The sequence below is a fragment of the Micropterus dolomieu genome, linkage group LG08 (genome assembly GCF_021292245.1).
Source record: "Micropterus dolomieu isolate WLL.071019.BEF.003 ecotype Adirondacks linkage group LG08, ASM2129224v1, whole genome shotgun sequence".
In the NCBI taxonomy this organism is placed as follows: Eukaryota; Metazoa; Chordata; class Actinopteri; order Centrarchiformes; family Centrarchidae; genus Micropterus; species Micropterus dolomieu.
The window spans coordinates 5,439,496-5,502,380 of record NC_060157.1 but is presented as its reverse complement, the minus strand read 5'-3'; the positions used below and the strand labels follow the sequence as shown (position 1 = coordinate 5,502,380).

Below are 62,885 nucleotides of genomic sequence, written 5' to 3'. Positions count from 1 at the left end.
GTTTTGCAGTGAAAAAGTAGCTGCCTGCTCTCATTGGCTGGATGTGGACGTCGAGTCGGCCGACTTTGGCGTGCTAGATATCTCGCTGCCGTCGGCGATGTGTCAGAAATGTGTCGGGGAGCCGTTTTGATGCGTCGTCGTGTAGTTCATACATAACGACTGCTGATCGCTGATTTACCACTGATCACAGTCTGACGGTCGCTGAGCTCACTAACCGGCAAATCGGGCTAAAAATAATGTAGTGTGTGAGGCTCTAGCTTTGTTGGCACTTCTAGAGTAAGACAAATTACAGACAGTTACACAATTAGCAAACCAAAAATTGAGCTGTAATAGTTTTTTTTTTTGTTGTTGTTTTCATGAGAATATATTTTCTGCACTTGTTGTCAGGAAGTTGTTTTGAAACTCTGCATAGACATAATGATTAATTAAACTGATGAAGTAGAGCGGCTCAGTAAAAAATAGCTCGCCTTACATCTCTTAACAATAAACTTAAAGCAGCTGGAGAAGAAACACTTGTAGCTGTGTAACGGTTCTGGTTGAAGCAGATGAAAAGCTGCAGTAACATGTAATTAAGCTGAACGAAGCATTCAGCACTGATCACGGATCCCATCGCTGTTTGTCAGGCCTTTTGTTCACCGCTTAATTCTACAGCTTAAACTGTGTCTCACATGTAGTCGACTAGTTGAACAGTCACAACATGACAAACACTTGCCAAACCCTAACAAATGTGAGAAGAAACAAACATTTTCATCAATTATCCATGTGTAAAATTAAGTTAAATCTTTTTTTTCAGGCCCTTTTCCTCAACAAAGTAAATATCTTAATAGAAAAATTAAGTGCCAATTCATTCAGGATTCACATTGATTGATCATTTGTTATATTGTCATTGAGGAAATTTATATCGCGATAGCCCAACACTAGTAATCTCTAACTGTCAAGAATAATATAATAAAGGTCTACTAACCTGAAAACAATGATCTCTACAATACTAAGTTAAATCCTTAAAGCTGCAATTATTACTCAAGTTATTAGTCAATAAAAACAAATTATTACTATTTTAATTATTCAAATGAGAGAATTTGCTTTATATGATAATAAACCGAATATATTTTGTTTTTGCACAAATGTTCAGACACAACATACAGTTTAAAGACCTCACATGAGCTCTGGCAAGTTGTGAGGGACGTTTGTCGCTACTTTTTTGTTTTTACATTTCGTTGAGAAAATAATTGGAAGATTAATCGGTAATTAAAAAAGTTAGTTGCATCCCTAGATAAAATGACAGCTTACATAAGACTGATCCCATTGAGTTCTGTGCAGCGAGGAAGAGTTATACAGGTTTCAACTGGCATCTGTTCGGAGTGTAGGTAATCTGTGTCAGGAGAGGAAGTCAGAAAGCTGCATTTCTTGATTAAGTCTGTGATCAGTCCTGTTTTTAAGTGGCAACAGCAGGTGCAGCTGTTACATAATGGCAAAGTCAATGTTTAAAATAATCCAAATATTGATCCAGACCGTCGTTGAATGTTAAATCTTAATGGTCTCTCTCTTTTGTGCACCTCCAGGTAGTTTCTATAACTATTACGAACACTACAACTACACCTACGTCTGCTGTGGCATCATCCTCCTCGTCTCAAGTGTCCTCCTCTTCGTGGGAATGGGCATCAACTACCACCTGCTGGACCGAGAAAGGAAAGAGGAGGAGAGAAGAGACAGGGAGGAGCCCAAGGGGGAGCGCGACGCCATGTTGGCGCCTCCCTCTCCGTCAAAATCCATCGAGGGGGCAACGGAGAACAGCACACCGGCGGCTATCACACTGGCTGAAGTCGCCAAGATGGACGAGGACACTGTGTAGAAAATTTTAAAAGAAATGGACTTCAGAGAAACATGAGTTGCAGTTACTCAGTACAACCTCACACCGTCTTTATAGATAGAAAATAACCTCTTACACGACCCTGAAGCCATAGAAACAGTTTTCATTAAAAAACAGACCTGCTGCTGCGACGCTCAGCTTAGCTGACTGCAGAGCTCGTCAAGCAGCTTCTCACCGCGTTGAGACCTCTGGTTTTGGTATTTAACGTGCCTTTGGTAAACACAAGTCCTTCAGGAGCGCACACACCAGATAGACGCACAACAGGCAGAATGACTGTAAGATAAAAAGCCAGTAAACTAATGAGGACTTAACTCTCAGGATTTTTGAGCTACCGTAAAGGTTCAGAGTTTTTGTTGCAGTACCCAGAGAATGCTGTACATCTTCCCTCACGTACTAACACACTCACACTTGCACACATTCATATTAATGTCGATACAGTAAATCCGCTCACATGCTAGAGTGTGGAGTCGCTGACATTTCCAGGTTTTTATGCAGAAGAAAAGAACACAAAAATAGAAAGGACGGTTTTGGAATTCTGGAAGTTCACCACCAGGGAGAAGTACTTCCTTTTTTGTCGGCAGTAGTGAAATTTTTAACCCTTAGTCAACGACAAAAGGCACAAAAATTGAACGGTGCTTAAAAATACAAAGATAAACGATGGGAAGGAAGTTGAAAACTGATGTATCTTTTGGTCTAGAAGGGCACAACGCTAGCGGTGTAGAAGGCATTGTTAATGGTGTGCTTGTACATAAATACGTGTGCACTTTGAGTGTGTGTTGTGATGTTTTTGTTTTTAATCATGCACCCACCAACCAGAGCAGCTCATCATCTTATACTGAGACACATTTGAACAAAATTGCTCACACAGTTCTGATCCTCCACCCCACAGGTTTACCAGCAGGATGAGACCACTTGCAGTATAAAATGACACCACACAATGTTTTTTTTGGGGGGGGGGGGGATAAGAGGCTGTGATTGTACCAGATCAATGGGTTTTACCGGGTTTTACTGGGACTTGCCCGGCTCCTAATTTCTCATCATTTTGGATAATAGTTACCCTAGTGTTGTTTTTAAAATTGTGAATAACACATTATATCAACAAACCCTTTGTAATTAAAAAGTCTATTTTAACTCACTGTTAAACGATAACCTGACAAGTAACCTTTTTATTAATGTATTTGGATGAAAGGTAAAGTGTGTGTGTGTGTGTGTGTGTGTGTTTGTCAGCAGTTTAAACTAGGATTCATCATTTCATGTGACTGAGGTTCAGCCGCTGTAGTATCAGCACGTCTCGCAGTTTGTGTGTAAATGTACAGAATGTGTCATATCGGAGCCACAATGTTTGTTCAATATCGATCAGACTCATTGATCAGTGACTGGGTTTACTGCCAACATGAAGAGCACACGTTTGTCCGAGAAGCTTTCGTTGACAGTTTTTGTGAATCACCATTAGCACGCAGTGTAGTTAATTTTGACTTATTTTCACTGTCCTGCTGCTCACTGTGTATTCATCCGCAGCAGAAAATAGTCTTGAGTAGATGGACTAACACATTGTTGGTTTTGATCTTTTTGTTATTTGTTGACAATGACAAAACTGTAGAATATTGCCAGCTTTATCCTTTATATTCTTAAATTCAAATGAAAGATACAACTGTTATGTTTCTGTAAGGGAGCACTACTTTCTTTATACCTGCTGGGTGGTCATTCAGTCAGAGTTCCCTCTTCACATAGAAAAATGCCTCTGTGCAGATCACATAGTCTGTTTTAAGTCGGTGAACGTTTGGAAAGGTGGTGTACTTTGACACTGGATGCTACCTTTTTTTTGTTTGTTCAAAAGAGTTATTAGAAATTAATACTGACCAAATCTTAAGTATTAGTTTTCAAACCAATTCATTGCAAAGTATAGGTTGTCTAAAAGTAAATGTTTGAGTTTGACAAGTATTTTTAAGTTATTGTTGGTAGCAATGGGAGAATAGTTTTTATCCACGTCTAGTACAGACATGAATTTGAAGCAAGTGTATGTTCGGGTTAATGGACGGGTCCAGATTTGAAGGGAAAGAGTAGAGAAATTATTAATTGTGTCCACATTCCCCTGCTCTGAACCCTGAGGTTCCTTCATGTACTGCAGACTCGTGACATGAGTTTGATTTACTGTGATCCAAAATCTAAAACCTTTACTCATTTTGGCTTTTGAGGTGCGTGTTTGAAAAGGAAAGGTGACACTTGGGAAGACTTTTAGTGAACCATTTCATTGAAACACTGAATGTTGGTGTTTTTTCAATGCAGGGTGGTTGTTGTGTTTTTAAAAACAGTACTGTACAGTCACAGCACGGTTTTTAGAACAAACAAATCATAATTTCATTCTATCAATTTCAGGAAATAACTTTTTTTGTTGTTTTTTTTTTTAAAGTGGCAATAGATTTTTTGATGTTTTGTATGTGCAAAGTGTTTTTATGGCTGGTGAAGGAATGAATAAACTGTTTTCAAAATGTAATTGCATTTGTTCTGTTCAAAAATGAGAATGAAAATAAATTTAAAGTCGTCAGTCCGAAGCAGAAAATCGATCCCAACACATGCATTTACAATAATTACACTTTATAAAATGTATTACAGCAGGTTGTATCTGAACTAGCTATGGTAATTCCAGAAACAGTATTTAGGATTATCCTGGAAAAAGAAATGCAGGATAAAGAACAAACTACACTTTGGAACAGAGCAGAGATGCTTTTATATTATATCATACCAATTTAATTGAAACGTACAGTATGTGTCTATAGTGTTGTGTAATTGTTAATCATACTATTTCATTAGTATTATTTTCCCAGTAGGATAGCAATTCTTGACACATACCACTTTTTAACCATCAATATGACAGAATATTTCAATGTACTGCAAATGCAGAATCTTGCATATTTATTTCTTGCAAGAAATCAGAATCTAACTCGCAGTGACCGGCAGAAATGGCGCTAAACGAAGAGCCGTTTGGGAGCCGAAAGAGTCGGCTCTCGAAAAGGAACCCGTGACTGCTACACGCTAGCAACTGGTTAGCTTAGCTTAGCATAAAGACTGGAAACCGCTATCCTGGCGCTAGCAAAAGGAAGCCAAGTCCCCCTAACGGCACCTCTAAAGCTCACAAATTCATACATCTTGTTTGTTAAACTCACTATAAATGAGAATTTGCCATAAACCAAGCAGTAACTAACTATGTTAGGCCTTTGCCTAGCAAAGGCTCAGAAATAGTCAGTCAGGTATTACAACTTGAATTGTCTCTACTCTTCATTTTATGGAGGTATTAATATAACGTGTTATTTTGAGAGCTTTATATGTGCTTGTTGGCGGGTTCAGGTTCATAATTGTATTTAGGGGTTGGACCAGAACAGGTTTACATGGTTTAATTTTCAAAAAAGACCATACGACCAAACGACCCTGTACGCAGGATAAGCAGTTGACGATGGATGGATGGTTGCTCCATCTCCCCATCCCAAGAAGTCCGCAACCTTGGTGTGATTTAGGACTCCACCCTCCCTCATTCCAGTCGCATATCAAACTCCAAATTACCAGTTTCCAAAGTCAGACTTCTACCACCTCAAAAACATCTCCAGACTTTGACCTTCACTCTCAGACTCTGAGTCACTCACCCATGCCTTCATTACCTCCCGCTTGGATTACTGCAGTGGTGTCTTGTACGGGGTACCATGCAAGGTCCTGGACAGGCTGTAATATGTACAGAACTCGGTTGCCAGGGTGCTCACTCACACTAGGCCGTGGCATCACATCACCCCAATCCTCACTCAGCTTCACTGGGTCCCGGTCAAATTCCACATCACCTACAAAATCCTCCTCTTCACCTTTAAATCTCTCCATGCCACTGACCCCAAGTACCTACTGGACCTTCTCCACCCTCTCTGTCCCCCCACACCACACTCCGGGCGTTTGGGGACAGAGCCTTCAGCGTCGCAGCTCCCACTACTGGAACTCCATCCCCACAGAGATCTGAAGACTTTCAAAAATCTACTCAAAACCCACCTCTTTACCAAGGTCATTCAATCCTGAATGCCCTTTCGTTGTTCTGTCTCTGTAGTTATGTGTAAACCTTCCTTGGGACCTGTGAAAGGCTATATAATAAGTTATTATTATTATTATTATTATAAAGTAAAGGGAAAAAGCCAAAAAACAGAACATGACCTCTTTAATTTCACGAGGGAGTCACTGCCGTTGGCCAATAAATAATCCAGCGCATAGCCGCATGTAAAACCAAAATTTCTCATTTTTAGACTTTGTTTTTTTATACAAATTAAACAAATAAGATTTAATGTGTTAATTAGGGAGCTTTCGGACAGAGCCAGGCTAGCTATTTCCCCATTTCCCCATTTCCAGTCTATATTCGAAGCTGTCCCTGGCTGTGTTAACCTTAGCTTCATATCTTGTTATCTTATTACTTTATCATACATCTTCATTCATGGATCGATCTTCTCATCTAACTCTCTGCAAGAAAAAGTGTATTTCCCAAAATGTCAACAAATTTTTTTAACAACAATCAGGTAGAAAAGTAAGCACTCTAGTTTTGTAACGTTAGTATTGTCCAGAGAGTTACACCTTACAGACTCAGTCGCGTGTCTTATGTGTGACATGACAGGATTTTGCAGATGTTTTTGGGCTCGTGTATAATTGTTCACTAGTTGGAGGTGTGTGTGGTGGTGGAGTCGTTGGGCAAGGAGCCTCTGTGCGCTTTGTGTCGGCGACAGAGCAGCAGCAGGCGGAGCTCCGGAGAGATGCTGCTGGAGAAGGCAGAGTAGATCCAGGGGTTGGTGCAGGAGTTCAGACTGGCCAGCAGCATCAGCAGGGTGAACACGGCACCTACACACACACACAGTAGGAGGTTTGTAAATGACAGAGGTGGTGGTGGTGGCAGAGGCAGGCATGTAGATAAATGCTGATCAAATTCAGTGGTGGAGGAAGGTGTTCAAGTAAAAGTAGAAATACCACACTATAAAAATACTCAATTACATGTTAAACGTTCTTATATGTGTGTCAAAAGTTCTTCTCCGTGCAAAGATCCCTTATTAGTGTCTGTAGCATAACTACTGATAAACTAGAACTAGCAGCAATTTCCCTTTGTAGTAGGTTAAGGTGGAGCTTTTTTTTTTTTTTTTAAATCTATTTGAGCTGCAACTAATAATTGTTTTCATCATTGATTAATCTGCTAGTTATTTTCTTGATCAAACTTTAAATTCTGTTTTAAAGTGAGAAATAAAAACAGCTCAAAGTGACAGTTTTTGATGTCTTGTTTTGGCTGACCAACAGTACAAAACCTCAGTGATTCAGTTTACTGCAACTTAAGACAAAGAAAAAAATGCAAATTGTCACATTTGAGAAGCTGAAACCACAAAATGTTTCAGACATTTTTGCACATGAAATTAATAAGTCACCAAAAAATGTTATAATTGACAAATCAATTAATCATTTACTTGATTAATCATTTAGGCTCAATTTTTATGTACTGTTTGTGGTTAAATAATTTTTACAATGCATCTTATTTTAAAAGTTCCTCTTTTGTTTTGCATTTCAAATCCTGATTCATAAAGTAACTTGTAACTGTTCCTCTCAAACAATTGAGAGTAACAGTACAATATTGCCTTCTGAAATGTAGTGTCATGAAAAATTTGAACGGTACTTGAGTAAATGATATGCTTGTAGAAAAATAAACTAGATTGACGTGACTGTGAGGGACGTACAACATGGATGTGTTTGTGTGTGTGTGTGTGTGTGTGTGTGTGTGCGCGCGCACCGTTTTGAGGTGGGTTGGGGTCCCAGGCGGCCCACAGCTGGACACTGAAGAACGGGGCCCAGCAGAGTGAGTAGACGAGCACTATGACCAGCGTCATCCTCACTGTCTTTGACATGGCCGCTGATACCTCCCCACCACGGGCAGGGGGGGCTTTGGGCGGGGGGCAGTAGACAGCAGAGGGCGCTGCAGGGTCAGGCAGTACGTCAGGCTGCAGCGCGGCTGACAGGAAACACACAAACTGTCAACAGATCATACTGGTGTTTCTCAAGGTTTTAACCTCAGTCCATCATATTGTATTTTACATTACTTTCCACCATTTTCCAAAGCATACATAATACATACATACACGTTTTTAACTATTTTCTACCTGTGAAATTCAACTTGCAGAGATTTGAAACATGCTTCAGTATCAGCTTTATTGCCAGGTATGTGTACACATACGAGGAATTGGACTCTAGATTGTACATTGCTCACGTTGTGCTTACTTCGTATCTTCATATCTTCTTGTATATGTTTGAAAATAATCTTTAAAAAGTTTATTGTAGGCCACTGCTACGTTTGTAGTATATCCTGATGATCACACTGAATTGACCTTCAATTGTCTGTCAAGTAAAGACGTGCAGAAACACGGGTCTGACCCTTGATGGGGAGGGACAGGAAGGTAGAACATTTACCGACTGTCTTATTCTTGTGAATTGCCCAAGTACAGCCCAGAGCAACCTTTACTTTGGTATACAGATGATGAACACATGAAATGAACTTAGCGAAATATGTCTAACTATAGTTTTAATTTTTCTAAAATTGGGGGAAAAAGCATTCCTGGCTCTGTCCAAAGGTAATAAAATCTATCTACAAGCACCTCTGAAGCTGCAAAATTACCACCTAATATCTTTACAACAGCTGTAGTGTAAAAATGCCATAATGTGTTTTTTATTGCCAGGCAACCTCACAGTGATGACTCCAGGATTGCTAAGCTAAGCTAACTGTAATGCTAGCTTCATATTTGAGCTAAATTCTCTCGTCACCATGCCAACATGATCACAGTGACAATGCTAACATGCTGATGTTCAGCAGGTTAAAAATGAACTTTAATAATTGTTATTTTCAAATTTGCATCTGTGAATTTAATTTATCATTTAATGATTTTATTGAACATTTGTGAGTTATTTTTAGTTATCTTTATTTTATTTTTATTTTCTGTACCTCCTAAGCTTCCGAAGTGCTCGTTTTGTTTTGCACTGCTGAGGGTAAGATGAGTGGAAAAGTGCTGCTGGGCTAATGTACTGTTTTTTTAGGAAATTGAACCATTTACGTTATAACTTTCAACGCACATTGTCTGATGTTAATACAATTATGTTATGTAGCATATTTGTGTTAGTTCGACCGTTAATATAAGTTTTGCCAATGTTTTCATTTTAACTTTCCTGCCGCCATTTTTACTAGGGCAGGCGGGCTGTGTCATGTGACCAATGGAGCTCGTCCAGCATCTCTAGAGTAAACACTGCAGAGGTGCAGTAAGAGGAAACCAGAAGGCAATTAATAGGTGCATTGTTTAATACAGGAGCCAATAAACTGTGAAGAAGAAGCCATCTCATGAGTCGTCCCTAATCACATCCCTTACATTTAGCATGCTAACATTAACTAATTAGCAATAAATACAAATTAAAGCTGAGGTGGGCTGGAATGTTTTTAGTTTTGCAGGTATTTAAACCAAAAGGTTTGACCTGATGATGGTGCTACATGGAAAGAAGCGACAATTCTGATGTTTAGCAGATATAACGTTAACGTTAACATGCTAACATTTAACCAAAGTATTGGACAAATTACAATTGTGACCTGATGATGGAGGTAAATGAGAAGTTAAGGGATCACCAAAGTTATCACAATTCATTCTGAGGATAAATGTACTAAACTTCATGACAGTCCATCCTATATTTAATGAGATATTTGAGTCGGGACCAAAGTTGCAGAGAACGTCATTAAAATGATCAGGTAATAAATAAAAGGAACAAAAATCCATGAACAGGAATAAAATGGGAACGTGGTAGAACAGCACTACTACTAAAAGTGACCACAGTAAGCACTCTGTGTGGATCTTACCTGGGAAGGTGTGAATATTATAATGTGGGGTGATGCTGTTGGACCTGAGTGGACCCATGGGCAGGTGCTGATAGATGGATGCAGGGTCAAAGCTGGGTTGACTCCCAGGGTTGTTTAAGATGTGTGGTGAAACATACAAGGAGAGACTGGACCTGCCTCTGCTGCCTCCTCCTCCTCCTCTTTGGCTGTCCCGTCTGGATGGAGTGAGGGAGGCGGGGGACAGGCGGTGCTCTGACTTTAGGTACAGGTTGTTGTGGATCTCCTTGAAGATTCGCACCTGAGGGAAAAGATACCGGAGGCATCCAGTGATGTTGTGGTAAATTAAACATCTCGGTTTAAAGAAAAGAAAGAATGTAAGGACTAAATTTTGTCCGTCTCTACCTGGCAGACAGTGATGATGAGGGCAGGGAGGATGAAGACCGCCAGGGTCATCCACGTCACGTAGGCTTTGAGGCCCCAGGACTCGGCAAAGTTGCCCCAACACTCATAGATACCGGGAGCCACTTCTGAACGGGAGAAGATGAAAACCTGGAGTGGCAAAGAGAAAGGTGTGTGGGCCGTCATTTGTAAATACTTCACACTTCTTACAGATTTCTAATTCTGCACAACAGGTGGTAACTACATTTTCTCATGGGTTTTTAAGAATCTGTGTTTTGACGAAGGTGTACACAGCAGCATTTACAATCAATGAGGAAGTTAACGTGCAGAATTATTTATTTGAAACAAAATCCAAAACTTTTCTAATATTCATATCTGGGGCAAGATGTTCCCTACTGCTCTTGTCCAATTGTTCCACACAATTATATTCTTCTATGTAGTAAATAGACAAAAGACAATTACACTGTGATCTCTGGAAAAACTAAGATGTTATCATATTTGCATTGAAGTACAGGAAGTGATTTCATACTTTGATAGTATTACTAAACTTAACTGCTAACTAAATTTAACATTTGGAGAGAAAAAAAAGACGAAGACTTATAAACCATAATTTATTGATAGGCTTTTTGGTACCGCTTTCTATAAGGCCCAATTTACTGTATACATAAGATATTGAGTTTTAACTAAGGTACAAATTAATAATTTATGAAGGCTTTGTTAAGCTATAATCCATGAATTAAAACATCTTTTGTATTTCCACATTGGTGAAAAATATTTAATAAAGTAATAAAAATCATTAACAAGTGTCTCAGTTTGCAAATAAGCCATCAAGGCTGCAGTTATAAATGTTAATAACTAATAATAATGGACATACAAGCATACAGCAAAAGTCACAAAGTTAATAATAGAGGAATTTTACAATACAGTTATAAATGTTATTGTAAGTTGTTAGTAACTGACATCTTGTACATATGCCCTGCAGCACTTTTCTCTATAGCATTAGTAAATTATTATTATTATAGACATTATTTTTATTTTATTTGAAAGCTAAACCTCACTGAACTAGCCTAATGTTTATATGAACTATATGCCGGAAATACTTTTAAGTATACTTTTAAATATTTTATTTCACTAGTTGTAAATGAGAAATCAATAAAAACAACTTTACTTGATTAGATAACATTGTTTATGTAGATATGTAATCTTGTCTCAGATTTGGCTCACATTTATTGAGTTTGCTATAAAAAAAACTATTTTTAATACTCTACCAACACATTGCCCTCAAAATAGTGGCAAAATCATAGTATTTTTTCAGTGAATAGACAATATTCTTATAGGGGTCATCTTCCCCACTTGAATTGAATATGTGTACAGAATGTTTTTTTTAATTGTTATTAATAGAATTCCTCAATGCAGGACACGCCAAATAATAATTTGTAAATGAAGCCTTAACACAGATTCATGCCTTGTGTCCCTGTGTCACCCTACCTGTGTCACCCTACCTGTGTCACCCTACCTGTGTCACCCTACCTGTGGCAGGCTGAGCAGCAGCGACATCCCCCAGGCCAGCAGGATGAAGGTGTTCCAGCGCTGGGTGGCCCCGCTGCGGTGCGCCTGCAGAGGGCAGCAGATGGCATAATGCCGGTCCACCGTCATAGCCACAATCATGTAGGATGAGGCGAACATCCCGAGGACCTGCAGGTATTTCACCAGGCGACACAGGATGTCCGGGCCGGGAAACCGTCCCTTTGCATCCCACACCAGCTGGGGCAACACCTCAGAGAGGAAGAGGAGGGGGACGGGTGGAGTTAGATGGAGGGAGGGGGTGCGCCCAGTCTGTGTGTGTGTGTGTGTGTGTGTGTGTGTGTGTGTGTGTTACCTGGAACAGTGCCACCACCAGGTCGGCCACACAGAGGTTGAGCATGAACTGGTGCAGCGGGTTGTGGTGTCGTCTCCGCCTCAGCAACACCACCAGCACTAGCCCGTTGCCGAGCAGTGCCATCACCAAGATGACCGCCAGCACCACCACCTCGGCCACCGCCAGAAGGGCATCACGCTCCCAGCCTGTGACGTTTGTACCTGCCGAGGTCACAGAGACCACTGACCAGTCGATGGACGGGTATGAGTCTGTTACCAGTGAGACAGACATGTTGGCTTGGAGGAGAGGAAGAGAGGAGGTAAATGTGAAGGAGAGAGAAAAAAAGACAAATGTTCAGCTTTTATTTCATTGCAGGAACTAAACACCTGATGACTAATGAGCAGCAACAATCTATCAGACATAAAACCAATATAAAATATATTCATAAAAAACTAAATAAATTTAAAAAACAGCAGCAGATCAATTTCAAAATAGAAACACTACTACCATCATGGATACAATAAGATTAACAAAGACGATGTTTTCTTATGGTTGTACAGCAGGTATTATGTTTACCATGTCTGCCATGTTCAAAGTTCCAACAATAAAAAGTAAAAAGTAAATGTCTAAAACACATTTCTGCTCTTCAAATGGATTTAGGACTTTTCTCAAATTTTTGATGTTTTAAAAAGAAAACTGGATAATTTCACCTCTTTAGGCCTCAAACATTTCTTTAAATAAAACCATCTGAAGAGTTGAGAGGAGAAATGTCTTTTTGGTGGAGCTGCTAAGTCATAGCCATTTGAAACAAGACAAGGGGCCCCATCTTTGCTTTTCTGTGAGGGGTCACAAGCCAACACTGTATTGGTTTGGTACCGAATTGTATAACCTTATATTTTTCTTTAATGTAAAATCTTCTGTAAAAAAGTAGCTAGTTACTTAAGCTGTGAAAAAAACGCGGTGGGATATAAAGTAAGAAAAAAGCATAAAATGGAAACACTCAAGTAAAGTTTCTTTCCACCACTGCCTGTTAATTTATTGCAAGATTGTTCACCCAATTAGTGAATGCCAATTAGCAATTTCTCTATAGTCCTCGACCATATATCCAGAAATGATAACAGGACGTATTGTCCTGATTATGAAACAGGCATGAGCTCTATTCAGTTCACAGATTGTGGATGATGACCATCTACGGGTCACTCGCTCCTCAGAGTGTCGACTCTGGATGTGTCTATATGCCTGCTGCGTGTTTGTGGTTGGTTTATTTTATCTGACCTCCGCTGCCTGTAAACATCCCGCAAACACACACAGCCGCTGTTAATAGGGGTCATGTTTTGGTTCAAGCTTCCCTGAGCACATTAATTGTAAAACAATGAGAAGTGAAACCCGTTTACACAAGTGCCTCACACATGTTTACAGTTCAACACACACGCAATCGCAGAGGCATGCAGAGAGGGCCCAGCATGCGTGATTATTTACTGAGCACAAACGTGCAGGCTCAAATAAGGTTACAGTTGTTTGACCAATTTCCACTGATCAACATTACATGCTAACTGACACTTTGAGAGTACTGAGAAAAGTAACAAAACGAAGACAGGGGTGGGAATCACTTCAACTACACTTCAGAGGGAAATATCACACTTTTTATTCCACTATGTTTATAGAACGCTATAGTTACTTAAAACATGTGATGATTCAACACACTGTTAAAGATTAAACCAGATTTGGGGTCTCACCAAAGAGACATTTCCCCTCTACACTTCTCAGATGTACTCATTTAAATGAGGCTTAAAGAGGTAATATTGTCTAATGTTTTCAAAAACAAAATATTACAGAATAGTCCAAAAATACGAATACAAATTTGTTTTTTCTTCTTTCCATTTATCTTGAGAACCTTTCGTGGGGCTCGGCCCTTACATTGGGAACCACTGGACTCTGCAAAACTGCATGTAAAGTAGTTGAAATTAGCTCCACCTCTTGCAGTTTATTTTACACCTTGATGCATCAGTATTAACAATCTAATAATGTCCCATGTAATAATATGAATAAGACATTTTTCTGCAGAATGAGTACTTTTACTTTTGATACTTTAAGTTAATTTTGCTGATAATACTTAAGTAGTTTTGAATGCAGGACTTTTACTTGTATTTTTACATTGTTGTATTAGTACTTTAACTTACGTAAAAGGTCTGAGCACTTTCATCACTGCCAGGAAACTCAGGAATAAAAGACAGCTGCTGACAGAATAATACATCTATATTAACACAAATCAGGCTTTCCATGCACTCAGCTGTCTTTAGATGCATTTGTCTTGTTTTGAAAAATTGCTTTTGACTCTAATTCTGTCCACAAGATTGGAAACAGTTATACAGGAAGTTAGGATGTTAGTCTTTTGAAAAATGTAGTAAGCCAAATAAAATCTTGATTTGTTAAAACAATTATGAGCCTGTCAAATGATTTTGAAGATATTGCATAGTCTGAATAAAACCTTTTAGAGGCACCTTGAGGATGCAGCTGGAGGAAAAACTTTAAAAACATAATGCAGGCGCTAAATACAGAATCTGCTTATATATATATATATATACATATATAACTCATGGTGGCTTTACCGGAGTCTCTGTTCGAATCAACAATTACCCAGCGAAGTTTGTTGACATCTTTTGGCTATTTTAATCCAATTAGAAGAATGGTCACCTGCTGTTGAATACTCATTCTTCCTTTCATAACACACACACAGAAATGCACACACATTATTCCCGTCAGAAACGGACCTCTCTCAACTTTAATTTTCACTCTAAACAGTCCTGTACGTCCACCCGCACACCTCTACAGCCTCATTAAAAGTAACAGCCACTTCTAACGATTTTGATTTGCCATTTCAGTGGAGAACAGAGAGAGGAAAATCAGGAGCAAAGGAGCGACTTTCTCACCTCGTCCTCTTCCTCAGCGTCCCGTGAGGCATCTGTAGGAGCCCAGACAACCTGATCTGCTGTTGCACACACTATCCGCATCCATGCTGTGTCTGTGTGTGTGTAAGTTTTCCTCTTGCTTTATTACTATGAGGATGACCTCTGCCAGCACACTCTGCTCCCCATCTCCCCACTTCTTCCACTCTCCTCCCCCTCCTCTGTAACGCACCCCTCCCTCCTCTTCTCCTCGCCTTTTCTTTCTTGGATTTTATAAAAAATGGGGGGGCGGGGGGGGGGTTGCTCGAGTGGGAAGCGAGTGTGTTGATCAAAGGACGTGGTGCCCGGTGAATTAATGTAATTTCCTGCTGATTGTTTAGATATTAACCATATTGCCTTTGGCCCCACTTTGATCCACATTCAGAGCAAGATGAGGGCAACACACCAGCAGATCAAATGAGACTTCTGTTGTTAGCCTCCCAGAATGATCAAAGACCTTTCATACACTGGCATTAAAGTGATATGTGTACGTGTGATTTTGCATCAGCGGGTGATGGAGAGGGGTGGAAATAGAGAGGAAGGAGAGACAGTGTCAGATGTTGTGACAGATGGGATGTAAGGTTTTTTGGAGAGAAAAGAGCAGGCAGCAACAGGAGGAGAGTTGTCTTTCTCAACAGCCTTTTTCTTTCTCACTCCCTGCTCCCTGTCCTCCCCCCGCCTCCATCTCTCTTTCCTTCTTTCATTCTCTCTCTGACGGTGCAGTAATCTGTTTGCTTCCCCTCAATTGCTCTCTCTAATTATCGAGGGGCCATGCTGAGCAACCTTAAACATACACACAAACACACACACACACTCACACATGAGGCCAGTCACGGCTCAAGCTGTTTAATATTTTTCATGTTATTATGAAACAGATTTCTGTCTGTAGTAAGCTGAACCAATGGGCTTCAATTAGTTATAGGCAATACAAACTCCAGCAGAGATGTGTTTTCCCAGCGACGGTAACGAAAGTGTTCAGGTAGGAACAGTAGTCATGAAAAAGAAGAAACGAAAAGAGTCAACAAATCCCACGAAAAGTCTAAAACTAACAAAGCGTCTCTCAATAAATCCTGACTTCCTCAGTCTGACTTTGGCACATTTATTCCTACTGAAGGAATTAATCTGTAAATACAGGTCATGCATGTATAATTTAATTTTTATATAAAAGGTTCAATAATAACAGCCGGGCAATGGAGTTCATTGCAAACGTCACTCCAACTGTAGCATACTGTGCATTTGTTCTCTATTTTCAGGGGCAGATGAATCCACATTTGGTGCTCTAGTGAGTATTTGGGGCAGCAGGACAGTGTATGTGGGAGCGAATCAAAATAAACTACAGTGTGTGTGTTCATGGTGATGAAGGAACACGTCACACAGTGTGGCTCACTGATTTTTAACTGTGGTGGAAGAAGTACTCAGATCTATTTGGATAAATCCTGCATTCAAAATGTTACTTAAGTAAAAGTACAAGGATTAGCATCAAAATGCACTTAAAGTACCAAAAGTACTCATTATGAAGAATGAAGAATTTATATACTGCTGGGCAGCTTCTGATTTTCCTACCCAGGTTTAATAAAGTTTTTATCTTATCTTTACCTATATTCCCAGTAGACAAAGACAATATTTTGTATTATCAATCTGAATCTGCAAAGTAACTAAAGTTATCAAATAAATGGAGTGGAGTGGAATTTTGCCTCTTAATTGTAGTTGTTGTATAAAGTGGCCGAAAATGGAAATACTCAAGTAATGTACCCTAAAATGATACTTAAGTACAGAGTAAATGTACTTTTTCGGACAACAATGGAGCTCTGTGGCACAGAGGAATGAGATGTATCAGGCTTTAGCTGCATAGTCCCACTGAAAAATCTTTTTTCACTGGGCCATCTTAGAAATATTTTTTTAAATTACAATAAATGCAGCAGAGATTTTAATGAATACATTTTAAAGAGACATTACCTCACTGCTCATGACACTTCATTGACTTCCTGTATCTTCCGCAATTTATTTAATTTTAAGTCTTTTTACTTGTCAATTTAAGCCTTGCAAAAGAAATAGCACAATACTAAATCTCATTTTATGTTCAAAGAACTCTCAGATTCATTCTAACAGGAGTCCTGTCCTGCCCACTCCCCATGACTTTTTTTCCTGTCCTGTCCCGACCCCGTGACCCACAGGATTCCCGAAAAAGAGTCAGCCTCAATGTGGCCTCCCTGTGATCTACACAAGCCAGTGTGGCATGCATTCATACATGTTTGCTTGAACACAGACAATAAAGAAGACAAAAGAATGAGCTATAGGGGCGTGAGCTTTATTAGAGGTGCAGGGCTCATATCGACAGTGCGAAAATGTTGCCCAATACATTCAGTGTTAGGAAAGCTGTGTTTCAGTAGTAATGAATAAATAAACTAATAAAATAACCAAACTAATAAACAAGCAATGGACGGGGCTTAACTCAAACAGTAAACAGTATGATGGTTTCATGTAAAGTAAAGATTCAAACAAAGTGCTCAGGAAACAAACTGTAAGTGTAAAAGTGTAATTTCTGTGCATTTCTGCACATAACAGGAGCGCACATGTATGGAGAAATAAAACATATTGCATAGGCATACAAACTGTTTGTGTGTACAGTTTAATTTCAGTATTACCATCAAACAACTCGCTGGTGTTTTTTATCAGATTGCATAGAAGACACACTCAAGAGAGGCACACTAATATACACATCTCTGCTGGGTGAGAGAGTTTGCACATTAATGTGTGTTTGTTCTAGATGCTCAGTGTCCGGGGCCCGGTGCTCTGAACAGCATTCATGATGGACTCGACCACTTCAGAGGTGGAGCCCTGGCCTCCCAGGTCAGGAGTGTGCAGCTGGAGAGCAGAAAGAGTGTGACTGAAATATTCTCTATGCAACACATCACAACTTTTTTTATTTTGTTACGACCCAAAGCAGATCACTGTGAGTTTGACTGGATCCACATGGTTCAACGTCCTTCCAAGTAGTTTATTACTGGACATTTTAGGGTCATCAGTCAGATGTTGATGCGTGTGATTAGGGCATACCCGAGTCTCACTGAGAGTGGAGAGGACGGCGTTGCGGATCATGCTGGCAAAGTCGTGGAGCTTCAGGTGATCCAGCAGCAGGCAGGAGGCCAGCAGCATGGCCGTGGGGTTTGCTGTGTTGCGGTTAGCGATGCTCTTCCCGGTGTTCCTGGTGCCCTGCACATAGAAGGACGTGGTGAGAAGAACTGAATTCCTAAACGGAGGAACGTGTAGCTTTAACATTTGATTGTTTAAAATGTCACTGCAGTGCTGATGTGCTGCTGCTCAACTCTGAAGAAGAATTCTTTGGAAAATACTCATTTACGTTTCTAGAAATTTAATCAGAATCAGAAATACTTCACTGACCCTTTGAGGGGTAATTTTTGTTTTACAGTTGCACACTTACGCATCAAGGCATTGAAGGAATAAAAATAATACTTTTAAAAGTTTGTAAGTAAAAATATAAAGACAATATAAAAATCTAATTATTTTACAGTATAAAACAGAAGTGTAACGAGTAAAAAGTAGTAATAATAATGAATACCTTAATTCTTAAAATAAGAGTAAAGAATATTAGGATATATATTTCATTTCAATCATAATTAAGGATTTTTAATATCTATAAATCTATTTGATGTTGCAAGATTTAACATTTAAATTAACGAAGGTTTGGAAAACGTAATGCTGAACCCACACCCTCATCTACAGGGAGCATTTTAGCACCTTTAACCTGATTGTTATGGTTTTCTAACTTTACTGTTTTAGTTCAGTCTCACTGCTCTCGTCAGTGAAAAAACTTTCATAAACCCACTGCACGAGACCGGCTCAGATTCAAATTGCAGACATACACAGTTAGCAACTAGCTGGTGAACATGGCGGAGCATTTAGAAGGTAAAGAGACAGATATTTTATTCAGGAGTTGGTGGAGATGAAAACAGAACTCCAAGGAGAGTGAATTTTAGACTTACATTTGTCAGAAACACTTTCTCACTCTCTCACTTTATTGCTTTCCCTCCTCTCATATCGCCTTTCATTTCTCACGCTCTTCTTTGATGTGAATCCTCTCACCGTCTCAAACACGGCGTAGTCCTCTCCGTAGTTGGCTCCAGGCACCAGGCCCGGCCCACCAACCAGCCCGGCACACACATTGCTCACGACGTTGCCATACAGGTTGGGCATGACCATCACATCGAACTGCTGCGGCCTGGAAACCAGCTAACACAAACAAATAAAACACCTGAAGAAATGTGTTTCTTCAACTATGAATAAGGAGGCAACCATGTGACTGGGACTGGAAATGACTATTTATCTGTAGGTGCAATTAATGTATCATGCTAAAGTAGAAAATGTTTGTATTTTAAACAGGATCCATGTTACCCTTCTTGAACACCACATCATCAAATGAGCAGTGTGGGATCTACAGACGTGACGTATCTACCTGCATGGTAGTGTTGTCCACAATCATACTGTCGAAGGTGATTTCAGGGTAACCGCTGGCGACCTCTTTACAGCACTCCAGGAAGAGGCCGTCGCCCAACTTCCTGCTCCAACAAACACAAACAACACACACACATTAAGATGTTTCACGTGTTTTTTAGATGATTTATATACAGTACTGTGCAAAAGGTTTAGGCATGTGTGCAAAAATGTTGTCAAGTAAGAATGATTTCAAAAATTAGATGTTATTAGATTTTATTTATCAATTAATTGGTTCGACCACTCTTTGCTTTCAAAACAGCATCATTCCTTTGAGAGACATCTTCTAGGTAGCATTTTTAATTTACAGCATTTTTTCCACACCTGCCTAAAGCTTTTCACAGTACTGTATTTAAGAAATAAAACAGGCAGAGTTTGGGCCCTTGAGCCATCAGAAACTGACATGATGTTAGCTTTGTGTACAGCAGTGACTCGTCTGCGGCCTTTAGCCCGAGCACTTCTAAATGCGTAGTCAGCGATGCGTAAGGATTTGGTCTTGGTGATGATCTTCAGACATTCAACAACGCCTGGTACATTCTGACAAGACAGAGAGAGAAAGAGAAGAGAGGCACGACAGAGCTGCAGGTATTTTATCATCAACGTAATTATGAATCATATAAGCAACAACGCACACACCTCGTGCTCCAGGCTGCTGTACTCTCCCTCTGTGTTCTCTCTGATGATCATGATGTCGATGTTGCTGTGGCGTGTTCTCACTCCAGGTAGAGACTGGCAGTGCATCACATTGGCATACAGATCCAGAGTGGTGCTGCAGAAGACAGCAAAAGGATGAGGTGAAGAGAAGAAAGGTAGGAGAAGGATATATATGAGAACAGCCGAAACTCAGTACTTTTTAACACTTTAACCCCACTGCTGTGACTTTAAGATTAGATAAACAAGGTGAAATGAGGGTGAAAGATTCAAAATGGAAGAGTTACCGGAGCAGGTTGTTTCTGGACTTGTAGGATGGTGGCAAGTTGTGGTTGGTCTCAATGTTACCTGGATAAACAAAGTTACACCTAAAGAATGACGACTAAACCAGAGACATGAGATGAGCAAATTAAGTGCTGATGAGCTAATATTAGCATGCTAACATGCTAAACTAAGATGGATAACGAGATAAACATTATACCTGATCAGCATGCTGGCATGTAGCTCAACTCACAGAGACATGGCTGTAGAATCATAGCTTTCTTTTTAAAGTAATAAAAAAATAGGCTCAGTTGTCAGTTTATTAGGTACACCTTGCTAAAACTAATGCAGCCTTACAAATGTACTGCAATACATCCTTCTTCTATAACTCCATGTCCACTCCGTTTATATCAACGAGGGGAGGCTAAATAAGAGAAACTTCTGTAAATATAACACAATATAATTCCAAACATCCTCCAAAATGATCACACAGTTGATTCAACACCTTCTTCATGAAGGTAAGATTTACTGCAGCACTATTGTATTAGTCTGCATTAGTTTTTTAGTATTTTTTAAATTAATTTAATTAGTATTTTTTAAGACGAAACTTGAAAGTCTCAGTAGTCTGAGATGATCTAATGAAAGTGGGAAGTTTATTCAACAGTCTTGGAACCACAACCGAAAAGGCACGATCAATCTTTGTATTCAATCGAGCCTGTGGAAAAAATAAAAATCTAAGGGGCCTGGAAGAGTGATACAGCATGAGGAAATCAGTCTGTGCAAAACCTTAAAAACAATTAAAAGCACCTTCAAATTGACTCTATATTTGACTGGTAACCAGTGAATAGAGGCCAGTATCAGAGAGATGTGTAGAAACATGTTTCACACCTTTTAGTGCAACTCCATTGCGTCTTATGGCCGTTATGGCATCATTGATGTCATCTTCTGAGGCCACAGACGAGTCCACATTGACAACCTCAAAGTCCACTGGCACACAGCAGAACCTGATAATAAAAAACAGATGGAGATCACTTCAGTATGACAGAAGTAATGAGTAATTTCATGACTGTATGAGTCAGTTACTGACTTCTTTCCAACACTGTGCGTGTGTGTGAATTCTCACCGAAAGAGTTCACGCACGTGGTTGGCCAGCTCTGGTCCGATGCCATCTCCTGGAATCAGAGTCACGGTGTGTCTGCCTCCATACCGTGCCGGTGGAGGCTGTAATGTAATACACATAACAAAAACACCGAAAGTCAAACGCCTGCCCATAAAATCCAGTAGATGCACAGAGAACACTACACTACACTACAGAGAAGACTCTAAGCTACCGGAAAGACAACTGAACAAACGTGAACTAATTTGCCGTTTCTAATAAATTCTCATACATGACTTTATGCAACACCGCTGTCTGTGTGTCGTGAGCAGCCATACTCACTATAATCTGGCGTGGGTGGATGGAGGAAGGAGGGATGCAGAACGTAGGAGAGAAAACAGGGAGGTTAGGGGGAGAAAGAGGAGGGGGAAGACATACAGCATCTTCCTGGTTGCATCACAAGCACACTGATGAGACAAAACAACGTGTGGACATGCTGTAAAGACATGCTGATATAACAGTGGGGTTGTCAGGTAAAAAAGGCCATCAGGTAAACCTAGTGTGGGTGTGTTGACTGAGCTGTTGAAGTGATGAACTAGCTTTTAAATGTTCATATTTTAAGCATCTTTGTATCCTGAATAACTTACAGTGTACGTGGACTTGTGTCTCTGGTGACATGTAGCTGCACCATAAATCTGTGAATACATAGAAAAGGTGGTTATTTCACAAGCTTATGTATCAAATCTACACAGTGTCCTGACCAGAGACTTTATATAAAAAGGTCCTGACATTTTTGAGTTTAGTAACTATTTTTGTGTAGATAAGATTGCTACAGTGAAGAAATTCATTATCAATCGTATTTCAGCTCTAAGTGAGTTTATATTTGACAGAGCTGTGGTCTTTTAGAAATGTATTGGTAACATTGGACAATGTCTGCTGGCTCACACTTACTGCCACACTACTGTACAAACATTTTCTGTACTATATGCTTTCACATACTATACTTTTGTCCCTACAGTATATACATTATCTCATCTACAGTGTTTACACCGTATTCATATCATAGCTCCAGCTGTGTATTCTGTGTAAAATTTCTCACTCTATGTATTTTGCCTACTGTAACTGCTGCATATATTGTACCTTTCTGTATCTTACCTCATTCAATAGGGGAGAGTGGGGTGAGTTGAGCCAGTTTTTACTTGAGACATTTAAAAAAAAAAAAAAATTGTCTCCAACGAAAATCTGTAAACATTTTTCAGGAGCATGGCATGATGGTTTCTGGGTAAAAAAAATTCATGTCACATCATTTCGGTGATAAAATATATTAATGCAATGTAGAATAACAACTATCTGGCTCAACTTCCCCCAGGTCTTTAGGCTCAAATTGCCCGATCCCTGCCATTTTAATCCAGCTGTTTAGAGGTAATGTCATGCTAACAGTATAGCCTCATACTGTAACTTCCTAAAGCACTAACACGTGTGAGATTTGTTCAAACGTGTCTGTAATTGTTTAGACACATGAATCATGACTCCTCCTCCAAGCACATTTTTAACTTAAATGTGCTTATCACTTTTATATGGGTATTATATGGGTCTCTCTCTGTCACAGGGTGAGTAAAATTGATGACTCTACAAAAATGTGTGGTCACATTACCAATTTTGGTCTAGGGTTACCCAGAAACAAGGGCTGGCTCAACTTCCCCACAGGCTCAAATTACCCCGCTCTCCCCTACCACTTACTTTTTACTCTTACACTCACTGGCCTCTTTAGGGACACCTTGCTAGTGCCGGGTTTGCCTTCAGAACTGCCTTAATTCTTCATGGCATACTTTCAACCAAGTGCATTCCTTAAGAGACTTTGGTCTATTTTGACATGATAGCATCACGCAGTTGCTGCAGATTGTCTGCTGCACATCCATGATGCGAATCTCCCGTTCCACCACAACCCAAAGGTGCTCTTTTGGATTGAGATCTGGTGACTGTGGAGGTCATTGGAGTACAGTGACTCATTGTCATGGTCAAGAAACCAGTTTGAGATGATCTGAGCTTTGTGACGTGGTGCATTATCCTGCTGTAATTAGCCATCAGAAGATGGGTACACTGTGGTCATAAAAGGATGGACATGGTCAGCAACAATACTCATGAAGGCTGTCACGTTTAAACAATGCTCAATTGGTACAAAGGGGCCCAAAGTGTGTCTATTTTTCGTACCATTCTCTGTAAACCCTAGAGATAGTTGTGCATGAAAATCCTAGTAGATCAGCAGTTTCTGAAATACTCAGGCCAGCCCGTCTGGCACAAACAACCATGCCATGATCAAAGTCACTTAAATCCCCTTTCTTTCCTATTCTGATGCTCTGTTTTTACTTCAGCAAGCTGTCTTGACCACTCTACATCCTTAAATGCATTGAGTTGCTGCCATGTGTTTGGCTGATTAACTATTTGTGTTAACAAGCAACTGAACAGGTGTACCTAATAAAGTGGCTGGTGAATTTCGTTTTGATAGATATTGCACATTTTCTGTTCATCCAATAAACCTCATTTCACTACTGAAATATTAGTGTGTTTCAGTTATTTGATAGCTCAAAATGAAATTGCTGATCCAAACACCCAATTATTTATGAATGAAAATCATGGAAATTGTCAGGGGTGCCTAAACTTTTGCATACGACCACATTACTGTGAACTTTACTGGTTTTTGCACTTCAGGTTTGATGCTAAACTGCATTTCATTGTGTCATAGCTTGCAATAAAGTTCAAACTAATCTAAATAAAACACTCAACAAGCGTAATATATTTATTAACTGGCAACCATTGGTCAATGAGACCCTGTTGCATTAATCTGAATAATTTATGACTCTGCAGGGAAGCATGAATGTACAGCCTTATCTCGCTTGGGACGAAAAAAAGGAGAAAAGAAGAATGCTGCTCAAGTAGTTCACAGTAAAAACTTCGGTTGACATCAAGTCGACAGCAGCAGACAAGAGTGGTGCTGAAAGGACAGCGACATAAACCCAGCTAGCTCAGTTTTAGCCAACGAAACCATCCGTTAATCAGCTTAGCTAGTCTCGCCGCTGTTCTAATCAATTAACAAGTAGCGATAAATCACTTCAAATGTCAAAACAAAGTCTGTTTAACGCTTAACTCTCTGCTGGTGGATTCAGAGACTGTTCCTACCCTGGACAACTGGTTGCAGTACACGGGCTTCAGGGCTCCGGACAGGAACCGCACAGACCGGGCCGTCATGTTCACTTTCGCCGCGGATGGATGGCCGACACGGGGGCGTGCTGCGCGCTCACCGTTAATCTCTCTGTGTCTCACACACAATCTCCCTCATCCACAAATGGATTATTAACCGGTGTCGGGTTGTTTTTTATAATCAGTGAGGATCTTTCTACAGTTTATGGGGTGGATAGTGAAGTAAAGCAACTCTAACAGTCAGCCCGGTGGCCTAGTTAGCTAGTTTGTCCCCCATTTCCCCCCCCAAAGCCCCCAAAACAGCACTGAAATTCACCACAGGGAGGCGACATAAACACAAAGAGTATAACATGAACGGGACAGCGCCATTCTACCTGTTACACCACTCATTTTCTATGTATTAAGTAACAACTATCGCGTGTTTGGTTTATAAATTCGCTGGTTTCCATTTAAAGTAAACACTTAAAAGTACTTCTACAAAGGCGGGGACTGTAGCTTTAGCATTGGTGGACCACAACAGGAGTTGGCTACCGTTATAATATAAATATGTACATGTTGATATGTAAGAGGGGAGATTATCAGAAGAGCATTCAGGAGGGGTAACGGCCAAAGAACGGCGGTTGTACTTGAATCACTTGTGGGCCACTTGGAGAAATTCTACTCTCCAGCTTTTTTATCCTCGTTCAACCGTCGGAATCAGTATGCCGGTAGTTGTAGTTCCTTTTTGCTTCTCGCCACAGTTTTTCTGGTCGGGCGTGATGCAGTCACTGGACTACATTTCCCAGCGGCCACGTGACCGCGCCTCCTCCCTTCCCTCCCCTCTGCCTTCCCTCCCACTTTACTGGGCCGCGAGGAAGTCGCAAGATGGCTGATGTCGCTTGGAAGTAATGTTCCCCTCTGCAACATGAAGCCGTGAGTGTGGAAGAAAGCGAGGGAGGCACCATCGGGCTTTTATTTTTATTTTATTTTAGTTACTTTTCTTTTATTTCGTCAAACATCCATCTCATTCCGCGTCGTGTCCACCCCGGGCTTGTCTTCGGGAGTTGACGCGTCAAATCACGCCGGGGACCCTGCCAGCAGCTAACAGCTAGCAAATGTTAGTACAGCTAGCCAGTCAGACAGGCACACAGCTTGTTAGTTTGTTTTAAATTGATATCCGTGATACCTCCGAGCCAGCAAGCTACTGCTAAACACGTGCTGAAATTTGCCTGAGGTAGCGCAGAATAAATGTCAGATATTTTAGCTGTCGGATATAAATAACGATTTTGCAAGCTGCTCGGTTTAACATCATGTCCGCGAACTGGCCATCCAGCCTGTGGGATGCTAACTAATGCGCAGTATTGCATCTGTTTCATGTGCACAAACCAGCAGGATAAATAGTTTGTAGGCATTTCTCAATAATATCATCACCTTGCTGCATTTCCGTTATTTGCTGCCAATTGCATTTTAAACTGGTTATGTTACAGCCAAATTATGGGAGCAGGAAATATGTTGAACTTTTTCGAGTTGTAGGTAGCTACACTGGCCTTGCTGGCATCTAACCAAAAATCCACAGGGATGGACACTAAACTGAGCACCCACGACCAAAACTGAGAAAGTGGCATTTTCGATATCTCGTGCTAGGTAACGACAGCTGACACACTCGTACAGCGAGGCGAGGTGACTCATTTCACTAGTCTGGGTGACAGATAAGTTGATTTGCAGGGTTAACTAAACTACAGTTAGTCACTACATCGGAGACTAGTTAGCTTGCTGAAGTGCATAGCTAGCTGCTGTCTCGCCCCACATCACATTACAAACACGGCGTACAGAACGTATTCAGAGCCCGCTCCCGGCCAGACACGCAGGCTCAACAACACCGTCATGGGAGTGCAGGGTTTTCAAGAGTATTTAGAGAAGCGGTGTCCCGGGGCCGCAGTCCCGGTGGACCTCCTGAAGCTTGCCCGAACCGCGGCCCGCCAGCCCCCTCACCACCATCACCCACACCACCACCCACATCACCCCGGGCCCATGCCTCCCCCGCCCCCGCCTGCCAGGATCCTAATCGACGCTGACTCCGGCCTGCAGCGCCTCTACGGCGGCTACCAGACGGACTGGGTGTGCGGGGGCGAGTGGAACGCTATGCTGGGCTACCTGGCTGCCCTGTCACAGGCGTGCCTGTACCAGGGTGGCCTGGAGCTGGTCGTGGTTTTCAACGGCACACTGGGGAAGGAGCGTTGGCCCGAGTGGGCGCGGCGAGCTCAGGGCCAGCGACAAACGGCGCAGCTGATAGTCAACCACGTCGGCAGCAAGGCCACCCCGCCTCCACGGGCATGGTTCCTGCCCCCGGCCTGCCTCAGCCACTGCGTCCGCCTCGCCATGTTCCGCTTCCGAGTGCGGGTGAGCAATGTGAAGTTGTTTTATTGTGGTCATATGGCGTGCTGTTCATTTAACACTTTCTCTGTCTTGTTGCACGCCCGTCGTAGTAGCTTACATCATGTTTTATCTCCTTCCAGTTGGTGGCAAGTGCAAGTACCAACCATAACCACTGACACAAATCAATCTGGAATATAGTTTAAGGTTTAATGTCATCCTTATTCAAGAGGGGTTAGAAACTAGTATTGTACAGCATGACCTAGTCTAGCCTATATATTACATAACATGAACTAAATGAACCTGGGGTATTGTTGAACAACTGCTGAGTGGATATTTATAGGTCCCCGGTGCCTGACAGAGGGACATTTGTAATTACTTGTTTTATGCATTTCAGTTGGTTGGTTGCTGATTGAGAATATTTAAATTAAAAAGTTTCTGCTTGATATTTGCTCTGATATAAAATTAAATAGGGCAAGATGGATGTACTGTATCTACCTTACTACTAATATTAGCCTTTTCTGTAGAATACAGTAAGCTGCCAAAGCAGACATCTCGGTATGGGGCAACATGATGTGTTTAGAAAAAAGATAATGTTATTCATAAGGTTATGTTAATGGCCTGCCATAAATGCAGCTAAACAGCTGATTGCCTCTCAATGTTCCCTCCTGTCGACTTGACCTAGCTGTCTTTTTTGGCCTTTGATCTACCTTCCCATCTGCTTGCATGCTAGTACTAAAAAGAACACAATGCCGTAGTGTATGAGAGGATACTTGGTAGAATAGAAAAATCCCACCCACATCATAGCACAACACATTCTGATGCTCCTTGTGCATGCAAAGCATCATTACTCACAGTTCTCATGTGTACTTGTTTTTCCTACCTGTATTCTGAGATACAGTCCTATTTCTGCAGCTTCAAGTATCTCACCTCTGCTTGAATGACACCTTTACTTAAGTCTGCTGTTTATCTCTTGCAGCTATTGCTTTAGTGTCCTACTCAGCTTTACATGTACTGCATGTTTAGTCTGTGTCTTTTTGAATGATTGCATATATTATTCTGGTTGTTGAAATTGGTTTTTAGTTTCAGTTTTATTATTGGTGAATGATACAAGAAATATTAAGCAGTTTGAACAAGTCTGTTATAAAACAATTCCCCCTATAATCAGCCTTACATCCTTATGAATTTGATCAGTAGTTCACTAAATAGATTTTTTAATGAATTAACTGAATGTAATTATTTAGTTTTCACACTGAGCCACACTGACGTAGGTTAACAAGATTAACATAACAATTTTGTCACAATTGTGGAGCTCTCCGTGGCATAACCATGCACCTCACCCTCTAATTGGTTTCTACATCAGTGTGCTCTGAAGCAATTTTATTACCTTGGGTCCATGTATCTGCATCACAACCAGTGAGTTGGAACTGATTGGTACAGCACACATTTTCCACAAATGTATTTTAGCAAACAAACATTGGTTTGCTTTCATGGGCCATGTAACTTAAGTATTTTGTTGGTATACAAAAGTGTCAAGTGTCAGCACCACTGGTCATCTGTGGTCTCGATCATGATTATAAAATGAGTATATTGCAAGGACTGCTGGCATGGTAGCTGGTCAGTTTCACAGATGCCAGTCAATCTTTTATTCCGTTAAGGATGTTGTTCCATGGTCTTAGTGGCTGTATACAGAAACGGCTCCTGAAGGGCTGCAGCTAATAATAATTTACATTATGGACTGATCTGCCAGTTCTTTTCTTTATAACAACTGTCATAACAATTTCATCTTCATATTACTTGTTTTGTCCGACCAACAGTCCAAAATGCAAAATACTCAGTTTTCAATAATTTAATACAGAGAAATCCTCCCATTGGAGAAGCTGGAACTGTGTAAAGTTTGGCATTTCTGCCTAAACGAGTATCAAAATAGTTAATAATAATTTTCTCTTGATAAGTGAATCGACTAATCATAGAAGCTGTAAACTACTGTGCTGCTGTTATTTGAAAGATGACAATAATATCAAAATCTGACACATAACAAACGTTGTTAATGCTGACAGAATGCAAACCATTTCAAAAGGAGGTGCCATGTGTCAAACTCCTTCTTGAGTTTGTGTTTCTACGACACAGCAGACTGAGTTTGTCCACTCTGCATCTACAGGTTGTACAGACTTTGGAGGACCACCACCAGGAAGTGCTGTCTCTGTACAGGGACTTTGGATTTGCTGGCCTGATTGCTCAGGATTCAGAGTTTGCTCTCTGCAACGTACCCGCCTACTTCTCGTCGCACGCACTCAAACTGAGCTGGAACGGCAAGAACCTGACCACACATCAGTACCTGCTGTCTGAGGCCGCCAGGCAGCTCGGGCTCAAGACACAGCACCTGCCCTGCTTCGCTGCTCTGCTCGGTAACGAGAAGCACACACTCACAAACCTCAGCCTACACATACAAATACACAAAATCAAACACGTATCCCACATTTCGCTCTTTGAAAAACACACCCCTATTTGTGAGTTGCTTTTTTGGCGCCCCTCTTTGTCTGTCTGTCGTTCTTGTTCGTTGGCACAGCAGGCATTTGAAAGAGTCTCTGTCTTGCAGGAAATCATATTCTGCCTGATGAGGACCTGGCTGCCTTCCACTGGAGTCTGCTGGGACCAGAACACCCACTAGCTTCTCTCAAGGTATCGTAAACTTCACTGGGCTAAAAGTTCACAGTCCTCTGCCATGCCAGTCTGTGGGACATGCTTTTCTTTCTAATTTCACAATAAAATCCATGTAGCAGTTTAGAGGTATGATGCTTTCCTATCAATGTTGACTTTTATAAAGAAAGCAGGTAGAACGTAGTTTTATTTGTTACATTATAACAGGTTGTAAAGTGAAATAAAGTTTGCCTCTCCTTTCTGCTACATAGAGTGGGGAACGCTTGATTGTGTTTTTATGTGGTGCAGCAGCAGTAACAATGTATTATCGACATCTTAAAATCATAAACTTGATAGAAATGATTGGAATGAATGAGTGAAATTTTAGTAATAGAGAGAAATCTGTCTAGATTATTAGAAAATCGCACACCAGAATAAAAAAGTAATTGATCTATTTTTCTTCAGAGCATCTTAATATTTTCTAACTTGTGTCTGCAAACATGAAACATATGTGAAAAAGTCTTTCTTTTGTTAAACTGTTTAATACATGGCCCAGGCTAATGTTCACTGATTATCACTTAACTTATTACTAGTATCCTGGTTTTGAGTGTTTGAGTCATTGATCATATTTGGGCTATGGTGTTGACATGTAACATGAAAAACTCTAGTTATTCATGTCCCTATATACATGAGCACAACAGTAACCTGGTTTTTAATCATCTGCCTGCAAGTGCGTCTATATTTCTCATAATCTCAGCCGCTACGAATGTTCAGAAACCAGGATCAGCTGTTTACATGCCACAGTATCCTGGTTTCTGTCAGCATGCTCTGTCACACCATTCCTCCACAAGCTATTCCCTTATCCTAGCTATTCATTTACACATACATCCTTCATTTAATCTATATAATACCATAATTGAAATCAAGATCTCTTTTGCAAGAGAGACCTGAGTAAGAAGCAGTAAGAAAACACACACAGCCAGACATAACAAAAGCATCAGACGGTCACAGACATCACTAAACAGATTTGAAGATTAAAGTTTTTATTAAATTATTTGGCCTTGTGGAGATGGTGCTGGAGAGATGTCTTAAGCGTTGGAACAAAATCTTCCATAGGTGGTGACTGTAAAGGCTGTAGCATTTAATTCATATCATATTCAAACTCACCAAATCTAAAGTCCCCTGTCTGTATGTGGACACCGGGTTGTGTGTTACTGCTTAACAATGAAACCAGAACCTCTTTTGTAGCTGGTACTTTGCCTTGCTTGAACGCTACAATTAGAACATGACGTATGACAGCAGGTTTAAAGCCAAATTAAATTGTCAGTTCTGATCTCCATGAATATTTTAATTTGGAGTTTTGATCCATCCCTATAAAATGGAAACCAAACCTTTTGAATAATACAAATTGAAATAAGCTTGTCTTGTTTAAAGGTCTAATTTTAACAATAAAATCAAACATATTTGGTAATAAGTCAAAATATAGCAACTGTAACTAGATTACCACCAAGCCACCTTTTTAAACTGTGGTCTAATTTAACAGCAATCTAATAACATAGCTACACAAGAACTAGTTATATGTTTTAGTTTACATTCCATAAAATAAAATGATAAAAAATGCAGATCGATATCTTCATGTTACTCCCCACACAAGCAGGTAGGCATATGTGGATTTAAACCTCTGTGCTGTTGCTGTCTCAGGTGCGAGCCCATCAGTTGGTGCTGCCGCCCTGCGAGGTGGTGATCAAGGCCGTCTCGGAGTACGTCTCCTCCATCAAAGACCTGGGAAACCTCGACGTCATCGCCAGAGATGTCTTCAAACAGTCACAGGTAGGTTGTGTGTGCGCACTGTCCTGATTTTGGCAACCTCTTAATATTAGGTTAAAGGTAAATTGACTAAAACAGATTTACATGTTTCATCTCAAAATGTGAAACGAAAGTTGTATGACATGCTTTTAACTTAATTTCTGACCGTTCATACTGGACTGCTGTTGGTGGTTAAATAGGTCATCACTGTTGACACAAGACCTGAGTCAGCATCGCCACTTCCTCACACATCAGTACCACACTTTATATAAGTCCATGTGCAAAACAGGATTATCTAGTTTCAGTTCATCAGATGAAGCTGCTTCAACATTTACAGTGTTGATTTACATATAAAAGACAATTTAGCAAATGTATATGAGTATATTATTATACGTCTTGGGTGTTCCGAACACAAGTGGACATCTCCAAGTACAGGTGTGAACTGGGATCGGACGCATTGTGATCTGATCTCTCAGAACACACATGGATGCATTTATTAGCAGTGTGTATGCGAATTGAAAGACCACCTACTCAACTGATCATTTTTGCGTTAGCGGAACTCATTCGCTCCCCAGCAGCATCATAAAAGTAAAAGCAAAATAACACAAGGAAGCCACGGCAACATGCAGAACAGACTCTCGTGGATGGCGTAAGCTATTAAAGCTTTATTTAAGCTTTAAAGCTAAGAGGACCGCAAGAGGGTGGGATGGTGATGGAGCAGTGGATAAGATGCATGCCTTTTTTTGTGAGAGACCCGGGTTCAACTCCCCACTGTGACTCGTCCACCAATGTGTCCCTGAGCAAGACACTTAACCCCTTGTTACTCCAGAGGCGTTAACACACATAGCAATTGTAAGTTGCTTTGGATAAAAGCGTCAGCTAAATGAATAAATGTAAATGTAAGAGGCTGACTGCACTAACTAGCTAATGGCAATGCAATTAGCAGTTACTTAAGCAACAAGTCAGACAGTCTGTCCATCAGGAAACTCTAAACTGTAAATCACAGAGAGTTGAGGTAAAGCAGCCGGAGGACATCAGTAGGAAAACCAGTAAATATTTTTGTACAGTAATCAGTGAAGCCATTTGGTCTTTTCAAATGGAAATTATGTTCAGGTTTATTTGCATAATAATTAGCAATTTAACAATGAAGTCAGTCACAGTAATTCTACTTTTTTGTTTATCCAACTTCAACTAAATAAATCACTTTTTTAGCTGTGTACTGTGTTGCACATGATTAATAAGCAGGTTGTACTGGCCCCTATCTCAAAATAAGAAATAGCTGTGTGATCAAAACGTTTTACATGTGACTTGATGTATGGCAGATAAATGTTTAAGCAAAGTACTCGGGGCTCCCCTCTGTCTTGAAAATGTTGCTTCAAGTGTTGCATTTCTCTCTTTTCTCTGTTTAGTTTAGTGGAGCTGCACTGCCATGTTCATTGAGTCCAGTAAACAACTGAGTTACAGCAGTATGTACTTATATTCCATCACTTGCAGACGCCAGATGTAGAGACATTTGTTAGACTTGGACCTTAAAGGATATGTTTGTTTTTGTTCTGTATTTGTCTCATCATCAGCAAATCACGTGAAAAGACCAAAACCAACAATGAATGTATCCCTCAAGTATTGTCTGTGGATCCAAAGCTGGATATATCTTTTTCCTCTGTGCCATTGATCTCCATTATACAGTGGCACGTTTTGTTAATTTTGAGTCAATCCCATATACATCGTCCTACTGCTAGAAATTCTCACTGGAGCGCCAAATATATATCAGTACACCGCTGAAAGTAGTCGATAACAAATGCACTATTTACTCCTGTTTGAGTAACAGTTGCTAAAAACTATAGTGGCCAGCTGTTTTAGGAAATTATTTAGCCTTTAAAGTTTTCAGTAGGAACAAATGTGTTTGACGAAGAGCCACAGACGGAAGGGAAGTCAGAAAGTATTGTGAGCCTTTGTCAATAAATTAAAAAAATATTTCCCTGCTTATCCTTTAAGAAATTCAGGTATTTTACTAATTTGGATCCAGATCTAAAATGAAGCCGGTTATTAAAACTCAACCCCGCTGATCCTGTAGTTATTAATTTGGACCTAAGCTGAGTTGACCCGTGTTAACGCAAGGTCAGTTTGGAAAAACTCGTGTTGACAAATTAACTTGCGTGTTATCCAGGTCCTTGCTTTGGTCCAAAGGGGAATTAGTCTGCAACAGATGTGTAATGATCCCAGCATGATACGTAGTCAACATATTGCTTTGTTTCCTTTACAGTCCCGTATGGAGGACAAGGTGGAGCGATTCAAGAAAGCTGTGGAGTATTTCTCAGCTGCCTCCAAACCTCGCTCGCCCAACATGGGGCCCTCCTCTTTCATCTGTGAGTAGTAAACTGTTCAGGAAACAGAACCAATACTCTAAACCATTATGTAATTTTATTTATTTTTTACATCGCTGTTCCTTTGTCTCTCCATGCTTAGTACCTGGGTATGGGCCCAATCCATTTGGGGGACCACCTGGCCACATGGGACCGATGCAGCTTGGAAAGAATCAGGTAGATTCCTTATCTTGTTAATCCTTTGTCCTCTTTGATGTGTGTGTAATTCGTCCTCTGCTCTACATGAATCTACATGTAGCAGAGTGGATTAAGTTTCTATTGTTTTTTTTGCTCTTTGAAATCCCTATGTGGCATGTGCTCATTTAGGGGGGGAAAATGGCTAAGGGAGGAGGGTGCAGTCTTTTCCATCGCAAATCCTCCCACCAGCCTTGATTAGATTCTTCCAGTTTGATCTGGAATAAAATAGGACAATAGTAGTTCCTGTCCCTGAGACATATTCTCCCCTTTCCTCCCCCCTCACTCTCCTGTGCCCCCCACCTTGTCCAATCCCAGTTCCCTCCTCCCCAGGTTCCCGGGTTAAAGCCACCTTATCAAAATGCTCCATACGGACCTGGTTCCACCCCTCCGTTTCAGAACCCACCGCTGCCTTCCCAAGACTGCAACGATTCACTGACGAGCAAGATGGGCTTCACTGATTGGTCGGCTCCATATGATTCCACTCAGGGGGGAAGTCGATTACCCAATCATCACACCAGCACCCAGTCTGGTCCCTCTCCGTCTCCTTCCTCGTCATCAGATGGAGATGAACCCAACGACAGCAACGCAAAGTAAGACAGAGAGAAAGTAAAGTTGTGTTTACACTTTCCAGGTTTTAGCAAACGGTTAGCTCCCTAATTATATTTAAGTGAAAAGGGCATTTTGGCATTTTAGGTGGAGCAAAGCATTTTACATAACACATGTTTTGACTAATCCCAAGGAGAGCTTAGCTTTCATTGTATGTTGGTTACACTTTACAACAAAAAAGCACTTAAGGATATGTGGCAATTGGCTCTTTTGTCAATTTATTAATTAAGTCCAATATAATTCTGGGAAGTAGTGACTTTTATGCAAATTCCTGTCAGAATGGCAGCATGTTGTTGTGGTTTTAATTCTGTGGCCTACTCTGTTAACACAACAGAAAGCTTGCTGGAATTTGAGAGACAAGTTCCTGTTAGAGAGGCAATTTAACATGTTAGTCTCATCAGTGTTTCCCCTAGGATGGAGTTGTAGCAGCGGAGGTGAAGCAAAACATTTTTTTGTGCGCGTAGTGCGCAGTATATCTGAATATAAAAACCCCAACACAACATGTCTCAGCAGCATTGCTCTTGTGTAAACATGCGATGCAAATTAGAATAGCTTAAAATTTCAGTGTTTTCCCATAGTTTAGTGTGAGCTTTAGATGAATGTGTTGGTCGTAGTAGTCATGGTCAGGAGGGTGGGGAGGTTTTGGGGACCTCCCCCAAGAAAATTTTATGTTTTCCAATGAAAAATATGTAACTTCACATCATCATGGGCCATTATTTTCACCATATCTCTGAACAAATAGTTGGAAAAGCTAGAGCAGATAATCAATCAACACCCAAAAATCAGTCTACTGGGAAGGAACTACAGTCATTAGATTTGGGGAAAGTAATTTGGTTGGTTATGATGCTCTCCACAGTGATTATACATTTCTGGCACAGCATGTTTTGGGCATCACCCCCTAAGCCTTAATGGCAGGAAAACCCTGTTAATGACGTCAGAGTCATTATAGATATGATTGTTCATGTTTGCCTTTTGTGTCTTCAGTTTACAGCTTTAGACATTTATCTGTAAAGACATTTATATAAAAAATTAGGCAACATGAGAAACCAACTCCCTTCTCAGGTGCATTATATATGTACATTAAAATCCAAAAAGCAACGTCTCCTCATTAGCTTAAAAGGACTAGTTTGCATCACTAATGTGCTTTACTAACCTCAGCTCCTCCAGTCACCAGCGTCCTCTCTTTTCCTAACAATTACATTTTCAGACTCATCTGAAAACTGAAAAATAAATTAGGATACCTGTCTGTAGGCTACAGGACAGAGCTGTAGGCTACACCAGTTTAGTCTAAGTTTGTACCTGATGATCTCAACATCTCACTCCCGATTCAGAGTTGCGCTGCTGTTATAGCACCACCTGTCGCTTAGATGTTCTGTGAAGAACGAGGAGAGGAAGCAGGCAAAGCGATGAGTGTTACCGTGCTCGCACAGTGTGAGTGAAAATTAGTAGCGCATTGATATAATAATGAGTGTCGGAAATTTTAGTAGCGGCGGTCACAGTTGCGCGAAGGGGAAACACTGCTCATATCTGGGGAAAAAATCATGTAAAAGTCACCTACTAACATTTCTCTCTCTAAATAAAAAAAGTCTAAATTGAATTTGAACATTAATGTCAAGACTGCAGCAGCACGAAGTGAAAGACACAGAGGGAAAGAGATTAAATTTTCATCTTGTTTGAGCTGCAGTGATTTTCAACAAAGAATTAATCGGCAACAACTTTAATAAACCAATTTGATATTTTTTCAAAGAAAAGAATGCCTAAATTCTCTAGTTCCAGCTTCTCAAATTTAAATATTTGCTGCTTTCTTTCTTCTTCTAAAATTGGAAACTTTATATCTTTGGGGTTTGGATTGATTAATTGAGAAAAGAATTAGCAGATAAATGGATAATGTTTGTTGCTGCCGTAATCTTCTTTGCCTTAAAAGCGCTATGATACATTTTATATATTAATTTTTAACTATTATGCACCAAGAAAAGGTTGGTTCTTAAAATATATGTTGTTCGTTAGATTCTTACATCAGATGAGTCTAAATAAATGAACATCCAGAAAAATGCATTACATACAGACTAATAGGAATTAAACGAGTCTCAGTCCCATTTTAATCCCATTCTATGCTTATGCACATTCTGACTTCATACAGTACTCAGCAATGTTCTTTTTATAAATGATGACATTAATGGATTCACTTGTGAGAAGTGTTTGTGAGTGTCCCTTGTACCCAAAATGGTTTTTAATTAATTAATTTAATTAATTCATTTTGAATGACAAAATAAGTTTAAAAATCCATCACTGATTCTCAGCCTGTGAGAGAACAAACACTCATCTTCCTTCATATCATTACAGTTCTTTTCCTTTAAGTCACCGTTGTCCTCCAGTTTTCTCTCGCACGCCAGTAGTCACATATCGTGTGTGCAGGCGTTGATCCATAACAGTCCTAACATGTCTGAATAAAGCTGTAAGGGAAGATTTATGTGTCTGACAAAAAGCTATACCTTATAACAGATAATTGAAGCTAGCACATTATTTCATCTCTGAAAAGGATTAGAAAGTGCTCTGCCTTCCAAATCAATATCAGGTCCTGCTTTACCAACATATTAATCCACTCTCACTGAGACCGGTATAAAGGCAAACAAGGCAGAGCAAGCAAAGTGTAGCTGAACTGCAGATGGCAAATCAACACAAGTCCTACATCTACTGGACACTGCCTCTTTGTATATAGCAACACGACTGTGAGTGTTCCTGTAACAACTACAACAGAGTGATTCGTCTTCTCTGTAGCAGATCTTGTCAACTTCAGTCGTTTTCTGCAGTTAGACTTTCATTCATACCATGTTAATAATTTAAACTTAGAAAATCAGTATTTGAAAGAAATAAGGTGTGCTAAATGTAGGAGTGACTCCTGTTGTTTTTTTTTTGTCTGATTTGAATTTTTAATTTTAGGAATTTAATTATCGGATGTGACCAGTATTTAAAGACTTGATCATGACACCCCTTAAACCGTGCGTCTATAGCAGCTCTATATCACATTCACTTTTATATCACTTGTTGACTGACTGACCTCTTCACCCCATTTACACCTGGTATTAAAATGTAATCTATGTCTGGACACGTTACCTGGATAGGGAAAAACACATGTTAATGTAAATGCCTAAAGATATTTGTACATCAAGCGAGAACGCTGAAAGAAATGTGCCTCTAGTGACTGATTATGAGTGTACTCTGTGCCATGAAAGTGCAGAAATATGCAATTATACAACAGAACTGCATGAAAAATGAAAGCTATACGAGTGAGAAATAAATGATATACAGTAAGAAATAATATTGTGCCGCTGGTGCAGCTGATCTGCTGTTAGCAAGGCGTGTAATTTATCTAGTGACAGAGTAGCTGACAATATAAAGTTAATAAAGTTTCCCCTAACTCAACAAGTCACAAAACTATGTGCTTGTTTTTTATTTTTAAGGGAGCCTGGGGCAGATTTGCTTCCACCTCAAATTACAGATGTGGAGGTTTTGCTCTAGACAACAGAGATCCGATCTAAATAAGGATAACCAGAACGCATGAAAAATACCAGACGCAAGCAAAAAGACAGGATTGGATTGTTTATTATCCGGGTAAAGATCACGTGTTAATACAAGGTGTTAATAGGGTGTTTGTCAACAAGCTTAATCTGTAAAGGATCCCAACTACCGATTAGCGATTCGGGGATTACAGCTACTGAGGAGGAGGATGGAGCTGCAGGGATTACAATCTACACATGTTCTTTTTTTTGTTGTTGTTGTTTTTTTTCTCTTCACATGTTTTGTTGACCCTTTAATCGACAAGTCACAAAATAGCCTTAAGGGGCTTTACAATACAACACCCTCATGTTTAGACTCATTGGCCAAGAGGACTGGTAGGTGAAAAAATCCTCCAGCCAAGCATAATAAACTGCCCTTTTCTGTTTCAGTACCTTTCAGTTAGATAATCAGGTGTTATGTAGGGCTGCCCCTGAATAGCTGAAGCGTGGTTTTGTGGCACTGTTTATATGCACATAAAACCGCATGTGGTAGTGTATGTGTCAAACTCTGATACAGACAACACAAGACAGAAGCAGCCCGTTAATGACACTAAAACAACTCTCAGCGTATTTTTTTTTTTTCGATTCGATTTTCGAAGTGTTTTTGCCACAGTATCTTCAGCTTTGCGTTAAACACACACACACGATGACTATCAGGATGACTAAACACTCCCATGAACACTTTCTTTCAGCCATTTGACGGACAAGCCCTCTCGGTGGGAAGATCCTGCTGGAAGAGGGGGCTCGGCCTCTGGAGACGGTTCCCAAGGCAACGGGAGCGGGTCACACATTCCCTCACTGTTGTCTATGGCGACGCGGAGTCACATGGACATAACCACGCCCCCTCTGCCTCAGGTGCCGTATTGAACACACATCTTCAAACCAAATGACACAGCACAGTTGTAGAGTTGGGTTGGAAATTTGCAGTTTGTTTTTTCGTTTTAGGTTAGCGCTGAGGTTCTTCGTGTAGCCGAGCACAGGCACCGAAGAGGGCTGATGTACCCCCAGATTTTCCACATATTGACCAAGGTAAACGGTTTTCCTCAGTTAGATGAAATTAATGTTTTACTTTTGTCTGCCTTTGTCTCTGCAAGCATGTATTCTTTCTCTGCAAGGCCCTCAAGGCACCTAATTAAAGAAGGCTTATAAAAATGGCAAAGGAGGAGGTGATATATCAATCTTGGCAGGGCTCCAGACTAACTTTTTTCACCTCCCGGAACCGTCCTGAAAAACAATTTAAACAGTCCTGAAGTTAATGTAAGCGTCCCAAAATCAAAATGTTGTTTCTTTACTTTATTATCCTATTGTTAATAAATGATGATAAATTGATAATTAATTGAATTGCTCGATTCAAACAAGAAGACTTAAAAACAAAACTGAAAAGTTATCTGTTGGGGTACCTTTTTACCTCGATGATGAATGATTTAATTGGTTTTCTGTTCATGTTCAAAACTTTCTGCACATTCAGAATCTCTCCCACATATCTGTGTTCTCTGAGATGTCCAGAAAAACTCATAATATTATGAAATTAACAGCATATTTTATAATATTTTTAAAAAATCTACCTGACCTATACTTTGCCGGCAAAGTACAGGGTTACTTTACTATCACGCCGTATCTCGAGATTCATCAGCTGGGTGGAGAAGATTCTCGCTGCTAGTTGACATTATCATAATATAGATTTGTTTGGTGAGAAGATTGATGTGACGTCTGAGAGGTCTGCAAGCTGTTTGTGACTGAGAGGATAGATGGACATGTACGCGGGAACAGGTGAGCAGCCAGCCAGTGAGAGTGACTGTAGTAACAGCGTGAGAAGACGCGCTCCATTGTAGTCAGTGCTCTGCCGGTTCAGTTTGTCATTAGCTAAGTGATAGTAATAAATAAACACGCACACAATCCCTTGCGTCCCAGAGAATGTTTCTCTTCGTCCCAAACACATTTCTATTGTCCCCAGGACGCCATTAGTCTCGCGCCCTGGCTCTTGGTCCTCCCTGTAATATCTCTCCCTGTTCCCTTTCTTCTCCCTCTACCCACCGCACCCCTCAGGGAGAGATGAAGATGCCAGTGTGTATAGAGGACGAGTGTAACTCTGAGCTCCCGCCTGCCTCTCTGCTGTTCCGTGCTGCCAGACAGTATGCCTACGGCGTCCTCTTCAGTCTGGCTGAAACACACCGCCGCCTGGAGAGACTCGCTCTCCGCAAGAGGGCTCCCCTGGAAGGTAGGTCGTGGGGAGCGAATGGTAGACAGATGGACTGCACATACTCAAATGTATTCTTAGATTTCTACCTGGGAATTGTGCCAAAGGTTTAAGTTTTCCACAGATGGATTTGTTTCTTTGAATTGATGATTTCTGAGAAAACTAACTATAGATGTTAGGGGTGGATGAGAATATCTTGGAATCAGACTGGTCTTTTACAACTGCCTTTACTATCTGAGCTCTGAAATAATGTCCTCTCGGTAGCCAATTAACTTAGATAGGTGTCTTTTTGGTTGTTTTTATATGTAGTATAATGTGTGATGGTTAGTTAATTAGTCATTACTAATTAGGAAAACATTTGGTGATTTTGTCATGTTATCCTAGATTGTTAATTATTGTAACCTGAATTAAGTTCATTGACAGTGATACAGAGTCTGGTGGTGGTGAGTTTGTGCTTGTGGGAAAGGGAGTGTATAATATATTTCTCGTATTTGTAGGTAAGGTGAAGAATAGACATCAGTAATAATGTTAAAAATGACAAAATATCTTAAAATTAAGAAAAAAGTATGAACCACAAGCACATGACAAATTAACGTAGCGAACATGACCACGACCACCTTCCTTTCCAAGTCAGTTTGAAGTGTCGACTCTGAAAACCGGAGATTTGCGGAAATGGAGATCCATATATCAGAATATCATATTATTATACAGTGTCTTGGAGCTTTAACACCTCCACCGTGCCTCTCTTGGTGTGTCTCCCTTTTGTTGAGCCAGGCCATTACAGTGGTACATGCTTAATTTTTCCAGTTGGTCTCTTACTGGGTCACCACACCAGTAAAATCATATGTCCTCGCTTGCCCTTATGTTTTTTTCTCTGTTTCATTCAAGAATGAGATTTGTTTTTGTAATGGGTTACATATCTGCTGACTTATCAGACAAGTGGTTAAGAAGGGGAGGGGAGGAAAAAAGTTTGAAGCTTTGATGCTAGCCTGAAGGCTTTTCCCATGGAGGACATTATGACTTGCCAAAGAGGTGTAAATAATACCGTTAATTACTTACTAGCGTGGCTCTCTGATATATCTAAATGTAATAGAGCCATATTTATTGGTTACACTGGTGCTTTTCCTGAAATGAAAACTAAAAATATCTGCTGTGAGAAAACTGTGTTCTCTAAAAGTTCCCTCAACTGTGGGAATTAAATCACTGCTAATTCACTTTAGGGGATTGATAGACTCTCTCTCATAACAGCCCATATTTGAGAGACACACTGAACCCCTACCTGCACTTTTACCGTTAGCAGCTTTGGAGGAGTGAGTGCGCTAATATACCAGCCTGCTCCAAAGCCTGTCACTGAAAACCCTGTCATTGTCTCTACTGAGTTGTTTTTATATAAACTTCTCTTGCCTCTGTGTTACAGTTCCTCCAGTGATTGTCAAAGAGTGGAGCAGCGGTAAAGCCAAGTCAGCCCTGACTCCGGAGCTGGTTCCGGCCCTGTGTTTCCGGGAGTGGACCTGTCCCAACCTGCGGCGGCTGTGGTTGGGTCGTGCCAGCGAGGACCGCTCCAGGAGAACCAGGGCCTTCCTGGCCTGTCTACGCTCTGACTGCCCAGCCCTCCTCAACCCAGCACAGGTCCCACAGCATCTGCTGCTTATGTGCTGCGTGCTCAGGTATGACGGTGCTCTACACCACTCCTGGTTGTAGTTTAGTTAACAAAAATCTGTGTGTGTGTGTTGCCCTTAATGCAGTGTGATGAGCAGCCCAGTGAGAGTCAGGCACCGAGTGTGTATATTTCAACATTTCTGCTCAGATATTTTCACTGTGCACGACGGCTGAAATGATTAGTCAATAAGTCACTTAATTTGTACTAACTAATAGGGTGGTGGTGATGGGGTGGGGTGATGGCGCAATAAGACACATGCCTTTGGTGTGACAGACCCGGGTTCAATTCCCCACCCATCCACCATTGTGTCCTTGAGCAAAACACTTCACCCCTAGTTGCTCCAGGTGTGTGTGACATGACCTCTGACATGTATAGCAAGTCGCTTTGGATAAAAGCATCAGCTAAAAGAATAAATGTAATGACTCATTGATCAAGATTTTGGTGTTGTATAAGTGGAGGTTTAAAGCTGCTGGATGTACTTATAAAAATCTCTTAGTCTGTTTGTTGATCTGCAAAAGTCGCCAAATTTTATAATTGATTAATTGTGGTTTGTCACATTACATTCCTACAAGGCCAGGCTTTAAGTGCTTTGCAAGCAAAGACATGTTGACTTGTCACAACTGGCAAAGAACAGGTGGAACCATTAACATGTAAAGGTAACTACACCATCAAACTCTGCTAGACCGTCTCTCCCACTATTAAAAGATGCAACAGAGGAGCGAGGGCGCAACAGCTGAAGGAGACTTTGTCGATGCGTGTGTGGAGCGGATGGTTATGGCTTATAGGGGAGACTAACTGACCACCACTCAGTTGAAGCAAGGACAACGAGGTAGAGCTGGTAGTCAGAGTAAACCAGCTATGAGAAGATACTCTCCTATCTCTGTGACAGATAGGAGGTGGGACTTTGACAGTTACTTCAAACACATTTATGGCCATTCTGAGAGAGTCACTGTGTGCTTACCTGTGTTATAGCGGAGCTAGCGGTTCTACTATGAGAGGCTCTCCGCTGTGTGTAGGGGAGTGTCCGTACACAGCCATGTCCCTGCTGTTTATCACAGTTCACGTTACTGCTCATCAGCCATAAAGATCTTTTTTATCTGTGAATAAAGCAGTGGGCGCATGTGTTTTGTTCACTGCCACTGCAGAGAAATAATTCTCCTTCATGTACATGTCGTTTTTCTGTTGGCACTCATCAGTCTTGCTGATGAGTGCCAACAGAAAAACGACGCAACAAACATCTATGTCTGAGGGGAACAGGCTGCTGCTACAGTTAACTAGTGTTCTGCTTTTTTTGTTCTGTCTGCTGTCATGCACAATGCTCAATCCTATGTATAAGAGCCTTGTAATTTAACTGCACGTGGAGCGCATCAGTACACTGTAGTTCTGTGTTCCTGCTCTGAAGTGAGCTTTGTTTTCCTTCTCTGTCAGGTATATGATGCAGTGGCCTGGGGGAAGGATCCTCCAGAGACATGAGCTAGATGCCTTTCTGGCTCAGGCTGTTTCCAGCCAGCTCTACGAACCCGACCAGCTGCAGGAGCTCAAGGTAAGACCCCACTCCTCGAGGTGTGTTCAGACCAAACGCAGAGTGAATATGTTTGCTGGAATTTCTTTTGAACATTTAGCAACCAGCAAATATTTGCCCTTAACAGCCAATGGGAGTACTGTGGAAGGCAACAAAACTAGTACGAACTTGGGTAAGTAAAGTACAAGCGATAGCTGGACTCAAGTAACATATTTTCAGAACTTACTATATAGTCTTACGGTTTTGCTCACTTTTCTCCTATGCCACTTTTTTTGTTCAGTCCTCCGTACAGTAAAGACGTTGAATCGTAGAGCTCTGGGTGCCCACAAATGTTTCTCCTCGATTTCTGATTCTCGTTGATGTCAGGAGAGTCTTAACGCTGATAGGAAATTAAAAATGATCAGCTCATGCAGATGCGTATTTGTGTCTGTTTGCATCTTTGCATTGACTTTGTATGTAACATGCTGCTTGAAAAATTTGCACACTTATGGCCTGAACACACAACAGACGTTTTATAGAGGAGACATGCCACTCAATCACATCCTCAATACAACTCTATGGAGAAAGCCCGTAACGGCAAGGATGACAGTTATCCCGTCCCTCCCGCTAGAAAGCCAATCGTCTTCTTTTAACAGCCAAAGCGGGAATCATATTTCAGCCAATCGTGTGGTTCCACTGACGTAAGGGTCTGTTTTACTGCGACTGCGCATGCGTGGTAGTAGTGACGCATGCGTAGTAGAAATTCAACCGGTCGGGGAAAAACGCTTTTTAAACATTATTTTGGGGCAAAGTTGTCAAACTTTTTCAGCATTTTTTTATTTATTTTTTTATTAGATTTTACTGCTGATTCTAGTCATGAAGTTTTTATGTCCTGGTGACAAGTAAAAGTGCAGTTCTGGCTCTCTCCCCATTCAGATAGGAGCCTGGTCTTGAGGGTCCGAAATAGCTGCCCAGAGGTGTTGCCAAGATGCTGCAGTGGCATGACTTGCCCATACGGACTTTTCACACGATCACTCCCTTATTGTTGGATAATCATAAATCAGGGTTTTACCTGATGATTCTGCACACAAGTCTCATGTTTGTATTGTAATTTTTAAATTTAACATTTTTTTGCTCTTGTTTAAATCCCTTTGTGCAGTTTTGAGTTTATAATTTAGTTGCACAACTAATGCATCCTCAAACACTGTGTGCTGGTGGATGTACTAATCTTACTACACTCGAAAATGAATGTAAGTAGTTTTGGTGTTACAAGCAAATTTTATTTTGGTAGTGTCTCCCTTGAGACAAGATGTAATGCGTACGCCCACATACCATGTGTACAAAACCTCATGATTCACAACTCTTCTGCACTCACTTCCTCTAGCGTTTCTACTATTCGTCTCTGTGTTACTTATAAAATGCTGTCATGTTACGTTTGTGTGTTTGCCGTTAGGTGGAGAAGGTGGATGCCCGAGGTGTGCAGCTTGCTTCCCTCTTTATGGCCGGCGTTGACACAGCGCTGTTCATCAATGATGTGTGCGGCCAGCCGTTACCATGGGAACACTGCTGCCCCTGGGGTTTCTTTGACGGCAAACTGTTCCAGAGCAAACTGGCCCGGGCCGCCCGCGACCGGGCAGCCCTGCTAGACATGTGTGAAGGGCAGGTACGAACACAGTTCTTTTGTCCCGATCAAAGTCCTATAATATTGGGTATCTGCCAGTACAGGTCATTGAGTCCGATCCAGTCTGTTTCGGACACATTAAAACAACAGCTATAGCCTCCTAAATTCAGCCTTTTTCTCGAGCTTCTTGATCCAAACACTGAAGGTCCCAATTAGAGGCCATAAAGTTCATAAGCTCAAATTACTGATATGAAATTTATGAAAGATTAAATTGGAGAATACGACTCCTGAAATGGACTTGATGTGATCCACTCGAGAGCAGAGGAATCTCGCTGTTGGAGTTGTTTGAACTAAAGAAACACTAGCACTGTAGTTTAGTAAAGGATTGGATTTTGATCTGCTTCATTTTATCTTCTCTACTATTCCGTGTCCCCACTCAGACATTCCCGGGCTGTGTGGTGTTTTCACATCAATAACTCTGTACCTGGATGGCTCAGTCTCAGTTTTCTTTCTGCTCTGCAGGAGGAGCTGGTGTCCAAGGTCGAGAAGATGCGTCAGGCAATCCTCGAAGGCATCAACCTGTCCCGCCCTCCTCCTCCTCCCCCTCCACTTCCACCTCCTGCCTTCCTCCCCCCCACCATGATGCCCCCTTTCTACCCCATGCCTCCACTCTACCCACCTCGCCCCATGGGCGGCATGCCACCTCATCATCACCCACATCATCCACATCACCCAGCCCAGCACAGACCCAGAGCCTTCCCAGGTACAGAGATGCTTTCTTTTTACCGGTTGGTTTTTAAGCATACTTTGACCTTCAAATGGATGTAGATTTCCCCTTCACTTCATCCTAATTCCATACTACACACACTTCTAGGCAGCTTTGAGGTTTGTGTTCACAGTGGAGACGTAAGAAAATGGAGCATACTGAAAACAATCAATATGCATTATGCTGTTGATGTACACTGTTGTCCCACAATGCAATGCATAAATGGAGAAGCAGCTGACAACTGGAAAAAATGACTGTGGATGGTGATGAAACACAAAGAAAAAATAACTATTTGACTTTACATGGGAAGGCAAGTTTTATTTGTATAGCTCCTTTCAACAAAAAGGAAATTCAAAGGTATAATTTGCGCTACGGTGCTCTGCAATCAAATACGATTTTAAATAGGCCTGGTATAAAAAAATGAAAATCAATATGTGGCTATCAGCGTTGATATTGTGGCGGGCCGCCACAAATAAATGAACATATGGGAAACACTGATACTGTATAGAGGTAGTGTGTAGTATGGAATTGGGTCACAGCTATAGATTCCTTCTTGAGACTATAAAAAGAAAGATCTCAGTGGTCACTTCTGTTCTCCTTTCTTCAGGCATTCAGTCCATCCCCCCTCAGGGAGGAAAACTGGAGATAGCGGGCATGGTTGTTGGCCAGTGGGCTGGGAACAAACCAATCCGTGGGAGAGGGGGTTTCAACATGCAGGTGGTGTCAGTGGGAGCAGGAAGAGGGTGAGTAAGATGATGCTGTTTTTATCAAAAATGAGCTTTTTGTCTATGAAACCACTACTTTACAAAGTTGTAACAACATTGCATATGTTGTCATTATGATGACCATGGTTTAGTTGTTGATATTCAAAATATTGACACATTATTTAGTTATAGGGCTTTTGCATTGCATTTTTGTATGGGTAGGAATCTTTGGATGAATAGAAATGGGACTACTGTTTCTACTACTACTTTCAGGCTCTTACTCCAGTAAACTGTGTGCCAAACCGTTCACTTCTGTCCTTATTCCACTGAAGGGTAATATGAAACATGTCTGGCAGTTAACCTAACTGGGCCTGATTAAACTCACTACATGACTACCAAAAAAGAAAAAACAGAGGAAAGTGTGTGAAAGGATACAGCTTTTGTATTTAAAAATTAAGCTGCATCAAATTTGGAAGCATCTTACACTACGTGTGTTGTTATAGTTTTGTCTCCACCGGCGTGGAATACACTGGTGGAACTTTAGTACTGTGAAAAGCTGGCGTCATCCAGAACTGACGAGACTGTTGACAGTTCTTTTCTTCAGAGTTTTTGCAAAGTACACTACCCAGGTGCTGCTGTGTCCTCGCGAGAGTTCCACTTTATTTGTTCTGTCAACATTACAGAAATCTATGTTTGCCATTTGTCAGTCGATTCAGAATTGTAGATGAGAAGAAGATGAGAATCACGTCTACAATTTTTATGTATTGGAAAAAATAAATTCCTACATTTAGGAGTTGACTTTAGAATAGGTTGTCACAATGGAAAGGGTGATTGCTGTTGGTTGAGAGCCGTCAAATTGTTCATCAAAGTTGAACTTGAAGTGAACTGCCCGCATGGATTTATTTCGCTACCATGTACTTATTGTGTGTGAAATCTTCCTTAAACACTGGCCGAGTGAACTACTGATACTGGTTGTCTTCCACATCCGAACGTCTCTGTTTCTTCGTCACAGGAGAGGAAAAGAGATTCCCGCAAAAGTAAGGGGAGTGAAAAAGGCACCTGCCAACAGAACACAGGTATGACACGAGCAGCGGACCAAACTTTTACACAAAGCTCTTAATTCATGTGATCTATATTCCTACATGAAAAGTGATCACCAGAGAGCATCACAGCTCTAAATTCCCTCTTTTTCTTGTCACATTCCTACTTGCCATCATGCCTCCTGCTGTTCTGTTAAAATGCTGTCTGACTGTCCTCCAGACGTCGCCACCCCCCCCATCTAGCAGTCCCCCAAAGCCCTCAGAGGAGGCGGGCTCCACGCCAGAGGTTGCGACTCAGCAGCTGAACGGCAGCTCAGCAGCCTCCGCCATCGGCCAGCCCTTGGAGCTGGCCTCCCTGGCCCAGCCAATCCCTTGTGCCTTAGCCAGCAGAGACAACCAATCAGAGGGGGTGGAAGTGGAGGCCCCCTGTTGCCTTGACGACTGCCCGTCAGACGGAGCACTACAGAAAGAGGAGTGATGGCGTCCTTCGCCGGATGCACTGCTCTGAGAGAGTTCTCTGTGTTCGACTGCCTTTCCCCTGTTTTTGTAGCCCTGTCTACTAGCTGTGCACATTATCACATGGAGCAGGACGTGAAATGAGGCTCCTCCTCCTCTTCTCTGCTGCTCCATGTGATAGACTAAAGCAGTTAGCTGTTACTTCCTTTTTAGTTTTCTCATGTGGTTTTACATTGTTTTACGAAGAGAGGTTTTCTCCATGAGTCTGTAAGCGCCCCACCCCTCAAAAAATCCTAAATGCCTCCCTCCCCACACTCAGAGTAAAATAAGCTTCAAGCCCCCACCCCCCATTATGACCCACCACTTAAACAAGCCCCTTCTTACGTATGGGTATCAGTACAGTTTTTTTATTTTGTGTTTTTAATTGTCCCATTGTTTGAATCTCTGCACACAGATGTTAAGCTTGCAGTGGATGTGGTTTCCATGGTTCACAGCATCTAGGCCTGGTCGCCATGGTCGGCGGTTGTGTGTTGATGTTTGTTGCCAGCTCGTGTGAGGTTTCTCTTGCATGAGTTCAGAGAGGTGTTCAGAGTTTGACTCTGGATATGTGGGAAAAATGTTAACAAAGTGATGTACCATTCTTCTGTGCAGTCCCCCTTGTCTCCCAACTCTAGCAGCACTGCTAAACACACTGTTTGTATACAAACTAGCAACAAACCCCCTTTATTGATTGATTTGTTATCTATCACAGGAGCACTTCTGCACCACCATGGTATTAGCGTGCTATCTTACTTTGACCAATGTAGCATAGCCTATTGCTTAGCTGTGGTAAGAGACCCCATGGATTTATGCACCTTATGCTCCAAAGTATGCAAGATAATATCCCGATCCTCAAAAAAAAGTGCATTATTATATTCTCTCCCCTTGTCCCTAGTCCCCTTCTCCCAAAGCTTTGATTGTATTTTCCCAACAGAAGCACTTAATGTTGTATTTAAATATAATGAATTTGAAACAAGCCCCCATACAGGTGAATTGACAGTCTGTTAGGGGTGCCCCCCTACGCATAAGTAAATGATAATGACTTGTAGAACTACATTTAAAGGTAGAGATCTATTTGAGAGACGTCAGAATGTGAACAGAGTGGTTTCAAACAAAGAAGCACTTTGTTTTAAAAATGTTAAACCACACTGGACAGTCCTCTACCAGGTGATAAAGAAATAAAAAAAAACTCTGAGGCAACTTCTGGAGTTAAGGCCAAAAAGGAAAAAATTATGCTGCCCAGCAAAAGATGGAAATGAATGATGAGAATTTGGGTAACTGCTGCTAGGCAGAGTTCCCTTCAGACTGGCCTCACGTTCAATCAAGAACTTTGCAATGAAGCTGAAAAGACTCCTGATTTTCCAAATCAAGGATTCCTGGGAATCTTTTCAGATTTCTAAAAAGTTTATTTCCAAAGTGTATTTTAATAAGGCTAGCCGACTGAGGCAGCCAGTGATATGAAAGAGGTGTGGCAACAATGCATCAAAGATCCCTCCACCCGTCTGGTGGCGATTGAGCAACTGTTGTCATGACAATAGCCCAACACTAAGAGCTGTTGCCCCGCAGAGCTCTGGTGTGTCACTTTAGACCAGCAGGAAGCACTTCCCTGCCCTGAAGCACCTCAGCCGAACACGGCAGAGGCTTTATGGGTTGGATCACATGTGACAGGAGAGAGAGAGGCCTCACGGCGGACCTGAGTGTACCGCTCATAATCTGAGACTTCTAAGAAAATGAATTGTTTTATTAGAGCACTTATGTTTGTAGAGAATGAGATGTGTCCCCCATAGTAGATTTCATCTGACTACAGAAATACAACTTACCAGTTCCTGGTAGCACAACCACAAATGTAAAAGCAGTAAGACCGACGGATAACTGCCTGAGAGATGCTGGCCTTGAACATTGTAATCTCTGTAAACTTACTAAGAGAGGTTGAAATGAGCTCACTATGTTTAAAAAAAGGCAAGTCAACAAGAAGCACCTTATTTTCTTACTATGTTGATGACTTGTGCTCTATCGTGTGCCACAAAATTGACATGGAAAAAGCTCTTATGAAATGCCGTTTTGAAGGACAAACCCTGACTATATATGTAAGTGTTAATGTAGTCGTGTCAGACATCCCCTCAGTTATGAACTCAACCATTTACAGTGAAACGCTGACAGTTGTCCCAGCCATGAGCGTAGGCCTACGCTCATCATCACAGGTCTGGGCCGCGCCGCCGTCTCTTACACCAACACCAAATAAAATCAGAGGTTCAGACTTGTTAACCGTTATTGGTAGGGAGTAAGCATACGAGTGCTGTAGGTGTTTATAGGTTAAGAGTAGGTAACAGCGTCGGGCTTAACACAGGACTGTAATACAGACACAAAGACTAGGCTAGAGAATATAGCTCCACTGGCCGAAATACTAAGTCTAGAATTACTAGGAGTCATATACTTAACTGCTTTCAACTTTTGACATTAGTACAAATATGTGTATCGCAACAGTACATTGTTAGAAGATGGCTTTTCTGCGGCGAGCCAGAGTGTGATGTGGTATATGATGCCCTCTCTCGATTTGCTCGCCAGATTAACAGTTATAAACACACACACACACACACACACACGCACACATACACGCGCGCACACACACGCACGGCAAGACAGGTAATCAGTTGCATTTGTTACCAGCAGCATTCGCTCTGCTTTTGTGCTGAAGTGATTTTGTGCCGTTTCAGTTCCCAGTGGAGTGGTCGTCAGTTCATCAGAGATCATTTTGGTAACACATTCTGCTGACTAAAAAAAATAAATAATCCCACATTTTCTCAAGTTTGCATGGACGGATTAAAAGTACATGTTAAAGAGGTGTCGGGTACAGGCACACAGACAACCACGTTATACACACACACACACACAACACATGAACACAGAAACACACACAGATACATAGATGTTAAACCCTGAGTTACACAGTAGCTAGTATGGAAAAAAAAGTCAACACAATACATGATGTAGTGTCCCTCTCTTGTCCTTGTCTGTTTTAGTTCAATAGATATTTGATCAGTGATTTTTATGCTCGTTATCCTAACACCCCCCTTCCGCCTGCTATGACACTTTCCCCCGCAGCCTCTCCTCTCTACACACACCCCCAAAACTGTTCATTCACTTCTTTTCTCCACCCCACCCGTAAAATCTTCCTCATAAGAGTACATGCATCCATCCACTCACACATACACACACACACACTCAACCATGCCCACTGATTCTCATTAAAAGCAGTCTCACACACAAATACACTCAGATATTTTACAGACAGGTTACCCCTCCAGCCCCCCGTATCTCAGTTCTCTCTTTCACCCTTGTCACATCCCTCTCTGCCTCTCCTTTAGCCCTTAGGACCGTTTATATTGGCCTGTTTTTTTTTGTTTTATTTTCTCTTTGGGCTGCCCCGCCCCTTAATCAACCCAACTAACAGTAAAGGTTATATTAACGTTGATAATCAGTTTCTGTATGTATCTAGCCAGAGTCTGGAAAAAAAATCAGAAAAAAAAATCAAAACGGTTTTATTCAATTGTGCAAATGTGTTTTTCTTACTATTTTTAATGTTATTACATCTTCTAATCTAATCCTTCTACCATTGCTTCAGTTAGTACTGAAATACGCTTAGCCAACCTAGAGATTTGAACTGTAATGATTGCATTTTTCCTTACCTGTATTTTATATGGCATCTTTAGACCACCGTTTATTATGTACGTAAGTAAATATTGCCCGTTTTATGAATTGAAAATTGTCGTCTGCACTATGTATTATGATTCTCATAATATCCCTGATAACAATTTTGTGGTCGACTCATTATTAATCTAAGCTGAACTCTGCGCCCTTGCACAAAGCAGCAAAACATCTCTTGTCAACACCTGAGAACCAAAGTACACCTAGCTTCCCCTTATAAAGCCCCCTGTTACCCCCCAGCGTTGATGGTTTGCCCCCGAGTAACACGTTTTCTGATGAGTATGATTATATATATATATATAATGACATTACAGCATGTGTGATTTATCTGACAAGTCTGTGAGGTAACGGTGTTTTTACACTGTGGTTTTCGTGGAGACGCAGACAGACAGGGAAGAAGGAAGGTAGTGTGTTTGTGTGGACAGTGAGTAAGTGAGCGGGGTAGTTAGGTTTAGACATGTGACCATGTGTTTTGGCATTGTCGGTGAATTCACTACTCCTGTTTCTCGCTCACGCTCAGTTTTAACTTCTTAATTGACTGAATTTAGGCTGTGTGAACCACCGCACGCTCTGACTTCTGATCTACACTAAAACACAGGACGAACGACACCTGATCTTTCACTCGTGCTGGGGATTTGGCGCCCTCTTTAGCATTTTTCTTACATGTAATTGTTGTGCTCTCTCAAACTTGCCTTTAACTTCCCAGACTCAGATTGATAGATCACCTTCTTACTATACTGAGTCTCTTCACATGTGGGCATGGAGGCTGTTGAAAGTGGCTGAATTTTCCTCAAAACACAAATCTGAGATTCGTTGGCCTCCCAATATAGATGTCATAAAATGTGGATTGCAAAAATTAACATTTTTACCTGTATGGTAAAGAAATTTGTAAAGATGGTTAAATAAATAGATAAGAAATTAATTGATTCATCTGCTCGAAACAAGCTGTACTTCCAGCTTTTCAGTTGGTAGCATTTCTTTTTAGAGCTGCAGCCATTAGTCTATTAATCGATTTATTCTAGTGACAAAATATTTATTTTGGTCATTTTCACAAGCAAAAATGCCAAACATTTGCTGGTTCCAGCACCTGAAATGGGAGAATTTTATGCTTTTCTTTGCCATATGTGAGCATAAACTAAATATTTGGGTTATGGACTGTTATGGTTAAATTAAACAAGCTATTTGAATCCATCACCCTGGGCTTCAGGAATTTTTGATGGACTTTTTGTAGACCAAACTATTTATCAGGTAATAAAAAAAAAAAAACGATGTAAACATTAATTGGAAATGTAGATAATTATTGCAGCCCTTAAAGATAATACTACAGAGTTCTTGTCAACAAATTACAATCCATGACTTAGAGCCTTGTTTTATAATCCATAAAAATGTTCTTGTCTAAGGCAAGAGGAAGGTGTAACTGCAAAAAAATCTCAGCTGATGTGTAGCAAGGAAAATTCACCCCCTCTGTGACTGGTGAAATAATAAAAGCACCCTGCCTCTCTGCCTGCGCAAATGGGAGCATCTCTGAAGAGCTTGACAATGTAAAGAGAACCAAAAGTCCCAGAACAGAAATGTACTATGTAGTGTTGTAGACATCAAACAGTATTATTGTCTGTCATACAGAAGGTGGAAAGAACTCATCAGTTGTGTTGTACCTGTTCTGATCTATTTGCAGGGTTCTCACAGCATTTTGTCCAGTTTGAATAAAGGTCCCTATTCTGTCTGTCTCTCTCTACACTGCCACTCCCCTCCTCAAAAGTCCTCCAAGCTCCAGTATAATTCCCCCCCCTCCCCTATTGCTGAGTCCAAGTAAAGGGCTCAAGTTGATCATTGTGGGCCGTTTCTTGACATCTTTGTCAGTGATGCCCTCAGCCACAAGTGTACCAATGCATGTACTTTACCACCCAGGGCCTGCCCCCAAAACTACCTGTGCAGCGAAAATGGTTAAAAATCTATCCATAATATTATTGTTATAGAAATATTATCATCATCATTATTGCTGTTATAATTATGGTTGGTATAATTTGTCATCGTTAGCATTATGGAAGCACCAGACCGTTAGTGGAAAGATGAGAAAAAGAAAGGCTTTTTAATTTTTATTTTTTTTTATTTTGTCTGGCTGTTGGTGGTCTGATCTCACAGAGGGAGGGGAGGAATGGTTCAGAAAGAGACAAAGATGGCAGTCATGTTTGTACTGGTTGGGAAATGACTTACAGTGCTGAAATAAAATTTATTCTTTTAGTAAAAAAAGTATTTGCTGTGTCCAGTGTCTTGATTTCTTTAAAAATTTAAGTTGGCTTTAAAGCTGAATTGAAAGACTGATTCAACACCAATGTCATCCCTATTTTATTAAAGCGAAAAAATGCCACAATAATTTGGATTTCAGAAGTAACTGAATACTTAATTGTGAAATTTAAAAGAAAAGTAGTTTTGGGCTTGCATATTTTGCTGTGATTTATAGATGTAAAGATCAATACCACTGTTGTTTGTTCTGTAAATATGAAGCTACTGCCAGCAGCGGGTTAGCTTAGCATTAAAACTGGAACCAGCTAGCCTGGCTCCATCTAAAGGTAACAAAATCCACCTACCAGCACCTCTACAGCTCACTTAACAAGTCACATGTTTGGTTTTTGTTCAGATTACCAGATTCAGACAAAGTGTAAGAACTATTAACAATTTACTATTTTACATTACAAGTTATGTGCTGGACTATTTCTTTGCCGGGTGTAATGACTCCCTGTGGTCTCCAATGGTTATGAAAAACTAGACCCATCAAGGAAATATTAAATATAAGAACTTACATGAAACAGCAAATCGTCGTTTTACAATAAGAAGTGTTAATTGGAGATATTTAGACAGTCGAACAACATCGAAATCATGTTTAAACTTTATTTTGTAACCTGATAACGTCAAACTGACAAACATGATTGATATTCTACACTTGAAGTCTCATTAAGTCCCGTAGATCTCGAGATATTTACGCCCTCAGCACTCAGGCAGCAACCACAAAAACCCTCTGCTAGGAAAGATGGCGAGGAGGAGCTACATGAAGTAAACCGAAACAGACCAATTCTCAAACAGACGTCGAGTTCGGGAAATTCACGCCGTTATATAGTGATTTTTGGATACGAATCTTAGTGAATCCCCGAATCACTATGAAGCAATTGTGTTGAAAATTGTTTCATTTTATACAGTCCAAAATGGCGGCATCTGCTGGTCGAACCGTTGGTTGCGGTTTTCTATTTTTTTTTTTTTTAATAGATGGATTGAATCTGAGGCCACGATTAAACGCTTTGTCCGAAAACATGTTTTATTGTTATTTTTGTTCGATAAACCTGGTATTATAAAAACTATTTAAACAGAACCTACATCTGTGTTTGTTTGTTTTTAAATACTGCGGCAGATTGACAGAGAACACCCCGCATTCAAATATGGCGCGACACCCCCCTCTGATACGAGCGTGACGTAGTGAGGCCTCGTTTGGGGGGCGGTCACGTGATTTTTGGCGTGGTGAGGCGAGGCATCGAAACATCTTGCTGCGATACTTTTGTTGTGAAAGGTCGATACTGGGTACGAGTTAGTAGTCTGCGTCGAGCCTAACATCGCTACCGGTACAGGTACAGAGACGGCCGCGGGGCCTGCGAGGACGTGCGGGATGGCGGATGTGACAGCAGTCGGAGTGAGAGGTCGAGAACCGCCAATTCTAGCTAGCTGTCAGCTAGCTTGTTAACACTGTTGGCTAGCTGGCTATCTGAAGGCAGGCTGCTGGTGTTGCAGTTAAAGGCTAAATTAGCCACCATACAAAAAAAGCAGCACGGATAATTTCGCTCTTACTCATATAAGAGATATCGTCGTACTGTCAACAAGGGCTTATTTGCCCAAACCTAGTGGCTAATAGTAACCAGCTTTAAAGGCTGAGATGGTGCCCAGGTTAGCCTGTTAGCCTCACCTGATTTATGATACTAGCTATCAGCAGGAAATGTTAGCGGTCGCTCAGTCATTGCTGTTGGTACGTTTGATGTGCGTTGGTGGTGAGGCTGGTTCGTTATGCTGCTTATTTTACAGGATGTTAATTTTTTTGTTCCCTAGGTTCAGGAATGGAGACCCTACAAGGACAGGAAGCCTCTTTTAGAAGTAACATTAGGCTGCATCATCTCCTGCTGTCTCATATTTTGTCCTGGTCAGATATGTGTCACCAGATAACAGGGTCACGAGTATTTGCTGCTATGCAGAAAGGTAAGAGTAAAGAGAAGTATAGATTCCAGAGAAGAAGGGGGGGCTGTGGGATGAGGTAGTAGTTTGTATAGTTTTAGGATCACACCAGATCTGGGAGATAACTATACAGCCTACTGTCTTTCTCACGGCAACCAAACCCATCACCTACATGATGGAGATCTCCAGCCTGTCCACTTTGCGTTCAGTTGCCATTTGTGACCAACAGTGAGGATAATTTGCTTGTTATATTCTGTATCTTGCTGTCCTGGTGTGTCCCTGGCTGTTAACTAATTTGTCTTATGAATGATCTTGACTAGTCATATTCACTCTTTCTATTAAATTAGCTTGATTTTCTCAGAATCCCCTGCTGCAAACATGTAGAAAATGATGCACTAAGATATATGCAAATACCTAATCCTTGACATAGCTTATTAAAATTGTAGCTCAATTGTACACGACTTAAAATTAAGATTTAGACTTAACTGTACGATGGATTCACATGTAGGTTACTATGTTTGGTGGGGTTTTTTAATAATTTGCTGGGACAGATGTGTCTGTAGCTGTGATGTGGTGAGGTAGCAAGTTGTGTTGTTGTGGGGTTTGGGATATTGCGACCCTTATTTTGGAGATACAACTATACAACTTACTGCCTTCCACAATGTGGCAGCATAATGCACTATGTTCCAACCTCTGCAGTGCCAGTAAATGTTAGATTTTCTGCAGTGTGTATTGCATGATTTGTCATTTTTATATTGGAGCTGTTTTTTGTTTTTTTTTGATTGAAAGAAAATGTGTGTGCAATTATTATTTTTATAATTAACTGGTTCCAGCTTCTCCAACGTGAGTACTTTCTGCTCTGTTCTCTGTGACACCTTCTTTAGACTTGTTTTGTCCGACCAACAGTCTGAAAACCCAAAGATAGTTTAGTGATATAAAACAGTAAGCAGCAAATGTGTACATTGGAAAAGCTGCAAACAGAGAGTGGTAATGGCTTATTATTTAAAAGCGACTTCTCTATTCACCTTGAAAGTGGGGGAAGTTGTGGCAGAAATCCTGATCAATTTAACTGTAAGCTGTTATAATTTGAGAAACATCCAAGGATTGAATTTTATATTGTTTTAAATGTTGTATTTTTGCATGCATTTTTAAAAATAAAGCATATTTCTAATGACTGTAAATATTGTTTATGTACTTTGAGATATTTACTTTGTGACAGGGGAGCTTGTAGTCTAATCAGTTTAGTTAAATGAAGGACTTCTGACTGCAAGGTTAAAATGTGTTTGGTAAAATCTGTCGGTGTGTCAAACTTAAGGCCATTTATTTTCTAAACTGTACAAAAACTGAACAGACTTCCTGCAGTCACCATATTAAAAAGTCTTAAATGTCTAAATAACCACACAAAACCTCTTGAAGCATCAGTGTCTCAGTTCAAACTTAAGAATCACCAGTTGGTTGCCTGAGCTGACCTTGGTGATCTGCTGTGATTGGACAACCCCCCTCATTTATCCTGCAAATCAGGCGATACCCAGAGGGGGCGTTGTCTCAAACGCAGAAGGATTGGTCAAATCAGAACAGAGTGGGCGGGGCTTAAATGCTTTTCTCCACTGCATCATCCACGAGGTGACCAAAGAGGAGTGAATATTAAAGAGCTCTCACACTGTCTGTATTTCAGACACGTGAATATTGAGGCACCAAGAATTTACAGTATAATAACGTCTTTTAAAAGTTTGTTCTTTTAGGGTCATTTTCTCCCTAAATTAACTAGTGTAAGAACATTTTAATTTACAAAGAGATGTCTGGTTGGAAGTCAATTGCACTAAAGACCATTTATATCTGGATTAGTTAGATCAGTATTTGATTATGGGTGTGTTTTTTTGGATCTGCAGCAAATGTATCTTTCAAACATTTAGATCACATTTAGTATCAGGCTTTTAGATTATATTCAGGTGCCTTTACTGCAGCAGCAACATTACAAGTTGAAATGGGAGAAATTACTAGGAAAGGCCACAGCTTTCACTTAATTACTGGGTTAATTTCTTACAGCAGTGGTTCTCAGAGTGGGGTCCGGGCTCCTTGAAGGGGTTCCAGGGGGACCCCATCAAATAGAGGATTAATTTATTTTCACTTCCATTCATAAGTAACACAGGGACATAACAGGACTATTTTGGTCATGGGTTTTATATACTTTTTGTAATAGAAACATCTAAATGCAAAAATCCTATAATAAGGGGTGATACTGGGAGAAAATCTTGTCAAACGGGGGTCAGTGGTCTGATTTGTGTCAGTTTAGGGGTCCTTGATAAAAGTTTGAGAACCACTGATAAACAGGGATCATCTAACACGAGACACATTTAAGCCTTGCTGGGAAAAGGAGTGTAAAAAAAAAAAAAAGCTTGAGATGATCTCATAAGCATTACGGTGCTGTTACCAGCAATGCAACCACAGATACTTCCTGATCCCACAGTAGGTTTTACATCAATTGAAAATAAGAACAAAGACGTGGGAGTTTTTATTCAACAATAAAGACCTATATTGAAATCACTACTACAATTATAGTCAGGTGTGTACAGATGCTTTAAATAATTTAGTCAATAAAATCAGAAGTGCATTAATTTTTCCAGAGTTTAACCTTTAAGGTGGGGGAAACAATCAGAGATGGTTTATCAGTTTACAACTGCGAAATGCTCACAATCTCAGTCAAGAATTTCAATGGATCAAAGACACAAGACTATTAAATTCACAAGACACCCAGCAGACAAATATAGCCTAAAAAGTACAATTGTATACACGCATATAGGCCTACTCTACATAGCCACCCACATCATGTTATAAATCAGAATCAGAAGGAGCTTTATTGCCAAGCAAGGAATTTGCTTTGGTGATAAGGTGCTACACATAGACAAACATACAGTTGACATAAATAAATGTAGAAATATACAAATATGGAATAAACAAATGCAGGTTATATAAGAATAATAAAGGAATAGAGAAAAATAACGCAACTATTTGCAGAGAAAGAAAAATGTGGCAGATCTTTACATGTGCATTACTCCAGTTTGTGTCGTGCAGACATATTGCAACAGAAGAGGATGTTGCGTACATAAATATATAAACTGACAATATAACATTTTTTAATAAAATAACAATGATTAAGAGCCAGATTTGTGCATGATATTAAATGAAGTAAAATTTAGATATGCAGAGACATAAATTTAACCATTTAGTATTTCTTTCTTTGCACTTTGCATTTTTATTTGTTTGCAATTCACAGAACCAGACGACAGAAATAGACATTGTATGCTTTTTATATATATATATATATATATTTACACATATTTTCACCTACTTTCATGAACATAATACATTTATTTTCATATATCTATCTATCTATTTCCAACAAAGCTGATTCTGACTCTGACACCAGTTGGTGGCGGTAATGCGCCATTTTGTTACATGCCCACCGCCCAAAAGAAGAAGACATCCGGTGACGCCGCCGTCAAATGCGCGAGCTTCGGTGTGACGTCACTGTCTGAACGAACATGGCGAACATTCGGTGTGTCAAGGTGAGGAAAGAAACCTGTCCGCGCGGCGCACCGCATGGAGGCACTCTGGCAGAATGTGATGCGTTGAGACTTTTACTGTGTTGTGATGTGCGCGCGCCTTGTTTTCTTCCTGCTGCTGGTTCGCTCTCCTCGTAGCGCAGAAGTGCAAGTTGTGCAAGTTGGCTAATAACGGTAACATGTTGGGAGTGAATGAGTGGACGCAGCGCCCTCAGCCGTGTGTTGTGCTAAACCTTTGGCCTCTCAGTCACACTGACAGTGACATAAAGGGTTAGTCCAGCTAAATCACAAAAGCAATGAATGAATGAATAATAATCCTATCTGGCCTTGCAGATACTTTTTTTTTTTTTGCCTCGGTTTTGACGCTTCCCTCTCTACGGAAGCTCCTCTGCGGTGCTCATAGCTTTAAAATCAGCTGTGAGTGTCAGGGAAATTTCTGCCTACGTTACAACCGATTTGGTTATTTAACATGAAATTGCTGCATTTTCTTTTTTTTGTTTTATCTTTGCTCTTCTCTCTGGTTTAAAGTGGTCACTTGCAAAAATGTGATGTCTCACATTACCCTGCACCAATCAGAGTTTAGCCACATTTTAATCAAAATGTGATGTTGTTGGATTGTTTGTCTGATCAAACTCCACCCGCAGTGTCCTGATGAAGGAAAGTGCATAGTTGTCAAATCCAAGTGGCTGATTTTGTCTGATTTTTGTCCACTTTTTAAAAAAGTATGTTAAAATGTTCTGAAAAATAGTTTGCACTAAGAAATTTTAACAAACAAATGAAAATGATTTGAGAAATGTTTATTTGCACAATAACAAAACATGCAATTTAAATATTGAAGAAACAAACGTGTAAGTTAAGCTAAAAAAAAGCTGCGGACTACTGCATTATATTCTTTATATAAGTAAAGACATTTCTGCCATAAATTGGAGCAGAAAATGTCTATAAATGTCTATACAATTTCCCTGTGAACAAAAAAAAGCATTTTGTGAGTTTTTTTTCCTCATAAAACTTTTGCAAAACTGACAAAACCCAAAGATATATTATTTTACTTATGAGGTAAAGCAGCGATTTTTAACAGTTTAGGAGCTGGAATATTTGTCAGGTTTGCACGGGAAAAACTACAAAAATGAGAAATTAGTGATTGAAATAGTTAGTAATTTATTTCCTCATGACCAGCTACTCAGTTAATCGCCTTTTATCACACTGGTAAGAATATTCCTTGTTTCCCAACTGTCCTACTCCTAAATGATGAAGTGAGATTTATTTTTTTTTTGCATTTGAAATGAATCAGATCAGTTTTGTCTCTCCTTTCACCCATCTTTCACAGTGACCCATGTTTTTTTTTCCTTTGTTTTTCTTTTTATTTCCTTTTTCCTGTCCTGCCCTCCTCCCCCTGGTCCGTTCCTGTCCGTGTGCGTGCAGGGCATGGTCGGCCTGGTGACGGGCGGTGCGTCCGGTTTGGGCCGAGCCACTGTGGAGCGTCTTGTGCAGAACGGAGCGTCTGCTGTGATCCTGGACCTGCCCTCGTCTGATGGACCGGCTCTGGCCGCCAGTCTGGGGGACCGCTGTGCCTTTGCTCCTGCAGACGTGAGTCCAAAACGCACCAGACACAGTAGAGGTTTTCCTCCACACTGCTCGTCCATGCGTGTGATGACAGAGATCATACCATCAGGTTAAAAGTCTACGGTTCTGAGGGACTGCCCTTTTAAACGTTTTAATGTCTTTCAGCTCTAAACAAGCAGATGGATACAGTTGGTGCATTATGCAGCCAAATATTTCACCTCAGTGATTAGTAGAAACTAAACCAGAGATAAAAAGAGATTAATATTAGACTTAAATTCATCAGGTGGAGAGGGACACAATTTTAAATGAATGCTAAAGTTGCTTTTTATCTGCTGGATGTGTAAATAATTAGCACTTTTGCCATCTCAACTTTATAAGGTGATGATATGTAAATAATATAGTTGGTATGTGAATGTTGTAGTTACAGATTTTTTTGCCCCAAAGTGGCTAAAAAAATCTGTTAAATTAGATTTAAGAGAAACATTTAAAATACAGGTCAAGGCTGCAGCGGTGACTGGAGGGGTCATGTGCACTCTGCTCAGTAGGTGGCACACTCGCACAATCCAGCACCATCAGTACTGCATGGATGTAAAGTTCTTGTTCCATTGTTCATGCTAGACCAGGGGTTTTCAGTTAGAATTCAAAGAGGTCTAGTTAGAGAAAATTTCCCAATGCAAAGGTCCAGAACATCATAACGACTAACTTGTGTTATCATTTATTGCCAGAACATGTAGTTGTATCAACATTTTGTTTTTAGTCAACAACTGACTGTCAAATCAAATAATAATAAATATATAATAAACAATATTCAGTTTTCACATCAAACTGGAGGGAAAATAAATAACTACTCTAATAATAAATTCTAAATTTAAGTAAACTAAAAGAAAGTGCTTAATTTCCCCGGAGATGACTGCGGTCTGTCAATTAGTGACCTCTCTGCCAGACCAAATGAATTGTTTCCTCAGTGCATTTACACACGTGTTCTTGGTTATATCTATTTTTTTTTTTATCACAGACTCGTGTTATTGTTATGTCTAAAAGGGCTCTGTCATTTCCCAGGTTACGTCGGAGGCAGACGTACAGTCAGCGGTGTCGCTGGCCAGAGAGAAGTTCGGGAAGCTGGACCTGGCAGTTAATTGTGCCGGCATCGCTGTCGCCGTTAAAACCTACAACTTTAAGAAGGACCTGCCTCACAGCCTGGAGGACTTCCAGCGTGTTATCAATGTAAGACAAACACACAGCAGATGCATACGGTGGAACAAGAAACGCCAGTTGCAGCTGTGACTTTCCCCTGCGTGTTTTCTGCAGGTGAACATTGCAGGAACCTTTAATGTGATCCGCTTAGCTGTGGGTGCGATGGGGAAGAACGAGCCTGATGCGGACGGACACAGAGGCTGCATCATTAACACAGCCAGTGTGGCAGCTTTTGATGGACAGGTCATTTGAAACGCACACCAACATAAAACAAATCACAAAGTGGCCTCCCTGTTTCTCACGTTTTCTTTTTTCTTTTCTTCAGGTCGGCCAAGCGGCGTATTCAGCGTCTAAAGGTGGCATCGTAGGAATGACTCTCCCCATCGCACGAGATCTGGCACCCATGGGCATCAGGGTCATCACCATAGCACCCGGTTAGTGTTAGTTACATAGTTAAAGAGTGTAAACATTCACCAAGGGGTAGG

General features: G+C 40.7%; 4 protein-coding genes across 6 annotated transcripts in view; 2 read left to right on the top strand and 2 right to left on the bottom strand.

The window, feature by feature from the left end:
* Positions 1–6,078: 6,078 nt before the first annotated feature.
* On the bottom strand, positions 6,079–15,005 carry LOC123974636 (vasopressin V2 receptor-like). Its single transcript, XM_046055460.1, has 8 exons — positions 14,925–15,005; positions 14,281–14,284; positions 12,016–12,290; positions 11,667–11,912; positions 10,140–10,286; positions 9,795–10,035; positions 7,659–7,877; positions 6,079–6,727 (listed from the first exon to the last, which is right to left on the bottom strand). The coding sequence occupies exons 1-8, from the start codon at positions 15,003–15,005 to the stop codon at positions 6,546–6,548; spliced, it is 1,395 nt and encodes a 464-aa protein (XP_045911416.1). The 3' UTR covers positions 6,079–6,545.
* Positions 15,006–17,226: 2,221 nt separating this feature from the next.
* On the bottom strand, positions 17,227–25,267 carry LOC123975874 (isocitrate dehydrogenase [NAD] subunit gamma, mitochondrial-like). The gene is made up of 12 exons (XM_046057666.1): positions 24,637–25,267; positions 22,107–22,154; positions 21,802–21,807; positions 21,487–21,584; positions 21,252–21,367; positions 20,390–20,450; positions 20,088–20,220; positions 19,855–19,988; positions 19,414–19,516; positions 19,044–19,190; positions 17,997–18,152; positions 17,227–17,804 (listed from the first exon to the last, which is right to left on the bottom strand). The coding sequence occupies exons 1-12, from the start codon at positions 24,703–24,705 to the stop codon at positions 17,703–17,705; spliced, it is 1,173 nt and encodes a 390-aa protein (XP_045913622.1). The 5' UTR covers positions 24,706–25,267; the 3' UTR covers positions 17,227–17,702.
* A 154-nt stretch (positions 25,268–25,421) lies between these two features.
* fam120c (family with sequence similarity 120C) lies at positions 25,422–54,121 on the top strand. 3 transcript variants are annotated; one of them, XM_046057664.1, is made up of 17 exons: positions 25,422–27,036; positions 29,171–29,417; positions 29,609–29,691; positions 31,351–31,479; positions 33,719–33,821; positions 33,922–33,995; positions 34,347–34,606; positions 38,872–39,034; positions 39,125–39,208; positions 40,226–40,397; positions 41,794–42,043; positions 43,465–43,579; positions 44,991–45,200; positions 45,681–45,921; positions 46,532–46,667; positions 47,641–47,704; positions 47,889–54,121. In XM_046057664.1, the coding sequence occupies exons 1-17, from the start codon at positions 26,521–26,523 to the stop codon at positions 48,144–48,146; spliced, it is 3,105 nt and encodes a 1,034-aa protein (XP_045913620.1). In that variant the 5' UTR covers positions 25,422–26,520; the 3' UTR covers positions 48,147–54,121. The 3 variants fall into 3 exon arrangements, with proteins under 3 accessions (XP_045913620.1, XP_045913621.1, XP_045913618.1); XM_046057665.1 differs by having other exon boundaries at positions 25,424–27,036; positions 34,413–34,606; XM_046057662.1 differs by having other exon boundaries at positions 25,426–27,036; positions 34,332–34,606.
* A 5,376-nt stretch (positions 54,122–59,497) lies between these two features.
* The window catches only part of hsd17b10 (hydroxysteroid (17-beta) dehydrogenase 10), a 4,340-nt gene continuing 952 nt past the window's right edge, over positions 59,498–62,885 (top strand). The window contains exons 1-5 of the mRNA XM_046057401.1: positions 59,498–59,646; positions 61,066–61,230; positions 62,266–62,430; positions 62,515–62,643; positions 62,726–62,834. Of these exons, the coding sequence (XP_045913357.1) occupies positions 59,623–59,646; positions 61,066–61,230; positions 62,266–62,430; positions 62,515–62,643; positions 62,726–62,834 (592 nt within the window). The 5' untranslated portion in view covers positions 59,498–59,622. The remainder of the gene's footprint in view (positions 59,647–61,065; positions 61,231–62,265; positions 62,431–62,514; positions 62,644–62,725; positions 62,835–62,885) is intronic.

Coding starts and splice junctions, on each gene's coding strand:
- LOC123974636 (XM_046055460.1), bottom strand. CDS start 15,005: ATGCGGATAGTGTGTGCAACAGCAGATCAGGTTGTCTGGGCTCCTACA. Junction 11,913..12,015: donor TGGTGGTGGCACTGTTCCAG/GTAACACACACA, acceptor TTCCTCTCTGAG/GTGTTGCCCCAGCTGGTGTG. Junction 6,728..7,658: donor CCCCAACCCACCTCAAAACG/GTGCGCGCGCAC, acceptor GTGTGTGTGTAG/GTGCCGTGTTCACCCTGCTG.
- LOC123975874 (XM_046057666.1), bottom strand. CDS start 24,705: ATGACGGCCCGGTCTGTGCGGTTCCTGTCCGGAGCCCTGAAGCCCGTG. Junction 22,155..24,636: donor ACTGCAACCAGTTGTCCAGG/GTAGGAACAGTC, acceptor ATGTATTCACAG/ATTTATGGTGCAGCTACATG. Junction 20,451..21,251: donor CAATGGAGTTGCACTAAAAG/GTGTGAAACATG, acceptor TTGTTTATCCAG/GTAACATTGAGACCAACCAC.
- fam120c (XM_046057662.1), top strand. CDS start 26,521: ATGGGAGTGCAGGGTTTTCAAGAGTATTTAGAGAAGCGGTGTCCCGGG. Junction 27,037..29,170: donor TGTTCCGCTTCCGAGTGCGG/GTGAGCAATGTG, acceptor CTGCATCTACAG/GTTGTACAGACTTTGGAGGA. Junction 29,418..29,608: donor CTGCTTCGCTGCTCTGCTCG/GTAACGAGAAGC, acceptor TCTGTCTTGCAG/GAAATCATATTCTGCCTGAT.